The following is a 71,380-nucleotide window of genomic DNA, read 5'->3' as shown; positions in this document are numbered from 1 at the left end:
ATTTTCGGTCCCTGCAATCCCTGTAACACCAGAGGCACAATCCCAGCCCAGTTTGGGTGGGAATGTGCTGGAAAACCCAATTTTGTGTCCCAGACTGAAATCTGAGGCTCTCCCAAGGGATATTCAGGAGGCTCGAAGTGAAATCCAAAATTCCTCTTCATCTCCTCTGAGTTTCTCTGTGTTGGTTAAACCTCAGTCCTTCCCTTCCCCTTCCCCTTCCCCTTCCCATCTCTCCAAAGGAATTTTCTTCCAAGGGGCCTGGACAAACATTGTATTGTTTCGTTTGGGTTTTTTTCAAAGAAAATTTTGGATTTCAGGGTCATCCTGCTCTGAGGAAGTCAGGACTGTGATCCCAGAGGAAATACAGAACTGTAGGGAAAGGAGACTCAGGGAATCCTGGAATTGTTTGGAAAGGACCGTAAGGATGATCCCATTCCACCCCTGCCATGGGCAGGGACCTCCCACTGTCCCAGGCTGCTCCAACCTGGCCTTGGGCAGTTCCAGGGATCCAGAGACAGCCACAGCTTTCCTGGGAATTCCATCGCACTCTCCCAGCCAGGAATTCTTTGTCTGGATATGACAAATTGGGAGAATCTTCCCAGAAAAGCCCCAGCAGCTCCCCAGGCTTTGGTTCACCTTTTGTCTTACAGATATTTCCATGGAACTCTGGAATTTCAGAGCCTCTCCTTCCTGCTTTGGGAATGTGTCCCCATGAGGCACTTTAAAGGATAGAATTGCCAAGGAATCATGGAGTGGTTTGGGTTGGAAAAGATCCTAAAGCCCATCCAGTGCCACCCCTGCCATGGGCAGGGACACCTCCCACTGTTCCAGGCTTCTCCAGCCTGGCCTTGGGCACTGCCAGGGATCCAGGGGCAGCCACAGCTGCTCTGGGAATTCCATCCCACCCAGGAATTTTAACCCACCTTTGGGATGAACCACAACCCTCATTCCCTTTTTTCCCTTACTCAGCATTTGCACAGCCCATAATTTCCCTAATTTCCATCATTTCCATAATTAAAAGCCGGAGGGATCTGTGTGGGACATTGGGATTCAGGGTTTGGAGCTGGGAATTTGAGGAATCTCCTCCCCAAATGAGGGCTTTTCTGACATGGAATTAGTTTAAATGAGCAGTTCAGTTTAAATTAGCAGGTTAGTTTAAATTAGAGAGCAGTTTAGTTTAAACTAACAGTTCAGTTTAAATTAGGCAGCAGTTTAAATTAGCAGTTTAGTTTAAATTAGCAGTTCAGTTTAAATTAGCAGTTCAGTTTGAATTAGCAGTTCAGTTTGAATTAGCAGTTCATTTTAAACTAGACAGCAGTTTAGTGTTAAACTAACAGTTTAATTTAAATTAGCAGTTTAGTTTGAATTAGCAGTTTAGTTTAAATTAGCAGTTTAGCCTAGTCTAAATTAGTAGTTTAGTTTAAATTAGCCAAGAAAGCCACCTCTATTTTCGGTCCCTGCAATCCCTGTAACACCAGAGGCACAATCCCAGCCCAGTTTGGGTGGGAATGTGCTGGAAAACCCAATTTTGTGTCCCAGACTGAAATCTGAGGCTCTCCCAAGGGATATTCAGGAGGTTGGAAGTGAAATCCAAAATTCCTCTTCATCTCCTCTGAGTTTCTCTGTGTTGGTTAAACCTCAGTCCTTCCCTTCCCCTTCCCCTTCCCCTTCCCATCTCTCCAAAGGAATTTTCTTCCAAGGGGCCTGGACAAACATTGTATTGTTTCGTTTGGGTTTTTTTCAAAGAAAATTTTGGATTTCAGGGTCATCCTGCTCTGAGGAAGTCAGGACTGTGATCCCAGAGGAAATACAGAACTGTAGGGAAAGGAGACTCAGGGAATCCTGGAATTGTTTGGAAAGGACCGTAAGGATGATCCCATTCCACCCCTGCCATGGGCAGGGACCTCCCACTGTCCCAGGCTGCTCCAACCTGGCCTTGGGCAGTTCCAGGGATCCAGAGACAGCCACAGCTTTCCTGGGAATTCCATCGCACTCTCCCAGCCAGGAATTCTTTGTCTGGATATGACAAATTGGGAGAATCTTCCCAGAAAAGCCCCAGCAGCTCCCCAGGCTTTGGTTCACCTTTTGTCTTACAGATATTTCCATGGAACTCTGCAATTTCAGAGCCTCTCCTTCCTGCTTTGGGAATGTGTCCCCATGAGGCACTTTAAAGGATAGAATTGCCAAGGAATCATGGAGTGGTTTGGGTTGGAAAAGATCCTAAAGCCCATCCAGTGCCACCCCTGCCATGGGCAGGGACACCTCCCACTGTTCCAGGCTTCTCCAGCCTGGCCTTGGGCACTGCCAGGGATCCAGGGGCAGCCACAGCTGCTCTGGGAATTCCATCCCACCCAGGAATTCCCGATTCCCAATCTCCCCATCCATCCTTGCTCTCTGGCAGTGGGAGCAATTCCCTGTGTCCTGTACCTCCATCCCTGTCCCCAGTCCCTCTCCAGCTCTCCTGGAGCCCCTCCAGGCCCTGCCAGGGCTCTGAGCTCTCCCTGGAGCCTTCTCCTCTCCAGGGGAACATTCCCAACTCTCCAGCCTGGCTCCAGAGGGAAGTGCTCCAGCTCTCCAGGGAAGGACCCAGGCTGGGCTCTCTGGGTGCTCTGGGTGCCATCATCCCTGTGGTTTTGGATGGAATTGGACAGAGAAGGAAAAGAGGGATCCAGACCTGGCTAAAGCCGGGATTTGGATGCAGTGCCCAGGCCAGGCCCAGGTGAGCTCGGCTGTGATCCTCCCCAACAGGGAATGATGGGTTTGGCCTTTCCCAAGCCATTCCCAAACCATTCCCAAGCCATTCCCAGCTTCCCTGCATCCCACAGCCTGTTGTTTTGGATGGAATTGGACAGAGAAGGAAAAGAGGGATCCAGACATGGCTAAAGCCGGGATTTGGATGCAGTGCCCAGGCCAGGCCCAGGTGAGCTCGGCTGTGATCCTCCCCAACAGGGAATGATGGGTTTGGCCTTTCCCAAGCCATTCCCAAACCATTCCCAAGCCATTCCCAGCTTCCCTGCATCCCACAGGGATCCCAAGCTGCATTTCTCTCCCAGCATTTCTCTCCTGGCACTTGTCTCCCTGGAGTCTGGGAATGTCCCACGCCAGCCTTTCCCAGCCATTCCTGCAGGAACAACACCAGGATAGGCTCCAAACACCAAGATTTCTTCGCAGCTGCACTTCTACAAAATGATCAGCAGATAAATAATCAGAATATTTCCCTCAAAATATGGAATTCCCTCTTTTTTTCAGCATTCCTCCTGATCCCGTTCCCATTTTAGGTGTTGTCCTCTTCCCTTGGCACCTGACCTCGCTGCGGGCGCTGCCCACGCCGTGGATTTGGAATCCTGACATCACCCAGACAATGAATTCTTCACTAAACTTGGCCCTGATCCCCACCAGCTCCCCAAATCCAAGGATAAAGTTGCTGCGGAACGTGGCCAGAAGAGGAGGGAAACCAGAAAAACAAAACAGAATCCGAGCCTGAACCATTCCAGAGGAACTGCAGCCACCCAAAAATGCAGGAGCAGCACAAAAAGGAGCCACGCTGTGCCCTCACCAACTCCCACTCCGTAATTTAAGGAAAATGCTGAAGGTTTGGGATTTTTAAAACCCTTCTCTGGTTTCCTTGGGGCAAGGATAAAAAAAGGAGGAGAGAAAAAAAAATATTCCTTGTGTTCTTTCCCTGAGTAAACAGCAGAATTCAGGGATTAATTTGGGGCTGGAGGATCCTTTCCCTCGGCTGGTTTTTCTCCCTGATTTCTAATTTTGTTCCCGGGTTCTTTGGGAGAGCAGGAACTCCTCGTGGCACAGGAAAGGGATATTTGAGCTGATCCAGGGGAAAATTCCTGGTGTTTTGGATGAGAAATGGATGAAATTGAAGTGCTGGGGAGGGAAGGGTTGTCCTTTAATCATTCCTTTAATTGTTCCAGGGAGACGATGCCTGTGCTGAGGAATTTTCCTATTCCCTGGGACAGGAGTGAGGGAAAAGAAAAAGGAAATTTCTGTGCTGAGTTATTAAGGATGAACAACAACCAATGAGCTTTTCCTCAGGAAAAAGGGATTGGGAATAATGTTTGGATGCCATCAGGAATCTCAGTGTGGCTGTGGAGCCTGAGGGATTCCAAAGTTCAGATGTTCCCATTTTTCTCCATGGGACAGATGGAATTTCCCATCATTCCCCGCAGTTTAATAGGCAAACAAAACCCACAGAGTCCTGGGAAATGTAGTAAACTTTGGGAATTTTCCAGGGCTGGAAGGGATTCCATCAATTTTTCTCTATGAAGATATTTTGGTGCTTGTCCTGAACAGTTTTTAAAATAAATTTCAAGTCTGGGGGGCAAAAATTCCACTTTTTGTTGTTGTTGTTGTTGTTGTTGTTGTTGTTGTTAAAGGAAGGAAAACTCCTAAAAACAGTATTGATAAATTAATTTTCTTTTCAAAAACATTGGGAAAGCCTGAAGACCTGCCCATGTAATTCCTAATTATTTTAAGGATGATTTTTTCCCCTTCTTTTAGAGCTACCTATTGTGATGATTCATTAAAAATGAAATTGAAAATTGGAATTAAATTGAAATGAAAAATAAATATTCCTTTAAAAATGTAAAGACCATCCTAGCTGCTCAGATTGGGAATGTGAAGGGAATTTTGGTTATCTCTAGAAGATGGAAAAAAGTTTTGGGATAGGAGAAGAGAATTTCCATACCAAATCCATTGTGAGCTTCTGCCAGGCCCTGATGATTTCCTTGGAAAAACACAGGAAGGATTTAACCGAGGAGATACAAAATGTCCAGGAAAAAATTAAACACAGGGAAGCCATGAGCTGATACCAAGCCTTTTTTCCGTGTTGGGATTTATGCCCAGCAGTTCCTTCAGGATAAGATCTGAGCTCCATTTCCAGCCTTGCTTTGGGGTGATTTTCCCGATTTCAGGCACTTCAATTCTACCACGAGCACCCTGAGGGATGCCTGGAGATGCTCCAGGATTAATCTGGGATGAATTCCCAGCTGAGGGAGCTGGGGAAGGGGTTCCAGAGGGATCTTCTGGCTCTGCACCGTTCCCTGACAGGAGGGGACAGCTGAGGGAGTTGGAATGTGCTCCCAGGGAACAGGGATGAGAGGGAACGGCCCCAGATTGTTCCAAGAAAGGGTTAAATTGGATATTTGGGATAATTTCTCCATGAAAAAGGTGGTCAGGCCTTGGAATTTCCCAGGAGGGTTTGGAGTGCCCATCCCTGGAGGTATCCAAGGAATTCCTGGATGTGGCACTCAGGGCTGTGGTGGGGATCGGGCACAGCTTGGACTCGATGATCCCAGAGACCTTTCCCAGCCTTAACAATCCTGGGATTCTCTCTGCTATGATTCCATAACCACAAATTTCCATACAAATATGGATATTTTCTTGCCTCCTTCAATCCCAGGCCCTGCTGTGCATGGGAATCCTTGTGGCCGTGTTGGCACCAGGATTTTTAGGGATGTGGATATCCCTGTCTTTGTGGACCTGCAGGACTGCAATTCCCAGTCCCCTTTCCATTTTTCCATGCAGGTGAAGCTCCCAAGTGCAGCTGGATGAAACTCTGGGGTGGGACAGTGAGCTGGAATGACAGCTGGATAAGGAGACTGAAACACGGCATTGGAGAGGGTGGAAGGAGCCTCCTGTGGAAGGTGGGAATTCTCCCTTCTCCTGAACAATTCCAGCTCCAGCTGCACCATCCCGGGATGGAGAAAAGGCTCCCAACACTCAGCTGAACTCTCCAGCCTTTTTAAGGAGAGGCCACTGCTTTATTTACGGCTCTTGGAAGGGCGGGAGAGCTCCGGCTCCCGGCCAAAATCCAGGCGGGAATAACTGCTCCAAAGAGCAACTTGAACTTGGAGGAGCCTCTTCACTCCCATCTTTCTCCTTTCCTGGAGCTGAGCACAGCCGGAATCCGTCAGAATCCCTGGCACGGATCCTTATCTTTGTCATCGGCATCCCGGACTTTTCTTGCTGACAAAAGAGGAATATTTACGCCAGGGGGCTGTGGGAACACGGCATTCCCCCCCTGGCACAGATAAATCATGGCACAAACATTATCTGGATCCACAGGGAATGGACAAATCCATAAAATTCACTGGATGGAGAGGGTCAGACCCCGGGCTGCCAATCTTGGCTGACACAGGGAATAGGAGGATTTATTCCAAGAAACTTCTGATGCTCCCAACTCCCAGTCCTGCTCCTGAGTAAATATTTGGATTATTGGCATTAATTGATAGAGAATTAATTGCTGTCATTATTGGGGATCAGCTGTGATTTCAGCATGGCTAACGCAGACTTTATTCCCTTCCCAACTGGAATTTTTAACCCCTAAACACCACATTAAATTATCTAATTCGTAATTATTAAGTAGACCATCATCAAACTTATAGAAATATGATTAAAATATCACTTAAAGGTGTCAAATGTGATATTCAGAAAGAAAGATCTGAAAACCCAGCTGTTGAAAATTCCAAGCCTTTCAAGTGTTGCCAATCCCAGAAGTCAAAAAGAAGGAATAAAGGCTGGCTTTGGGAATGTGTGTGAAGCCATTGTTCTCTGGCTGTCAATCAGCAGCTTGTGGTTCCTGACAATGGGGTTGTTTTCCAAAGTTTCCCAAAGTTTACTCTGCAGAGTCATCGCAACCTCGTGAAATCTGACTCCCGCTGTTGCTGTGGTTGGGAAAAAAACCAGGGAGAATTCTCCTTGTTTTCCTCATGGCTGCGGCTTCAGGATATGCCCTTGGTGAGCACTTGGGGATGCAGGTTTAATGATTCCAAATCCTGGTTTTTATAGGAAAAAACCACCTGAATGCTCATTCCAATATCTTTTATCGATCCAAGGAGTCCATGGATGTTTGTTGGATATTGTTCATTGAGAATCTAAAAAAATATTTAAACTTCTTGTGCCCAATGTTTCCATCAGAGGGGGTTTAGTTCAGGAGCATCCCACTGCTGGAACGTAAAGGAGAGCTTGGACTGGGAATGAAATGGGATTTGGGATCATGACAGTTCATCATTCCTGTCATAGGATCCCAGAATGGTTTGGAATCGAAGGGACCTTAAGGATTATCCCAATCCCATCCCATTCCATGGGCAGGGACACCTCCCACTATCCCAGGGTGATCCAGTGTGGCCTTGGACACTTCCAGGGATCCAGGGGTAGCCACAGCTGCTCTGGGAATTCCATCCCAGCCCCTCCCCACCCTCCCAGCCAGGAATTCCCAATTCCCAATCTCCCATCCATCCCTGCCCTCTGGCAGTGGGAGCCATTCCCTGTGTCCTGTCCCTCCATCCCCTGTCCCCAGTCCCTCTCCAGCTCTCCTGGAGCCCCTCCAGGCCCAGTCAGGGCTCTGAGCTCTCCCTGGAGCCTTCTCCTCTCCAGGGGAACATTCCCAGCTCTCCCAGCCTGGCTCCAGCCCTGGGAGCTCTCTGGGGCCTCCTCTGGATTCATTTCGAGCAGTTCCAGGTTTTCCTTGTGCTGGGAGCCCCAGAAGAGGCTGAAGTTTCCCCCATTTTTTTTTTTAGCTGATCCTTACTTATGGAAACCAAAGTTTTTTGTGACTCCACAGCACTTTTCCCCAGACTTTCCATGGGATGTAGCAGGAATATTCTCGGTTTGGGCTGGAATTCTCTGATGGAAGCACAGTCAGATAGGATGAACATTTGGAGCCAGCAGCTGATTCCTGAGGAACCCACAGGGAGCTTGGAGCCACTGGATGAACTCTGCCCACCTTTCATATCCTTTGGAATTGTCCATCCCAAATTCCAAACACTCCCAAACCTCCCGTGCTGTGAAGCTTCATCCCTGGAGAAAATCCAGCATTTCAGAGGATCATAGAACCAACTCTGTTGGAAAAGACCTCTGGGATCCTGGAATCCAAGCTGTGACTCCATTTGTTGCACGTGGGAGCTGTGGAAATGCAGGGAATTTTCTGGGATCTCCCTGTGCTTGATTGTGATTAATGGAGGAAAGGAAGATTTTCCTGAACTCTGCTCCGTACCAAACATCTCGGGAATAATTCCATTTTCCAAAGGGGATTCAGGATGGGAATGTGCTTGAGATCTGAGGAGGGTTTGTTGTCCCAGCAGGGAGCAGTGACAGGAAATCCAGGGAAAGCTGGCACTGCATTCCAACATTTAAATATTTATGGAGAGGTGACACAAGGTGTCTGAAAACACCTTTGGTTTTCCCTTCGCCTCATTGAGCCCTTGGCATTCCCTGGATTCGACCAAAGGAGCTGCCAAAAACCTGGAATGGGGCGACAGTTTGGTGGCTGGGTGGGACCACAGCGACATCATTGCCCTGAGGCTTCATCCTCATCCTCAGGAATGATTGGGAAATCTCCATGGATTCCTCTTGGCCAGAGTCTGGGAAAATGGAGCAGAACGAGGCAGGAAAGGTCTGGCCAGTGTCACTTCCTTGGTTTAGTGTCCCCTCTCAGGTGTCACCGTAGAATAAGGAATGCCAGGATCTCCTCTCCATCCCTTTCCAGCGGCACCAGAGAATCTGGGATTGAAGAAGCCCTTGAGGGGCACTGGAAGGGGAAAACCAGGAGGATTTTCCTCCAGTCTGACCAGGGAAGTGTCCAAGGCCAGCTTGAACAGGGCTTGGAGCACCCTGGGATAGTGGAAAGTGTCCGTGCCCATCCAGGGGGGTGGAATGGGATGATCCTTAAAGCCCCTTCCAACTCAAACCATCCCAGAATTCTGGGATCCTCATTGCCTGGCATCCCTGGGTTTGATGGACCATCACAATCCCAGCTTCCTTCCAGCACAGCAACCCCAAAATGCAAAATTAGAGCGGTCAGAAGGGTTGGAATCAGGGGGTGTTAAACTCTCTTCCATCCCAAGCCAGTCTAGGATTACATGAATATCTTGGGAAGCACCCAGGACACAGATTTGGTGTGGCAGGACTTTTCTTATCCGTGAAACTTCATTAATGATTCCTTAGTGACAGGAAAATGCTCCCTAAAAATTCCACTGTGAACTCCAGCCTGGTCCCGGAGTTTAACATTGCCAGAGGTCGATGTTCTCCAGCTCCACAGGATCACAGCTTGGAATAAATGGAAAACCAGGGGGATGCTGGAGAGGAAATCCAGTCCTGAATAAATGATGAGGTTTTTGCTGTTCCATCCATGCAATCCCCTTCGGGATGGTTAAACAATCCCTTTGTCCCACACTTTTCTGCCTGGGGCAGGAATTTTTAATCAGGCAGAGCTGGCACGGAGTTAATGAGTAAAGTAGGGAAAATTAACTTCCAGAGGCTGGGATACAGCAGGGACACAGCAGGGACAGGGCTCCCAGCCTGGCTTACCTGATCTCAGTCCTAGGGTCAGGATTTGATAAAACATGAAGGAATATTGAAGGAGAAAAATCAGGAATAAACTGTGCCTAAAACACCCCTTGGTTGTTCTGCGTCTGGAAGTGGAACTGGGAGATTGGAGAAGGAATTTTTCCGTCTCTTGGTCTCCTCTGCCTAATACAGGTAGGGAAAATGTACAGATTTCTCAGGAGTCTGATGCAAAGACAAAAATCAGGATGGGAAAGGAGTTGGTGATCCGAGTGGACCCCAGAATCATGGAATGGTTTGGGTTGGATGGGACCCTAAGGATGATCCAGTGCCACCCCCTGGATGAGCAGGAACACCTCCCACTATTCCAGATTTTTCCAAGCTCCATCCAGCCTGGCCCTGGGCCCTTCTAGGGATCCAGGAGCAGCCTCAGCTTCTCTGGGCACCGGTTTAAAAATTGCATTTAAACCCTTTGTAAAACAGACTTAACATTTTCAGTTTTTCCTCCTTTATTACGAGATTGTAAAAAAGGGACAATACATTTTAAAATATCCCCAACATCACACCAAAATAATTTAATTTTTTTTTTTTACTTCCATATATTTAAAAATCTGAAAGAAACAAATTTCTTATTAATTTAAGTGTTTTAATTTGTCCCAGCATGACACTTTAAAGGATAGAATTGCAAAAGAATCATGGAGTGGTTTGAGTTGGAAAAGATCTTAAAGCCCACGCAGTGCCACCCATGCCATGGGCAGGGACACCTCCCACTGTCCCAGAAGCTCCAGCCTGGCCTTGGACACTTCCAGGGATCCAGGGGCAGCCACAGCTTCTCTGGAATTCCACCCCAGCCCCTCCCAGGGAGGAATTCCTCCCCAGTGTCCCATCTAAACCTCCTCTCTGTCAGCCTGAGCCCATCTCTCTGTCCTGTCCCTCCAGCTCCTGAGGAAAATTCCCTCTCCAGTTTCCCTGGAGCCCCTTCAAACACTGGAAGTGTCTCTGAGCTCCCTGGATCCTTCTCCTCTCCGGGATGAGCATTCCCTGCTCTCCCAGCTCCATAGGGAAGATGCTCCAGTCCCTTTATCATCTCCGTGGCCTCCTCTGGACTCACTCCAACATTCCCATGTCCTTCTTAAACTGGGATCCTTTACTGGGAGGCAGCTGCACACCAGCCCCTTTCAGCAGAGAGGGAACGGGGAATGCTGGGAATGGCACTGGATTCCCATTGGATCCAAACACAGCTCTGCCTAAAATCCCTTTGGGAAGCACTGCTGGGATCACCCGAACTCAGCTCTTATGGTGGGACTTCATTGTGTCAAACTCGAGCGCTGTGAGCCAGGTTTAGTTAGTCCGAGCTTAATCACACCCTGCTTCAGAATCATTTCAATCCACTGCTCCATAAACATCCCGGAATTCCCACCTGGGCCTTGGTCAGCTCCATGGAGCAGGATGGATAAATTTAAACTCAAAGCTCACAGGGTTCCCGAGGGCAGATGTGCAAATTTGGGACACTGAGATGTTTTTTTTTTGGATCACTAGGGATGGCTTTGGGCTGCAACAAGGAATTTCAAATTGGATTTAGTGTGGGAAAAGCAGGATAAAGTGTGGATAACAGGGGGACAAGAGGAAAAAGAAAGTCCAAGTGTCTCCGTTTCCTCTCAGGAATTCTCTCCAACCTGGATCCAGCAGTTGGATGTGGCAGGAGGTGTGGAAAGGGTCAGAACAATCTGGGAACAATTGGGATACCTGGAAATAAATTTCCAACCTCACCATTTGCTCCTCAGGACATGCAAAATTCCCTGTTTTTAATCTTTCCCCACTTAATCTTCTATGACAAAACCAATCCCAAACATCACTAAAGAAAAATTCTAATAAAACCATGGATTTTTTTCCTTGGAGGAGGGAGAAGAAACCAGGATTGGGTTTGGGTTTTCCACACCCAGGAGGGTGAGACTCCTCTTATCATCCTAAAGCAGCAGTGATTTGAGGGAAAATCCTACGGAATGGGATTTTTCTGGATGTTTCTGCATCCCATAGGATCTGATCCTGTTCTTTACGCACCATTCATGGATGAACTCCCTGACCTGGATTTGGGAATGGAGCAGGCACAGCCACAGGCAAGTGGGAAATGGAAGCTCAGGGATGAATCCCGAATTTCCAATCTTTTTCGTGCCAGGTCTGATCCTCCCCAGGTTCCTGAGCAAGAGTTCCTGAGCCAGGGGGAAGAGCAGGAGGAGATTGAGGATCTGGAATACCAGTCCTGGTAAATCCATGTTTGGGAATCTCAACCATCCATGCACTTCCAAGGAATTTTCCATCAGCAGGAGTAGGGATGAGATCAGAGCCTGACTGGAGGCTGAGACAAGCGGGAATAGCAGGAGGTTTTTAGGGAATAGTGAAAACATTTTGGGATCGGGTGAAAATTCTGTGATTGGGAGGGAAGGAGGGAGGGGTATCCAGCAGAAATGGAGAGGGGAGATCCCGAAGGAAGCCGGAGTAAAATGCGGAATCACACAAGGTGGCAGTGCAGATTGTCAGCAGGGCCTGGGGACATTGGGAAAAGGCTAAAAATATCCCATGGGATCAGATGCAGCAGGAGAATCCAGGCATTAGCTGCTGGCAGGATTCCAGACAGGAATTCTGCTTGTGCGACTCCGCTGCATTCAGAATCCACAGGGCAACACCCAGGTTAATTCCTAATTGTTCCCATGGATTAATGGACACCATTTCCTGATCCAGTTGGGCTCTACCTGGAATTTATGCGACTTTTCCATCGTCACTATTTGGACACCATCACTTGAATGGGGCTGAGGGCAATTGGGACCTCAAGGGACACAGACAAATTCCAAAATCTCGGATTCTCTGCTTGGATCTGATAGCCAGGGGCACATGGAACGAGCTCCATGCAGGAGGGGAACATCCAGGCAATTCCTGGTAAATCTGGATACCATGGAATCCCAGAATCCCGGAATGGTTTGGGTTGGAAGGGATCATCTCATTCCAGCTCCTGGATATTCCAATTGCATTAGGTTGTGAGGAGTTTGGAGCTCAGCTGGGAATGTTCATCCTGGAAAAAAGAAACTCCAGGGGGATCTTCTGGGACAAGAGGGGGCAGCCAGAGGCAATTGGGATCTGCTCCCAGGGAACAGGGACAGGAGGAGAGGGAATGGCCTGAGGTTGTTCCAGGGAAGGGTTAAATTGGATATTTGGGATCATTTTCCCATGGAAAGCGTGGTGAGGCATTGAAACTGCCCTGGGAGGTTTGGAGTTCCCACCCCTGGAGGTGTCCAAGGAATTCCTGGATGTGGTACTCAGGGCTCTGGTGGGATCAGGCACAGCTTGGACTCGATGATCCCGGAGATCTTTCCCAGCCTCCGTGGTTTTAGGATTTTCCCAGGTCTGTTCCTCCTCCACACCCTCCAGCCCCTCCCTCAGCCCTGCCAAAACTCTCCAGGTGAATTTAGGAACTCTAGGAGAGGATTTTCCTGGAGTTTAATCCTGAATTCCTCAGGATTTTTGGGAAGTAATTAACTCCCATTTCCAGCACATCTGAAGGTGGAGCAACTTCTGTGGGAAGAAGGAGGAAGGAATTGTGGGCAGCGGGGAAAGGATTGGTGGGAATCACCTTGCAGGGACATGAGGAGCTGCCCAAGCAGGAGATGGTGTGAAAATCCACTGGAAAACACTTGGAAAGCCAGACCCAGAAGAAGTTTCCATGATCTTGGTAATTTTAATATTTATAATTTTAAGGCTCAGCTCCTACAGAGGGACCTAAAGGAAGATTTCCCCCTGAATGATATTCCCATCTAATTCTCCAAAATTTTGGAATGCTGAACGAGGGAAGGATGATGGAAAAACAATGGGTGTAGAAGAAAATATAATAAATGGGAATGATCCCTTTCAGGCATATGTCACTGATGCCATCACGGTGTCATCCCATGGGAATGCGATGCAGGAGAGCAGGGAGAAGTTTCTCCTTTTGGAATTAACAGCAGAACCTTCAGTGCTTCATACACAGCTCCAGAAATCCAGGAAAGACATCAAAGAGGGAAGGAAAAATGGAAAAGAAAATCCAGAAAAAAACACCTTTATTTCTTCCCAGTTATTTCTTCCCTTTTATTTCTTCTCAGCTTTGTCCCAGCTTTGGAATTCAACCCCCAGGAAATATCTCAGGGCTGTTTTCCTCCCATTCCCATTCCTGGCTCAGGATAAATCCCTAATTTGTTGAAATCTGGACGGACAAATTTGAGCAGCAACAGCAGCAGCAGCAGCAGCAGAAGTCGAGAGTTTTCGGGAGGAGCTTGGGAAAGCTCCAGCAGCCCCAAGAGATTCCAGTGTTTCTGCTCCACTTCTGGAAGTGGAACTTCACTTTTGGTTGCTCGCTCTGGATTTCGCTGCCAAAAAGCCACAAGGAAAATAATAAAGAAGCAAAACAACTCTGTGGGCTCGGATTTCTGGGTGGTGACGAGGCCAATTTGCGTAAAACGTTTTGATCCCGCGTCGTTCCTTGGGTTTGGGCCACGGTTTGTGCTTGGAGAGAGCTCCAAGCTCTGCTCCAGAAGCGTCCCCTCAAGGGCCGAGGTGGAGACAGCCCGGCACACAAAGGAAAGGGAATTTGCAGGGAGAGCCGGCTGCTGGAAAGGAGGGAAAGAGCGTTTCAGGGAATTCTGAGGTGTTGCCAGAAAAAAGGGAGGTGAACAGCAGGAAAACCAGGCTTAGGAGCTTTTTTACTGGCTGATACTGGACTAGAATAGGAAAAAAATGGGATTAATTGGAATGAAATCAGAATTATTGGGCTTTTATCAGGGAATCAGCTCCAAGTGCTAAAATAGGATCAGGGTTTGTGGAGGAAGCTGCTTCTTACAGTGGGATGCAGCACAGGAAAGTTGGAGGGAGGGAGGGAGGAATGGATGGATGGATGGATGGATGGATGGACGATGGATGGATGGATGGATGGATGATGGATGATGGATAGATGGATGATGGATGATGGATGGATGATGGATGAATGGATGGATGGATGGATGGATGATGGATGATGGATAGATGGATGATGGATGATGGATGGATGATGGATGAATGGATGGATGGATGGATGGATGATGGATGATGGATAGATGGATGATGGATGATGGATGGATGATGGATGAATGGATGGATGGATGGATGGATGATGGATGATGGATAGATGGATGATGGATGATGGATGGATGATGGATGAATGGATGGATGGATGGATGGATGATGGATGATGGATAGATGGATGATGGATGATGGATGGATGATGGATGAATGGATGGATGGATGGATGGATGATGGATGATGGATAGATGGATGATGGATGATGGATGGATGATGGATGAATGGATGGATGGATGGATGGATGATGGATGATGGATAGATGGATGATGGATGATGGATGGATGATGGATGAATGGATGGATGGATGGATGGATGATGGATGATGGATAGATGGATGATGGATGATGGATGGATGATGGATGAATGGATGGATGGATGGATGGATGATGGATGATGGATAGATGGATGATGGATGATGGATGGATGATGGATGAATGGATGGATGGATGGATGGATGATGGATGATGGATAGATGGATGATGGATGATGGATGGATGATGGATGAATGGATGGATGGATGGATGGATGATGGATGATGGATAGATGGATGATGGATGATGGATGGATGATGGATGAATGGATGGATGGATGGATGGATGATGGATGATGGATAGATGGATGATGGATGATGGATGGATGATGGATGAATGGATGGATGGATGGATGGATGATGGATGATGGATAGATGGATGATGGATGATGGATGGATGATGGATGAATGGATGGATGGATGGATGGATGATGGATGATGGATAGATGGATGATGGATGATGGATGGATGATGGATGAATGGATGGATGGATGGATGGATGATGGATGATGGATAGATGGATGATGGATGATGGATGGATGATGGATGAATGGATGGATGGATGGATGGATGATGGATGATGGATAGATGGATGATGGATGATGGATGGATGATGGATGAATGGATGGATGGATGGATGGATGATGGATGATGGATAGATGGATGATGGATGATGGATGGATGATGGATGATGGATGGATGGATGGATGGATGGAGCAGGAGGGGTTTCAAACCAGGAGTGGGAGGTTTTCCCAGTGGTGTCTGAGCTGTGACATCCCAGGGCTGGGGATTTGCCAGGATCTGCAGGACACCCTCTGGATGAAAGCTCCTTGTGGTCAGGACACCTCCAACTATCCCAGGGGGATTCAGCTTGGCCTTGGACTCTTCCAGGGATTCAGGGGTAGCCACAGCTTCTCTGGGAATTCCATCCCAGGCCCTCCCCACCCTCCCAGGGAAGGATTTTTCCTGATACAGGATTTCCTTGGTAAAGTTTTATTTTGCTGACTTTTCCCTCTTTATCCTTTTTCTTTTTTTTTCCCCTGCCACCTTTTTTTTTGTTCCACGGCCATCCAAAAAGGAATCCCCTCGCCTTGGGACTGGAGAACCCCACAAACGGATTTATACCCAAAATGCCCAAACATCCGAGTTTTTCCATTTCCTTAAATGAAAAAAAGCGTTGCAAACAGCTCAAAGGATGTCCTGGGAGTTTTATAGGATTATCCTGTTCTCTCCAGGCAGGAGGAACATTCCCTTCTGCTGGCTCATGTCCATTTTCCAATTCCGTATTTAATTGCTGGGGAACCCAGATAAGATCAGGTGAAACTGGGAGAGCTTGATTTTATGGGAATTTCCAAACCAGAACTGTTCTGCTTCCAGTTTTGGAGGATAACGGATATTTCTGGACATTTCATTCCAGTCCCTGGCATTCCGTGTGCCTGGACAGGAGCACATGGATTGGGAGACACTCTACACACACTAAAAGGATTTCTCTGAGCATGGGAAAATTAAGGAATATTTTCCTCTGGCATGACTTTGGAGGAGACATTCCCAGAGCTGGGTCCCAGCCCCACAGTGCCCCATCCAGTCTCTTTTTTCTGGGTTTAGTCCTTTTTCCATGGATCCCATTGGTGGATGGGATTCTGGCAGTTTAGTTGTGATTTAAGAACAAAATATTTGGAAAAAAAATCTTCCAAAAAGGAAAATTCCCCGTGCTCTTCATCATTCCCTGCTGCCATCCCAGGCTGAATTGCCCCATTCCTGAGTTCCAGCAGGGACAAAGAACTTTCCAGGCATTTGGAGTTTGGAAAATTCTAACCATTATCCTCTAAGTAACTTATGGAAAGTTAATTGATTTATTTATTATTTATTTATAGAATATATAAAAATAATACAATATAATATAGTATAGAATTATAATTATTAATTATAATATATTTTAATATAGTTATATGATTTTATATTATTAATATATTTTGTTTGTTTGTTTGTTTGTAGAAATATTTAATATTTCCAAGGAATGATCCCTTTGGTTCATATCCATTTCCTACTTTTGACAAAAGAAAAACATTAATTCTGGAATTAACTGGAATCACTGAGGGGAATGGGGATGAGGGCAAAAGATTTGGGATCCAATCCCTCAATTCCTAAAACTGGCTAAAAAGTGCCTTTGAATTCCCTAAATATGGCCCCACAGGAATATGAGGTTTTCCACTGATTATTAACAGCTCAAACACTTGAGGATGAAAAATGAGGAAAGAAATCATGGAGAAATCCCTGTTTCCAACTATATGTGGAAAACCACTCCAACTCCAGCTTTTTTTTTGTCCCAAAAAGGGAATATTGCACTTTTCCACCTCATTCTGTGCAGGATTTTTGGAATGCTCAGTGGAACCATGGAGACACCTTCAAAAGTGATCCCAGAGTAACAATCAGCTCCTTCCAGTGGGATCTGCAGGAAGATGGGAAGGAAAAACCAGGAAAGGGTCAAACTTAGGGATTTTTTTTCCTTTTTTCCCTCCTTTTTCCTTTTCTCCCTGTTTTTCTCCCTCCTCAGCATTGACAGTTGGTGCTGCTGAAGGGAAAACACTGAATTTAGGGGAATTTGATCTTGTTCTTCACGAAGACCCAAAGCTCCATCCCTAATCCAAGGTTTCTCAAGGGTTACTGGGGACAGGTGCCCAGAGAATTTTGTGGACCAATCCCTAAAAATGTCCAAGGCCAGGCTGGACGGGGTTTGGAGCAACCTGGGATGGAAGGATGTGTCCCTGCCCATGGCACTGGAATCTTTCAAGTCCCTTCCAACCCAAAATATTCTGGAATTCTCTGCTTTTTCATGTGTGTTCTTTAAAGGTTTTGTTGGAGTGTTTTCCCATATTCTTTGTGCTGATGGATCTGTCGTTGCTTCCAAACCCAAGGCAGAGTCCTGGGACTCCCAAGTCCCAAGGAATTTTCCTTTTGCCAGGAGCTGCAGTGGGATGAAGGGTCAGGCTCTGGTCAGGTTATCCAATCCCCCCTGGATAATCTGGGAAAAATCACTCTTTGGAAGTGTGAGATGGAGTTTGGAAGGTCACCTCTAGATTTCCACACTTATGGAGTCACAAGAAGAGACAAACCCCCTGTGTTAGACACTTCAAATCCATGGAAAAAGGAATTATCACCCTCAGGATCCTGCACATGCCATGGATAATTTCCCAGGTAAATTTCCAGTGCTTTCCATTTGCTGCTCCCTTTTGGAATTTGGGCAGTTTCTTGCTTGCAAGCTCTTTAAGTGGTTTCCCTCAATAGATTTAATGGCAAAATGTGCCATTAAAAAAGATAATTCCAAACATCCCTGTATTTATTCCCAGTATTTCCACATGTTTTTTCTTTAACCTGCTCCATAGCTCCATGGTGTCACTTGTCATCTGGGAGTCCTGCAGCCTCAGGATTTGTGTCTGGAAAAAAACCAGGATCCAAACCAGGATTTAGGCAGGGAGGGAGAGAAAACAAGTATTTAAGGAAAACTGGGATCTTGCAGAAGGAAAGGGAACTTCAGGGTGTGTGGGCAGAGGAGAGGAGAGACAGGAGGAAGGAAAAGAGAAGGAAAACTTTATTCCAAGCCCAGGTAAAATATTTTCCCCCCTGGAACTTCTTGGAAGGAACAATGCTGGGCCGGCTCCAGTTCCAAACCAGAAATAAAGGGATCAGTTAGGGATAAAAATAGAGGAATGTTTTCTGGAAAAGTCTGACGTGGCCTTTCCCTGCGGATGCTCCAGGCTGGGCAGGGCCAGGCCGGGTCCTGCAGGAGATGGATGCAGGGTGACAGCCCCACGTCCCTGCCAGCCACTCACACAGGGACACTCTGTGAATTCCTGGCAGCCCTGGAACGCCCTTGGGAACTGCTCTGGCCACTCCACTCTATTTAAATCCAGGCAATGGCCTGGTTTTCCGTACCCTCGTTGTTCCTGGTGTTTTCCTTCCGTGCCTGGGCTGTTTACCAGGTTTGAGGGCTCGACCAGCACAGGGGGTGATGGGCCAAGCAGGAGTTGTTTTGGAGATCCACCCCACTGGCTTCAGGAATCCAGAGGGAAATTCCATGCTCTGGTTTTAACTCAGTCCCAGGGATGGCTCCATTTGCACAGGTGGGCCATGGGATTTTGGGGAGCTCAGGGGGAAAACAGGGATCACCTACCTTGGGAGCACTGAGAGGCAGCAGTAGGGTCTGGAAATGTGCCTGATTCCTGGTTTTTATAACAATTGGGATATTCCTTGGCCTTGTGGATCATGGAGGGGCAGTTAATGGGAGTGATCTCCTCAGGATTAGTGGGATCTCCTCAGGGATTGGGAGAGCAGGAACGTCTCCAAACTTTAGTGATCCAGGCAAGATAGCTTTGGAGAGATCCATCATTTTGTTCCTCCATGACTTCTCACTCCTCTGAGGAGAAACAAGCTCTGCTCTACTTGTAAAGAAATTCCTCAGGATTCTGTAGGACCCAGGGACAGCTAAATCCATAAAGCCCCTGAACCCCGAGAGCTGGGAGATAAAAGACAATAAAAGATATTGAAGATAACAGTGGTTTTTGTGGCTTTGGATGGGCACAGATTTATGGAGTACAAGGAAAGATTCCTGAAATCCCCTCTCCAGTCTCCCAAGGAGCAGGGATTTGGATTGGGACATTTTTATCAGGATTTGGATCAGGACATTTCCATTTGGATTCGGATTGGGACATTTTTATCAGGATTTGGATTGGGACATTTTTATCTGGATTTGGATTGGGACATTTCCATTTGGATTTGGATTTGGATGGGGACATTTTTATCTGGATTTGGATCAGGACATTTCCATTTGGATTTGGATGGGGATGTTTCCATTTGGATTTGGATGAGGACACTTCTACATGGATTTGGATCAGGACATTTTTATCTGGATTTGGATGTGGACATTTCCATTTCAATTTGGATGGGGACATTTCCTTTTGGATTTGGATGCGGACATTTCTATTTGGATTTGGATGGGGACATTTCCATTTCAATTTGGATGGGGACATTTCCTTTTGGATTTGTGAGACCCCACCTGCAGAGCTGGCTTGGGTGGGCCCAGGTAAAAACCCTTTGAATTCCCCTTTGTGTGATGGAATTTTTGAGACTCCTTGGCTGGGAATAACCCCAAAGTGAGGAGAGAGTTTATCCAAGCTGGAATAGGAGGGAAGGCCCCAGGCTGGCTCCAAAGCCAGGTTCTGTTCCTTCCCACTGCTGTTTCTGGAATGCCTTGGAAGAGCCCTGGCTTGGGCCAAAATAATGTGTGAGCCTCAACACCCCTGAGGCTGGGAAAAGGGTTTGGAGGAGCCTGGAGAAAGGCAGGAAAATCCAACATAATCATCCTTGAAAAAAATAATCTTGAGTAGATTTGTGCATAATAAAGACATCTAAATATAACAAATAAAAATATCGGAAATATAGCAGGAGAAGCAAATTAAAAAAAAAATATAAATTTTAAATATAAATAGTATAAATATAAATAACAAAAATTTAAATAATAAAAAATGCAAATCACAAAATACAATTACAAATTCAAATTCAAATACAAATAATTAAAAAAAATTATAAATCATGTAAAGGGGTTTTTTAGATGTCACTCCAAAGAATGTCCCTGCTTTATTTATGGCTTTCCAGATGCCGGGACACAGAGCAGAGGATTTATCTGCTCTAAATTTAGCCCCACAAATGTTGGCCAGCCAGAATCCCATCTATTCCAGGGATTAGCCTGGATAAATTGTGTTTGATATATGCTTGAGATAAGCAAAATATTCCCAGAGATAATTCCTAATCATAATGGAGGATCTGGAGGCTCAGACTTGACTTCAGAAGAGCAAAGGGAGGAAATAAATCCCCGTGGCAGAAAGTTCCTTAGCCCTGGATTCCTACCCAAGGGTCTGGGAAAGGAGTTTGTTCCATGCCTGGGTTCATTTCCCACCAACATTCCCAGACAGGCAACCAAAAAATGTCCTCCCAAAAAGGGAGAAATCTTCCTGCTCTTTCCACCCAGGAGCAGAACAGGAAAGAAATCCTTGGATCAAAATTCAAAGCCCGAGGAACTGAAGTTGTGCAAAAGCCTTTGGTTGACATCTGTTGGAAAGGGTCTGGAAAATCCAGCTCCAAGTGGGAACGGTGTCTGATTAAACTGGGATGTGGCCACTGGTGATGGCAGGGAATTAACAGGGATCTGTTTTATTTTCCAAGGGCCTCCACCCACATTGGGACAATCCCTGGAATCAGCATAACCAGGAGGATGAAGGGATTGGGAAAAACCCCTGGAGAAGGGCTGGGAGTGCTGGTGGGGGAGGGATGAACACGCCCTGGCCTTGTGCTCCAGCAGCCCTGAAATCTGGGGGTGTCCTGGGCTGATCCCACAGTCTGGGAAGCGGGAAAAGGGGAATTCTGCTCCTCTGCCCCCTCAGGTGAGACCCCACCTGCAGAGCTGCTCCAGCCCTGGATCCCTGTGGATCACAAGGACCTGGAGCTGCTGGAAAGACCCAGAGGAGGCCCCGGAGCTGCTCCAGGGCTGGAGCCAGGCTGGGAGATCTGGGAATGTTCCCCTGGAGAGGAGAAGGCTCCAGGGAGAGCTCAGAGCCCTGCCAGGGCCTGAAGGGGCTCCAGGAGAGCTGGAGAGGGACTGGGGACAAGGATGGAGGGACAGGACACAGGGAATGGCTCCCAGTGCCAGAGGGCAGGGTGGATAGGAGATTGGGAATTCCTGGCTGGGAGAGTGGGGATGATCTGGGATGGAATTCCCAGAGCAGCTGTGGCTGCCCCTGGATCCCTGGCAGTGCCCAAGGCCAGCTTGGATCACCCTGGGACAGTGGGAGGATCCCTAGGGAAGCATGGGGATCTCAATCCTGCTTTACAGACAGCACCTGGAATTTCACTTTTCCCATCTGGCTCCTGTTGTATCCATACCATGGAGGCCCCCCTTTAAGTTTTTTTTATTTTCCTCCCTCTAGGAAAGCCCCAATCCCAAGAATTCTCTTTTCTCCTATGGAAGGAGAAGGTCAATAAACAAAACTTGCCCACTTTCTCCCCATTTTTGTGTAACCTGGATCCTTATTCCAAAATTATCCATGCTCTCTCATCCTGACAATGCAAAAAAAATCCCAACTTTTATTTAAAATTGCTTAATTAAAGTCGCCTCTTCTCCACAGATAAGAAAACGAGGTGCTTTGGCCTTTATTAATGCGTTCTATTCCCAGGAAATGTGGAGGGAGGGAATCCTTCACCTTCCCACAAGGAATCCTGGACAGACTTAATGAAAATATCTCCCATCCCATCATTCCCTTACGGACTGTGCAGGCAACTTGGAAATTCCTGGGAATTCTCCGAGCTTTTGTGGAAATCCAAATGGATTTCCCTGCATCCCCAGGTGTTTCCATCTTCATCCCTGTCCTCCACCTCACTGATTCCTTTTAGGGTTTCCTGGTTTGCATCACAAACGATCCATCCTTGCTTTTCCCAAATGTTTGGGGGATCCCAAGGAAGGGAAGACAGGGCGAATTCAGAGAAGGAAAGAGGGGGAATTCAGGGATGGGAAGATGGGGGGAATCCAGCAAAAGGAAGATATAGGAGGGATCCAGAGAAAGGAATGTGAGGGAAATTCAGGGAAGGGAATATGGGGGATCCAGGGATGGGAAGATGGGGAATTCAGGGATGGGAAGATGGAGGGAATTCAGGGAAAGGAAGATATAGGAGGGATCCAGGGAAGGAAATGTGGGGGAAATTCAGGGAAGGGATACAGAGGGGAAGGGAAGATAGAGGGGATTCAAGGATGGGAAGACGGGGGAATTCAGGGAAGGGAAGATGGGGGAATTCAGGGAAGGGAAGATGGGGGAATTCAGGGCAGATCAGGAAGTGTTTCACACTTCCATTTCCCATCGCCAGGGCTTTATCCCATTGATTATCAGGAGCCAATCCCGGGGAACACCCATCGGCTTCTCCCCTTGAGGCGAGGCACGGCTGAGCTTTGCTCCTTGACAGCTCAGCCTGGATTAAGGAGCCGCTAATCCTGAGGGGGGGATTTGTGAGGGAGCCCCAGGATGTGATCCCTTGTAAACAGCTCATTAAGGACTTTACATCTCCCAGGTTTTTTTTCCCCTCTGGCTTTTCTCTCCCACACTCCCAGCCCGGGTAATTTCCTGCATCCCAGGCGTTGTAAGAGGATCCCGAGGGCATGCCCAGGATATTTTTAAGCCTCCACAGCTGCCAGCCCATTTTAAAGTCCCGTTTGAAGGCTGGTTCATCCTTGGCCTTCATAACTTTGCATAACCCGTGGCTGGAATTCTCTGCTGCTCCCTCAGGGATACGAGAGAGACACGGAACTGATCCAAAGGCTGGAGCTTTTCTCCTCTGAAGCCAGGCTGGGAGAGCTGGGAATGTTCCCCTGGAGAGGAGAAGGCTCCAGGGAGAGCTCAGAGCCCTGCCAGGGCCTGGAGGGGCTCCAGGAGAGCTGGAGAGGGACTGGGGACAAGGCATGGAGGGACAGGACACAGGGAATGACTCCCACTGCCAGAGGGCAGGGATGGATGGGAGATTGGGAATTGGGAATTCCTGGCTGGGATGGAATTCCCAGAGCAGCTGTGGCTGCCCCTGGATCCCTGGCAGTGCCCAAGGCCAGCTTGGATCACCCTGGGATAATGGAAGGTGTCCCTGTTTTTCTGATCCACGATTGGAACCAGTTGACTTTTAACCTTCCAAGCCAAACCGTTCCCTTGGTTCCACAATAAAATTCCACAATAAAATGGAAAATCCAGCAATTTTCACTCATTCCTGTATCACTCTGGTGTCACATCAGGGCTGCAAATTTTGTCCTTAACCTGCTGGAGCTCCCTGGACTTTTCCATCCCTGGATTTTCCTCTCTTGGAAGGAGCTGCTGAACTTTTCTAGGCACAACCGGGCTGCCTGCAGTGGGAATAACGTGTTTTATGGAAGTTAACTGCTTTAAATAAACACTCCATGGGATCCAGGAGCTCCCAGCAGAGCCTCATTCCCAAAATCAGCTAAAACAACATCGAGGCAAAAAGAGAGCAGGAAACACTCTGGGAAAATGGGATAAACACTGTGAAAGTTGATTTTCCTCCTGTTTAATTGAGGGAATAGGTGGGGATATTGCCCAGCTCAAACTGCTTCCCATCCCTCCCCTCCATTTTTCCATCAGCTGGGATTTCCTTCCACTGGATTCTGGGGAATTCCTGCTATGCTAAGTTCTCTCCTGGCAGGGAAAAGAGGAATTCCCGGGGGGGGGATTTTTGTTTGCAAACATCCCCTGGCTGTTGGAATAATGTTACAGTGATGGATTTCTGCCAGGTGGGAAAAATGCCTGGCACAGCTGGAATTCCATGTGGAACTCCACGATTTTCTCTGTGCTTTGGACTATTCCAGCAGAAGATTAAAGGATGATTTATTTTTTTTTCCAGGAATATCCTATGGAATAAAAACCCAGGCCTTTCCCAGGAATTTTAATGGGTTTTCCTGGAGTAAGGAATGCCAACATTATCCCATCCGGGATGCAGGGATATGAACTTCAGACTGGGAATGGAAACAGCTGGCTGCACTTTTATCCACTTTTATCCAGAGGAACAAGGCTGGGAAGGAATTCCAGTTCCACTGACAGCCAAACTCTCCCAGGACACGGTGACTCTCCAGGGCTTCCTCTGGGTGGAACTCTGGATACTGGGAATTTGAAACTTTCTGTGCTAACAGACACTGGCCCCCAGGAAGACACTGCATTTAACTTAAAGCCGTAAAAAAAACCCTTCCAAAATTAAATAATAGAACTGAGATTGTAATTGTGTCGTTTAAATGAAAGTATCTAATATCACATAGCAGAAAACATAAGATTTAAAGTTTTAGAATATAGCAATATGTATAAAACGAGATAGAAGTTTTAAAACAGAAGCAAATCCTTCTTCTTCACAAGTTTAAATAGTATTTTATAATTAAATTAAAAAGTCCACATTATGAACCACAAACAGTTAGTTATTAAGTTAAAAGTGAAAATAATTGAAGTATCATTTCTTAATTGGATAATTTGTCCTTAAAAAAACTTATAAAGAAAAACAGAAGCTAATCCTTCTTCTTCACAGGTTTAAATAGTATTTTATAACTAAATTAAAAAGTCCACATTATGAACCACAAACAGTTAGTTATTAAGTTAAAAGTGAAAATAATTGAAGTATCATTTCTTAATTGGATAATTTGTCCTTAAAAAAACTTATAAAGAAAAAGGTACTTTTTTTTAAAGGTAATTTTTTAATTAGTTAAAGTACTATGGAACTCACAATTTGTAAAACTGTAACATAAATAAAAACAAATAAAGTATACAACTCAAATTTTAAATTAGTTAAAGTACTATAGAACTCACAATTTGTAAAACTATAACATAAATAAAAATGAATAAAGTATGCAACTCAATTTTTAAATTTATAGAACTCACAATTTGTAAAACTATAACATAAATAAAAATGAATAAAGTATGCAACTCAATTTTTAAATTTATAGAACTCACAATTTGTAAAACTATAACATAAATAAAAACTAATAAAGTATCTAAGTCCAAACAAAAAATACCAAAACCACAACCAAAACACACACATTCTCTAAAAATGTGGACCCAAGGACAGGCCATGCAAAATAGTTCCTAAAATATGCAAACTAATTAATAGAAAATATGAATATACATAAGAGTCTATGAATATGCAACAAGATAATGTAATAAAAGAAGCATTTAAACAGAAGTATTTATATAACAAAGATAACAGCTCCTGACTGCATGCCAGGCACCCAGCCGTTTTAACCCTTTCCTTTATTTCTGTCTCCTACTGTCTTTTCATTAAACTTCTCAAATTTTACCAGGAAAATAAACCTCGCTTTTCACACTTGCATAATGCGAGCGAAGCGTCGTGCAGGTCGGCACCACTCCAAGACAGACACAAACGGGAAGCTCCTGTTGAGAAACTTCCCAAAAAGCGCCGCGCTGCCGCCGCGTGAGGACACGAGCAGTGGCGGTAACTCAACCTCCCGAAATCTCTCCGAAGACAAAACGCTCAGAGAAATTCAATCAGATCCCCGAGCCCAGCTCGGTTTCAGGATCACCAGATCCTTAGGATCAGATGGCAGGAGTTGCTCCCACTGCATCCCAAACTCCGCCTCTCATCGGAGGAAAATGTCTGGAACGCTCCGGCCTTGTGCTCCACGGGGATGGGATTCCGCTGCAGGGATCCAATAAACCCGGACGTGTCACAGTCATGTTTTCTGGAAAAACCCCTTTGCCCAGGATTTTTCTCCTGGGAAGCTGAGAAGCCTCAGAGAAAAAATAACCAAAAAAACCCAATAATTGTCTCATTGCTTCTCCTGTGTTTTGCTGGTCTGGAATGTGTTTGGAGATTGTTTACCCACAGGTGATTGATTCACTGGATTCTGGTGTGAATTATTTTGATTCTTTGGCCAATTGGGGCCAAGCTGTGCCGGACTCTGGAAAGAGTCACGAGTTTCATTATTATCCTTTTAGCATTCTGTAAGTATCCTTTCTGAATTCTTTAGTATAGTATAGTTTAGTATTCTTCAATATAATATAGTATTATAAAATAATAAATGACCCTTCTGGGAACATGGGGTCAGATTCATCATTCCTTCCTTCGCCTGGGAACCCCGCAAATACAATACGGATGAATTTCGGCAGCTCCGTGCCCCTGCCAGAAATCCCTGCTCCAGTTGCTTTTGGGATGGCTGCCTTGGGACAATCCTAATTAAACCCAGCTGGCCCTGACTATATTTAGGGATATTTATTTGGAATTTGATGATTTTTGGGTTTTTTTCCCTTCTGTTTCATCCATGTGGTTTTAAGGAATTTCCAGCAAAGAAGCAACAGGTGTGTTTGGTTCAGGTAATGGGAACAAGGGCTGGATAAAGGGATGGAAAATCAATGGAAGGGGCTGAAATCCCAAAAAACTGACCAGGACAATGTGAGGATTTATTTGCTGTAGGGCTGTGACTGGAAAGGAAACCCCCAAATTTTCACAGCTGTGGGAATGCGAGGTGGGATTAGTTTTGATTCCTGGTGGGAATTTTAACATCCTGAGTGGCCATCCAATCCCAAGGCGGGAATAACAATATCCCTGCTTTTCCTGACAGGAGTTTATGTAAACTCAGCTTAAAGCTTTCCAGCAGGCCCAAGTTCTCCATCAGACAGATTCCAGCAGCCGGGATTCATCTGAACACGGAGTTTTCCCAAACATTTCACCAGGAAGATGAAGTGCAGGTTGAGCTCTTCTCACAACCACTGGGAACAGAGTTTTGTGTGCTTTGAGCCACAGAGAGGGAATTTTTATAAGGATAGGCAGTGATGGGATGGGAGTGAATGGCTTTAAATGGAGGGAGAGTGGGTTTGGATGGATATTGGGAAGGAATTCCTTACTCTGAGGGTGGTGAGGCTCTGGCACAGTTTTCCAGAGAAGCTCTTATGCCCTTTCCCAGCCATCCACACTGTGCCAAATGATGGCATTTCAGCTTTCTTGGCAAAGCCAGAGGGGCAGGACTGGTGGATCCATTGGAAAAGAGCCCCAGGGATCATTGATTCCAGGTAAATCAACAAACTCCATCCATCTGGGAATAAAAATGATGATTGTGGGGATGAGGGAAGAGTCCTGGAATGTGTTCTCCGGGTGAGGGGTATCCTGTCCTCCGGCCAAAGGAAAAGGTTTAAATGATCCCAGGAGAGGGCAGTGATCTTCACTGGCTTCCCTGGGGAAAAATGCACATTAAGAACGGACTCAGAGAATTCCAGGATGGTTTGGGTTGGAAAAGAACTTAAGGATTATCCAATTCCATCCCCTACCATGGGCAGGGACACATTCATCTACCCCAGGGTGCTCCAAGTCCCATCCAACCTGGCCTTGGACACTTCCAGGGAGCATCCACAGCACTCTGGGAATTCCATCCCAGCCAGGAATTCCTAATTCCCAATCTCCCATCCATCCCTGCCCTCTGGCACTGGGAGCCATTCCCTGTGTCCTGTCCGTCCATGCCTTGTCCCCAGTCCCTCTCCAGCTCTCCTGGAGCCCCTTCAGGCCCTGGCAGGGCTCTGAGCTCTCCCTGGAGCCTTCTCCTCTCCAGGGGAACATTCCCAATTTTCCCAGCCTTTCCTCATGGGAAAGCTGCTCCATCCCTGGGATCACCCTGCTCAGACAGAACTGGCTCATGACAAGCAGCTTTCCAGCTCCCATAAATCTCTGCCCTTCATTTCCCAAATGAAATTCCATGGATGTTAAAGGTGGATCAGCTGAGCTGTCACAGACTTCATGAGTCCTCAGTCCTTGGATATGTATCCAAACCTTGTTCCAGCTCCTGGAGTCTGGAAGTGGGAAATCTCTCCTAGAAGAAAGAGGAAAGAGGGGGGAAAATCTATTTAAAAAGGGGGAAAATATGGATTTTGAAGGACAATAAAATTATAATTGGATATCAAGACTAAAATGTTGGGTTTGGTGAATGCCTTATTAAAAAAATCCCAAAATCTTTCAGAAATGAGGGAAAGAAAATGAATAAGAGGATAAGGTGGGAACTGAGGTGGAGAAATAAAAAGTAACTTGAAGTCCAGGCTGGGGCAAATCCTGGGTGTGAATTCCCAACCACGGGATCCTATTCCCTGTTCAGGCTGACCCGTGTCTGTCCCAGACAGATCCAGGAGCACCTTTGGATGTTCCCTTTGACCCCTAATCCTGTTCCAGAGCTCAGCCCTTCTCACACCTCCCAGGCTTCTCCAGCCCAGCCTGGCAGAGCATTCCCGGGATCTCAGGAGTGCGGGCCTCAGTCCTTGATCCCAGGACATTCCTGGCGTTCCTACGTGTCCATTGTTCCCGAGCTGGTGGCTCAGATTGGGTTACAGCCCCACAGGGAAGGGGGGAGGGGGAGCGTCACAACCAGAGCCCAAATTCCACCCCATGAAAAAGGCAGGAGGGTATTTTGGGAAGTGACATCGATGTTCCACCTGTGGCATCCCAAAAAAAGGCTCTGTGTTCCCTTTGGATCTCCCCTCTCATTGTTAAAACACGGAAGAGCATCAACAGCAAGGAAATTAAGGAAATTAGCTTTTAAAACATTTCTGTGGAAGTTTTTCCCATCCCCTTTTCCTCCTCTTCCCACTTATATTTAGGCTTCATTTTGATGTTTTATTCCTTTTTTTCCCAATAATTTGAAAATTCCTTTCCCCCCTGTGTCTAATTGTGATAAAAGCTGGAATTGTGGTTCCTGCTGCAGCCACAAGGGAATCCTGGGATTCAAATCACAATAAAAAATGATAGCAAGGTGCAAATTCCTTGGATCGCCATTGCGAAGGGATCCGTGTTTATGGATATGGCTGGAATTTTAAATATCTCTGAGAAAAAACAGGAGGAGGACTGGGATAATTTTCCAAAGGGAACAGAAGTCTGTAATTAACAGAAATAGGCTATCATGAAGTCTGCAGAAGTAATTGTTAATTAATCCTTTCAATGATTTAATTAATCCTGTTTTTCTTTCCCGAAACCCCTGAAGCATCCTGCTGATTTTTTTTTTTTTCCAGGCTTTTGGAATTTTTTTACTGGCTTTGCAGCAGTGGAACGCCAAAAACCAGATCCCTTCTGCTCCTTGTCCCGTGGTGCCTCCACATCCAAGGATCCATCAGAAACTCACTTTTCCATTAAATCCCGCATGGCTTCGTGAGGAAGAGCACATTTTCCCTTGGATTTTGCTGCTTGGTATCTTTAACGTTCCATTTTTCATAGAAGAGATACTTTTGATTCTAATTTTTGATCCTTCTTTTCTTGTCCCAGGGAGGAGCCAACATGTGTTGTCCTGATCCCAGAAGTTGGGAAGGAGTGGATGGATCCTGCTCCGTATCCACAGCTGGAATAAATCAGCATTTTTTCCCTTGAAGTTTTGGAAGTGCCTGATTTAGAGCAGCTGAAGAGATGGGCCAAAAGTCGGAGTTGGCTTTTTTTTTGGGAGCTGGAATTCCTATAGGAAACAGGGATAACGCTGGGTGAGCACCCCATGGAATTCGAGAGTGGGAATTTTTATCCAGGTGGAAATTCCCATTTTTCCCTTTATTTCTGTGCCTCCCAGCAGCTTCTCAGGAGGCAAACCCTCTCTCGTGGTCCCATCTCATCCCTTTTTCCAACACCTTCCCTTCTCCCTTCCCTTTCTGCTTTATCCCCTCTGGTGTTGATGGAAAAACTGGGAAGATCTGGCAAAAAATTGGGAGACAAATTGAAATGCCCTCTAAATTCTACATCTGGTTTTCTTTTTTTTTTTTTTTTTTTTTTTTTTTTTTTTTTTTTTTTTAATAGTTTTCCTTTTATTTTTAAACTGTTTTGTATTTTTCTTCCACAATTATCTTGGAAATGCCAAAGCCTTTTGGAAAGCTTGGAATTTCTGTTTTTAACTGGGTTCGCTAAAGGGTGAGGAGCAGATGTGGTTTGGAGCTGGTTTTCCTCATCCAACATCTGTCAGGAACATCTGGGCCTGAGAAGCCCCAAAAAAACCCCTCGTTTTTGGGTCGCAAATCTTCTAAAAATGCTTTTTTTATGCTCTCGGGGGAAGGCCTCAAGCTGTGGCCATCTCCCAATTCCAAGGGCAGAATTCCTTAGTGGGAAAAGTTGCACAACAATTTTTGGTTGGAATGGGAACATCTTTGACGTGTCAAACTCTCATTTAAAGATGTCTGGAGACCTTCCAGGGATGTTTTGGAAGTGAGAATTGGAGTTTAAAATCCCAAATTAATTTGATTTTTATTTTGAACAGAAATCCCAAAACGTTCCAGAGGGGGACAAATTAAACATCTGAAAACTGATACATTTTTTCCCCCCAAATAATTCAATTTTAATAGCCCCCAACAATATTCCATGGGAATTGGTCACTTCTCCCAGGTTTTTGTTTTCCTTGGAGAAAAGGGGTTCACATTCCCTCTCCAGTCTCCTTTACCTGAGGGGGAATGTGGCAAAATGCAGGAAAAGGAGGGAAATTGGGAGATAATCTCATCCAGGTCCCTTTTCCATGAAATGTGGCTCCAGATATTTTGAGGTCCCTTCAACCTGATTCCAGCAGACATTCCAGCATTCCATTCCTCAGGACAGCCAGACTTATCAAGGATCATGAGGCACTGTGGCAGCATTCCCAAATTTCAGTGATCCGGATTTTGGCTGGAATGTTTTGTTTTCACTTCAATCCTAATTTTCTGGTCCTTAAATCCAGTTGGTTTTGGGTTTTGTGGGAAATGTCTTGCTGAGTCCTGGAGAAACTTACCCTACCCCGAGGATCCAGGGAATTTTAGACAATTCCCAGCTATCCCAGCTTCTCCTATGGGACTCTGGAATAACTTCTTGGCACAGAGAAGCTGAGGAGGAATCTCCACCCTCTGCCCCAAATCCACTCACAGGGAAAGGGATTTTTGGGCAGATTTGGGGTTTTTTGGGAGCTGCTGGGATTCCAGGGATCTTCCTGGAAGAGATGGATGAGGGATTTCGGAAAAGATTGGGCTGTTGGCAGAAGGATTTGCCGGGCATTGGAATATCTTGAATCCATGGAATTGGTCCAAGCAGAGGTTTGGTGCCTTCAGGGATTAAAAATCCATCAGGTGCTTCCCTGCTTTGGGTGGATTTTGGATATTTAAATAAAAATGAACTTAAGAAATCTTGGAATTCTGGAATAGTTTGGCTTGGGAAGGACAATCAGACCATCCTCTTCCAATCCATGGGCTTCAAGCCCTGTCCAACCTGGCCTTGGACACTTCCAGGGATCCAGGGGCAGCTACAGCTGCTCTGGGAATTCCAGCCCAGCCCCTTCCCATGCTCCCAGGGGAGGATTTATTCCCAAATCCCGTCTATCCCTGCCCTCTGACTGTTTCCTGTGAAATCCACCTGATCTGCTCAGGGATTTTGGCCATCCACAGATCCTCACCAATGAACTCCTGAGAAATCCGTGGATTTGCCCTGGGTTTAGAGGAAGAACAGACAGGAGGAGACACAACCAAATCCCAAAGGATTTAACGGGGATTTTAATCCAGAATTTTCCAATCCAAGCAGAAGTGGCTTCCCATAAAATGTCAGGAAACGAGAACATTTTGATGTTCATAGAAGTGCAAAAGATCATTCCTGAACATTCTTCACCATAAATATATAAAAATACTATGGAGAAAATCTTGGATAATCCAGAATTTTGCCTGAAAATCCAATTGAGGTCATCTCCAGCCCTTTTTCCTGACCATTTTTCCTATTATTTATTTTCAGTAGGAAAAAAGCTGAGGAGAAAAAAATTAAAAAAAAAATTCCCCAAAAAATCAGCAAACTTCCCAAGTGTGGCAGATCTGTGGGATTTGGGAGAGAAGGGAAATCTGATTTGTGGCATTTGGGAGAGAAGGCAAATCCGTCTTTCCTCGTTTTCCTGGGCTCTTCTTATCTGGCAGAGGTGGAGGTGACGATCCCAAGCTGCTGCTGAGATCCTGCTGGCATCTTAATGGCCTGATATTTTCCAGGGCTGATTTCCATTTGGGAATGCAGCCTGGTGGCTTTTTAAATGTGCAAAACCTGTCCCTGTGGCTGCAGCTCATCCCAGATCCCAAACTGATTTTTCACTGGAATTTTGCTGCTCTAAATGAGCAGGATCCAAAATTCCCTGGGTCGGTGCTGATCCCAGAAATGTGGATTGAGGAATTAATAGTGAACATGGTGAAATAAATCCCTGGAATTTCTTGGGATCTGTGAAAACTCTGGATCTGTGCTTGGGATCTGTGTAATTCTGCAGCCATGACTCATTCCAATGCAGGAATTAAAAAGGGAAAAACTTTTCCAGGACATGAAAACAAGGAATGATTCCTGTTATTTCTGTTATTTTTCCCAGTACCTGGGAGTTTTCCAGGCCAGGCTGGAATACCCTGGTCTAATGGAAGGTGTCCATTGGCATGGGATAAATGATCTTCCAGGTGCTTCCAACCCAAACCATTCCATGGATTCAGTGATCCCATGGTTCTGTTTCTTCCCAGGAATATCTCCAGCGTGCTGAGTTTGCAGGGATCCCTCCTGATCCCAGAAACCTTCCTGTCCTAATTCCTGTTGGGACAGAAAACGGGAAATTTGGGAAAGAAAAACCTGCAGGAAAACTTTTCCGGCGGGGCTTTGCCATCTGGAGAAAATCTGGGAAGAGGGTGGGATCCAGGAAAAGCAGATGGAAGGATTGTGTTTGGATTGTGGATATCCAGGATGACACCAACAGGAACTCCAAGAGATTTATGATTCAACTGATATTTATTGGAATTCCAGCCTGGATCCCCTCACAAGTACCCTGTGATTTGGTGGGTGGCTGCTTTGTCCCAGGTTTTTGGGAAAATACAAATAATCCAAGGAATGTGCAAGTGCCCCTGTGTCAAAGGGTCCTCCTGGTAAAGAAAAATTACATGGAAATGGAAAACATCCCAGAAAAATGACATAAATTTGGGAGTTATTCCCTGCATTTTGCTTCGAGGGGAGGGGTTATCCAATCCAAGTGAGTCTGGGATGAGGGAAGCTCCAAATGGATGCTCTTATCTCAGTCCTTCGGACAGGAATTTGGCACTCGAGTCCCTAAAAAGGCCTGGAAAATCTCAGCCCTGAGGGTGCACTTCCAGCGCTGCCCCTTCCCTGTGGGGCTGTGTTCTCCCTGCTCCTGGATGCATTTTCCTCAAAGCCATCCTGGTTTTTGGGCCCCTTCCCAGGAGAAGGGCAGCGTGTGATCCGAGACAGGAATTCTCCGTGTGCCAGCTGACACCGCGTGGATGCTTCAGCTTCCCTAAAGCTGCATCCTCAGCTCTAAATATAAACCTGGGCTTATCTTTGCGTGACAAAGGCCAGGGGGGCCATCCAGCCTGGAAAAGAGAGCTGGGAATGTCACTCAGGAGCTGGGAATGTCACTTGGGATGGCCCTGGCAAGGACCAAACCCATCGGGCCACCTGGATCGTAACCCAGCCTCCCCCTTGTCCCTGCAGAGCAAAAATGTTTGAGCCGGCGCCAGGCTCAGCCTAAACCCCCAAAATCTCTTTTCCATGGAAGTGTTAATTGGGAACAATGCCGGATCCAAGGGCAGGATCCAAAATAGCCGGGGCCAGTCTTGTCCTTTTATAGCCGTGGCCCCATTGTGAGCGGTGGCATGTGACAGGTCTGGGAGGGACAATGTGGCACTTCCAGAGGGGATAAAGACCCACTCCAGCCCGGGATTCTTCCTGCAGCAGCTCCTCTTTCCTGCCTTTCCGACCCTCTCCTTCTCTCCTTCCCAAATCAGCCATGGCTCCCAAGAAGCCCGAGCCTAAGAAGGCCGAGCCTAAGAAGGAAGATCCCAAACCAGCGCCAAAACCAGCGGAACCAGAGCCCAAAAAAGAAGTGGAATTTAACCCAGCTTCAGTCAAAGTAGGTTTGATCCTGTGGTGGCGTTGGAGCCGGTGGAGGAGTTGGATACTGAGAATTGATATCCTCAAAAATTAGCTGGGAATTGGGTTTGTGCCGAAAAGTGAATGTCCCACGAGGGATAAACACTGCAAGGCACAGGAGGATTTCTTTGTGAGGGCACAAAGACATTTGTGAATGTGCTTTGGGAATTGTCCTTTGGGGAAAAGGACTGTCCTTTGGGAAAGGGCATTGCCTTTGGGAATTGTCCTTTGGGCATGGTCCTTTGGGGGAAAGGATTGTCCTTTAGGAATTGTTCTTTGGGAATGGTCCTTTGGGAAAGGACATTGACTTCACAAAAAGAAGAGGAGCTTTGCAGGATCTCTTTTTAGTGGGGATTTGGAGCAGATAATCACAGAATTAGGGAATCCCAAAATCCTGGAATGGTTTGGATTAGGACAGACCTTCAATCCCATCCCATTACATGGGCAGGGACCTTCCACTCTTCCAGGCTGCTCCAAGCCCCAGTGTCCAACCTGGCCTTGGATACTTCTAGGGATCCAGGGGCAGCCACAGCTGCTCTGGGAATTCCATCCCAGCCCCTCCCCACCCTCCCAGCCAGGAATTCCCAATTCCCAATCTCCCATCCATTCCTGCCCTCTGGCAGTGGGAGCCATTCCCTGTGTCCTGTCCCTCCATCCTTTGTCCCCAGTCCCTCTCCAGCTCTCCTGGAGCCCCTCCAGGCCCTGGCAGGGGCTCTGAGCTCTCCTGGAGCCTTCTCCTCTCCAGGTGAACATTCCCAAGCCATAAATATCCCTGGATCCTCAAAAAGCAGTTTCCCCTCAGGAAAACATGGGAATTATGTGAGAAAGATAATAAGTTGCTTTGTCTACTCAGTGATTAAATCCTTCTCTTCCACACGGGACCAAGTCCCGCAGCTCAGGATTTGGGACAAATACTGCAAGGGATTTGTTTTCCTGCCTTGAATCCCAAATTTTCTGTAAATCTTTATATATTGGTGAAAAAAAGCAATGATTTGTAACAAATAAAGAAATCAAGTCCCAAGGAATTGGTTTGGGGGAAGTTTTGAAGGGAATAACTCCAGAGTTGGTGCCGTGCTCCCAGAACAATTCCATGACCTTGGGAAAGAGGTTTGTGGTGGGATCCAGCTCTCTCCGACAGCTCCGTGCTCAACATTCCAGTGCTGGAAAAGGACAAAAGGGAATTACTTCCCTTGGAGGCACAGCCAGGACACCCTGACTTTGTAGGAACATCCACTGGGATTCTGGGACATTGTGGGACCAAGGGCAGCAGGGATGAGTTGTCATTAAAAAAACCCCAAACCCAAATTGGCATTGCTCAAAAAAATCTTTATTTTTTTAATCAAAAAAATTCCGTGCTCCACATATTTATTTTTGTCTTGGAAAAAAAATAATTCCTGCATTTTTAAAAATTACTCTGCACAATTGTTTGGGAAAATTCTTATTTTTTCATGGAAATATTTATTTTTCACTTTGGCATTTTGAAGGTTACATATACTATAAATATTATAAAAATTCTAGAGTTCTTATCTCACTTTGAAGGTGCTAAAAGTTTGTCTGGAATTCCCAAATAATAAACAAATTCCAATCCCTGCAGGGAATATCCCATTCCCAAATACTGGATCAGGGAATTTGGGAAATACAGAGTTGGAGTCTCGGGCATTTTTTTTCCCAACCTTATAGAAAGGAGAGGGGATATTTCCTAGAGAAGTTTTCCTGGGAATTCTTTAATTTGATCAGGAATGCCCTTGTCTGTTTGTGCAAATTCCTGCTCCATAAATCCAGCTCTGCTGGAGCCCAGAATCCCTTCCCCAGGTTTGGAAAAATGCTTTAATGAGGGTTGGAATTCTCCAAATATCCCAATTTCTCCACTGCAGGATGAAATCTATTCTCATTTCCACAAACTGTGGATGAAAAAAGTTGGAAAAACAACCTTGTATCCAAACAAAATGTTCAAAATTAATCCTTTTATGGGAATGTCTCAAATTATTTCTATTTATTCCCAGATTTTATTGGTTGTGTTTGGAATTTTGAGACTTTTTTTTTTTTTTTTTTTTTTTTTTAGTTAATCACTAAAAAGTCTCAAAATCAAAATATTCCCATGATAAGGAAAGGTCCTCCTTGTTGGAATTTTCCCACCTCTCCCAGTCCTGATAATGATCCCAGGATCTTATTTGGCACCTGGAATTATATCAGATTTTTCCATTTTTTTACTCTCACCTTTGGATGCTCCTGGTCTGTTTTTTGTGTGTGTTGGGATGCCAGTTTCAGGGGCCTAAATGTGGGATCCATCCCTTACCTAAAGCCATTATCCCAAATTTTTGGAGCTTCTCTCATGCACATTCCCACTGGATTTGAGCCAATGCTCCAAAATTTTCAAAATTTTCAACGTTCCAAATATTTCCCAAATTTCCAAGAGTGGGTGCAATTGGATGTTGTTTGCAGCTCATCCAAAAGAGGTTCTGGGGGATTTATTTTCCAGAAGAGTTAGGCTCATTCCTTGGAAAATATTTTTTTAAGGAAGTGTTTTTCTAGGATGATATCCGTAATTTTTCTTTTGAGGAATAAATTTCCTGAATCTCCTGAATAAATCTCCTGAAAAGATTTGGTAGCAAAAAAATTGTCTTTTCCTTCTATTTAATTCATTCCCACCTGGAAGCTTTTTAACAGGAAGGTGCATTTTCCCAGGAATATATTTTGCTTCCATGAAAAATAATCTAAAAAATGGGATTAATTAATGATTTTTGAGTGGGAATGGCTCCTAGAGCTTTAACCGTGGGAAAATGGATCGTTGGATTTAAATCCCCAATAATGAACAGGGAGAAAATCTCTGGAAGTTCATCCTTTGGGATGGTGCCCAATTCCTATATCTGGGTGGGCTGAGTCACCCTTGGGAGATGCTAAGCTGGGATAAAGGGGGATGAGATGGGAATTTGGGAATTTGGGTGCCGGCATTTCAGTGGCTAAAGTTGGATGAGGTGACGTTGCTCCAGGTCTGGTGACTGGGATCAAAATCCACGTGGAGACAGCTGGTATACGTGAGGACCTGGAAGGGACACGGTTTTCCGTAGAGAGTTTTCCACGTTTTCCACACTTTCCTGGGGAAAAAGCAGCCAGGAATTATTTTTGGGGGTCACTGGGATCTCAGGACCATGTGGAATCCATTGTCCCTGCAAAGCCCTGCTGGGATACTGGAATGGAAAATCTTCTTCCCTTTTTCTGCATGGAAAGATGGAAAAGCATCCAAGGTGTGAGCAGCCAGGGAAAACAGGGATGGTGCAGCACCAGGGATGGGGAATCCTGCTGGATTTGCCTGTTCGGCTCCAGAGCTTGGAGCGTTCCACAGGCAGAAGGGCTGCACGTGAGGCTGGGAAAAGGGAAGCTTCTCTTGGGATGAAGGGCTTGGTTTTGGGAGAGATGGATTGAACTGTTCAGTTTGATCCCACCCCATGGATGGGATAATTCCAACTGCCAGTTAAGTCCTCTCCATCCTTGGGCACTTCCAGCTCCTTAAAAATCCACCTCCAGGAGCTGGAACTCTTCAAAATGTCCCTGGAAAAATAAACAGGAATGAGTAGCCCAAGAGGCACCGGGATAACGGGATAACGGGATAATGTGGTGACAGGAGAGTTCTGCTTTTGTTTCCAACTCTGGCAGGCACAGCATTCCCAAAATAATTCCTCTCTAACCCAGTCCCACTTCCAAAGGGGCCAAAAACTTCCCTGTGGAAAATGCTAGAATCCCAGAAGTTTTGGGTTGGAAGGGACCTTCGGGATCATCTCAATCCATCCCTGCCATGGCAGGGACACCTCCCACTGTCCCAGGCTGCTCCAAGCCCTGTCCAACCTGGCCTTGGGCACTGCCAGGGATCCAGGGGCAGCCACAGCTTCCCTGGGAATTCCATCCCGGCCCCACCCCACCCTCCCAGCCAGGAATTCCTTCCCAACATCCCATCAATCCCTGCCCTCTGGAATTCTAAGAGCAGACAGAAAATGAGGAATAATTTTGTGAGGTTTTTATGCAGCAGCAACCTCTGCATGACCTTGACAAAAATTCTGCTTCATATTCCTCTTCCTGAAGTATTTTGCTTTGGAATTAAAGCTGGAATTAAGGGTTGATTTCTGTTTTTACTTCCCTTTCCTTCGGAGGGCTGGAGCTGTTGGAGACTGGATCAATGTTCATCCCAGGGCACTGGAGGAGTTTATATCCATCATAATTACTGTGGAAAGTGATGGGAGAGGGGATGATGGGAATGTTGTGTATTAATAGGATTAAAAAGGTTTTAGTGGAAGAAAAAGCCCCACATGATGGTGAAATCCAAATGTAACCTCAACCCCTGGATCCTGATCCTGATGGTTTTCCTGGCCTCTTTCCAGTCCCTGCATTTCTGCCTCCTGAAGCAGTGTCCCAAGGGAACAGTAAAAAAAACCCCAAAACAACAACAACAAAAACCCCAAACAAACAACTGCCCGTCAAAAAACCCACAAAAAACCCCAACCCCCTAAAAACCCAACAGAATAAATAAATGAAAAAAAAGAAAAAAACTAAAATCCAACCTCCTCTTCCTCCCAAACTATCCCTGCCACGGCCGAGTGAAAATCCTGCTGTTCATCCCCGGAATCCTCGGTGTCCTATGAAAAACCAGGAATGTTGTTTCACTCTTGGAAGGGCTCCATTGTCTAAATGCTTCCCCCGGCTCTGCTCCTGACTGCCGGGTGACAACAGATTTATTCATGGGACTGATGTCAGGCTTAGCTATGCCTGGCTTAGTGCGGAGTGACGGGGTTTATTGGGATTGATAAAAATTCCAGGAGATTGGAAGCTGTGAATGACGTCAGCAGGGCCAAGGGTGGAGTTAATCCCTCCTGGAGCCTCCAGGACAAAACCAGGGAAAGAATCCAGAGGCATCAGGATCCAGCTGATGCCATCAGGTGATGATTCCCTAAAGCCAGGATTGCTGAAGATGAGGAAAGCTGGAATCACGCTGGTGGAAAGGTTTGGATTGGGATGTTTGGTATCCTCATGGAATGTGTAGCCTTGTCTATAGGTCAGGGCAGGGCACAAATGGGATTTTCTCTGTCTCCCATATGGATTTTGGATCAAACCTCAGCACTGGGAGCCTTGGGGAGATGGAGGCTTGGATGGGAATGTCCTGGCTTTAAAACCTCCATTCCCAAAGGAAAAAAATGGCAGGGTGAACTCAGTTCTGAAGAAGAAGATCCCTTTTGCCAGGACATTTCCCACAAGCAAAATCCCAAGGGAAACCATCCTGGTGTCCTTCCAAGGAAAAGGGGAATGAGTCACGGACTCATTTAGGGTGGAAAAGTCCTCAAAGATCGTCAGATCCAACAATTAATCTGGCACTGCCAAGGCCATCGTTGTGCCCAAGTGCCACATCCACATGGATCTTAAATCCCTCCAGGAATGGGGCCTCCAGCTCTGCCATGGGCAGCTGTGCCAGCCTTTTCTGGGAAGATTTTTTCCCAATGTCCAGCCTGAACCTCCCCTGTGACCAAGTGTTCAAGGCCAGGCTGGGCAGGGCTTGGAGCAACCTGGGGTGATGGGAGGTGAATCCTCCCAATTCTGGGATCATAAAGCTGAGACTAAACCAATTTATTCTTATCTGAGTAATTTTCTCCCTTCTTATCAGTTTTCTTATCTTGTTTTTGTCTCGTCCAGGTGGAATTCAGCCCTGACCAGATCGAAGGTGAGGAAGATTTTTCTCTTCTGAGCTCAGTAAATCCATCCCTGGGAAGTGCTGGGATGAGCGGGGCTGGGATATTGGAACAACTTTGGGAAGGCTGAGCTTTAATTCCTGTCTTTTCTTCCTTTTCTCCTCTAAATCCTTCCCTCTAAAAGAAAAGCAGGGAATTAATGTCCCATTTCCAGGAGTTACACCCCAAAACAGCCCAAATGCAGGTTTTTCTTAAGGAAAAAAACCACCAGTATCAATATTTTCAAAGGAAAACCCTCAACTCTGCCTCAGAGAATTTTTCCTGCCTTCCATCAGAACTTAATGTGTTCCAGCTCTCCCGAATCCAGCAAATAACACCAGGCATGGAATTTCTTTATCCTTTCAAAGCCAAACATCAGCATCAATTTCCAAACCCTTTGTCCCAGCTCAAGAAACTGATCCCAAAACCTCCTGCCTGAAAGTCCTGGGAACACTGGGACTGCAGCTGTCCCCTTTCTCCTCAGCGTGGGTTTTGTGGGATAATTGATGGATGGAATCAAACATCTGGCAGGATTTACCTTTGGTCTTTAAACCCTTGGGAGAGCCCTTAAAAGATGGGATCAGGAAAGGGGTTAATTAGAGCAGGGGAAAATCAATCAGAGAGGTGTTTAATTATCACCTCCCTTTGTCATTCTCTGCTGACCCAGGGAGGATCCAGGGGTCTCAGGAAGATTGGATGTTTCCCAGTTTGTCAGCTGATCCCAAAGCTGACAAATTCCTTTGGAATTCCCAAAGGAATTCCATCCTCTGGGTTGATTGGTTGGTGTTCTGGCAGCTGACTCCAGAATGAGGTGGTGGAGGAGAAACAGAAGCTGCAGCAGCACCTCAAGGGCTTTTAAAACTCCCCAAATTCCTTCTTTTTGCTAAGGAAAATGTCATGTGGAACAAAGGGTTCCCTGAAAGGATTTGGTCCCCAAAATGTGGAGAAGAATTGATCGTCTGGGGTGAAGCTTTGTGGAAAAATCCCATTTTTGGGGGTGTCCTGCTCCTCAGCCATGAGTGAAACCCATCCCTGGTGGCAATGTCTGCTTTGAACTCTGGCCTTGGGCCTCTTCAGCTCCCAGAATTGTTGGAAAAGGGGGAAAAGGAGTAGTTCCAGGAGGCTAAAGAAGCAGTAATTAGGAATCTGAAAATATCCAGAGGGTCCCTGGCCAGAGGGAGGACAAAGGACACCGAGGTGGTTTTGGTGCTTGGATGGGAATTTCATGGAGTCAGCAAATGCAACTGAAAAGATTAAAACAGTAGGGGGAAAAAAACCCCAAAAAACGAAAAAAACCCCAGCAACCCAAAGCCTTGGAGATCTGAATTGACAGGAATTTTGCTGGATTGGGAATCTTCAGGAGATGGTGCTCAGCACTTGGTCACAGGGAGTCGGAGAGTGGTGATGGATGAGGAGCTGAGGGAGGTGGGAAAATCCCCATTTTTCCTCACCCACCTCGGCTGTGAGACCCCCGGGAAAGGAGCTGGGAAGGGGTCTCTGCCCCCATTCCACAGTCAGCAAGGAGCCCAGGAAAATCCACGATTGCCTTCTGCTGGAATGAGGGGCTGGAAAGGGATAGGGGCTCTGCCCAGGGACAGGAGGGAAAATCAGGAGAGAGAGGCAGGGAGAGGAGGAAAGAGAGGAAAGTGGAAGAGAGGAAAAGGGAATGTTAATGTTCCCCAAATGAAAAAGTTCAGTGCTGTTTGGAAGTGTTTGGAGGAAGGAATTGAAGAAAATTGGAGTGGAATGATCAAAATGGAAACGGAGAGAGAAAGGAGGAGAGGAAAATCCAGCAGAAGTTACAGAAGGAAGGACAGAGGGAAAGAAGGAAAGGAAAAGAAAGAAAAAAGGGGGAGATGGAATGAAGAGAAGGAATTGGGGAGGATGGACAAAATCTGGGGTGCAGAGTGTGTGGCTGAATGGTTGAATGGATCAGGATTTGGGGAAAAGAGAATAATTTCCTGGAGTTTGGAAACGTGAGAGGGAAATAAAGGTGGAAAAGTAACAGCAGCAAGAGGGTCAGATCCAGGGATTTAAAGCCAAAGGGATTTTTGGGATCAGTTGTGGATGGTGCACTGGGAAGTCAAGGATAACAGTGAAGTTAAAGGATTAAGGATAAAGTTAAAGGATAAAGGATGAAGTTAAAGGATAAAGGATAAAATTAAAGGATAAAGGATGAAGTTAAAGGATAAAGGATGAAGTTAAAGGATAACAATAAATGATAACAGCCTTTTTCTGCTGCTCCCTGGGATCCTCCTCTGACCCTGCAATTCCAGCAGGGAAAGGAGTGCCTGAGGAACTGGAGTGTCTGGGGCAGTGTGTGCTGGATCCTGCATGAGAATCATTAAATAATTCCATTTGGAAAAGACCCTTAAGGCCATCGATCCCAGCCTTGACCCCAACACTGCCAATGCCCTCAAGCACCACATCCACGTGAAATCAGTGGTGGAAAGGGGAACCTCTCCCATGGGAATGCTCTTACCAGGATCCTGCTCCTCACAGTCGTGAGGGATTCCATTTAGGGAATGGGGAAGGGAAACCTCTGAACCTGGCAGGAGAACCGGCCTGTCACCAGTTCCTGAGGGAACAGCAAACCCTGTTCCCTAGATCCTCCCCTGGGGGCACCTCTGGGTGCTGTGTCCAGCTCTGGATCCTCAGCACAGCAGGGACAGGAGCTCCTGGAGCTGAGCAAGGGCCTGGAGCATCTCAGTGCCCAGGAGAGGCTGAGGGAGCTGGGGCTGCTCAGCCTGGAGAGGAGCCCCAGTGAGAGGGGAACCAGCCCTGGGTGTCCCTGTGTCCCTGTGTGTCCCTGAGTGTCTCTGTGCAGGGAGGTCAGAGCAGTCCCAGGCTCTGCTCCGGGCACCCAGTGATGGCACCAGAGGAATGGGCAGGGACTGATCCCAGGAATTCCCCCGGCTCAGGAGGCAGAACTTCTGCCCTGGGCATTGCCCAGCCCTGAGTGCCACCAGTGACCCACTGTGGTCTCTTCCAACCCAACCCATTCTGGAATTTTGGGATAAAGCTTCCCATACACCTTCACCCTCCCCACCAATACACAGCTCGTTGGGTGATAATCCCAGTGTTTTTTCCTGGCATAGCTCATTTCCATCTCCTAGAGGTGCTCCTGGAGCTCTGGGCCATGCTGGGTCAGTGCTCTCAAAGTATCCAACATTTAATCCGAGATCCGGTTCTCCCATCAGCAGAGCTGCTGTTGAATCCTGGGCCTTCCTGCGTGCTCCTGAGCAGCTGGAAAGCTCCCAAGGCCAAGGATTTCTCCTGTTTTCCACACTTTCTGATGTTAACTGAGACGGAAATACCACGGGAGAAGCATTTGACCTCTCCGAATCCATTCCACAGTGGAACCGGAAAATGCAGGGAAGGAGGAACACAAACATCGGAGATAACAAAGCTCATCCAAATTTTTCCCAAACCACAAAATGAAATGGTCAGGCAGTTAGCGAGGCAAAGGTTTAGACTGGGTTTATCTTTTATCCGAGAGAGCACGGAATGAATTTCTCCTGACCTTTCTCCCTTCCAGAATTTAAGGAAGCGTTTTCCCTTTTTGACCGGACCCCCAAGTCGGAGATGAAAATCACCTACGCCCAATGTGGAGACGTCCTGAGGGCTTTGGGGCAGAACCCGACCCAGGCTGAGGTCATGAAATTGCTTGGCAGACCCAAACCTGAAGGTTGGTGGCCTCCTCTGTTTGTTTTGGGAAAGGGCACTCCCAGAATTATTCCTGGACAAGGTTCCTCTCCATTTTCTAAGTGCAGAGTAACTCAGGATATGGAGCAGCCTCTGAAATTGCCAGCAGAAAGGGAGAAGAAATTGGTCTGGAAGTCAAGATAATTGTCCCAAACTAAGGGGAATTAATTAATTTAACAGCCCTGGGCATCAATGTGTTTTTAAATGACAAATTTTTTTGCCTTTAAAAATTGCATTTATGGGGGAATTCACGTGTTTTTTCTAAAAACATGGATATATCCAACATATCCAGAGAAACAAATGGATAATCTGGATGTAAGGACACGGATTGTTCCACTAAAGATGGGTGGGAAGGCCTGCAATGATTGCAGTGATATCCTTCTGTATCCCATATTTCCATGTTCTTCTCTCCCTTTTATCCAATGTTTATCCCCACATTTCTGTACTCATGCTGGATATCCCATGGTTATTCCGAATCCTCCCAAATTTCCATTTCCATTCTCTTCTCTCCTTTTATCCAACATTTATCACCACAGATCTTCCACCCCATGGTGGGTATCCCATCGTTATTCCCAACTCTTCCAGAATCCCCCCAAACTTCCATTTCCAGGCTCTTTTCTCCTTTTATCCAACATTTATCCCCACAGTTCAGCCCTCACGGTGGATATTCCATGGTTAATTCCCAACTTTCCCAGAATGCAAAGCTCCCACTTCCACACTCTTCTTTCCTTTTATCCAGCGTTTATCACCACAGATCTTCTCCTCACGGTGAGTATCCCACCGCTTTTCCCAGAATCCCCCCAAACTTCCATTTCCCCTGGGTTTTCCAGAGATGAATTCCAAGATGATCGACTTTGAGACCTTCCTGCCCATGCTCCAGCACATTGCCAAGACCAAGGACACGGGAACCTACGAGGATTTCGTGGAAGGGCTCCGGGTGTTCGACAAGGAGGGCAACGGGACCGTCATGGGAGCTGAGCTCCGCCACGTCCTGGCCACGCTGGGTGAGGAAAACCTTCCCTTGGGAATTTCCATCCCTGCCTTTCTCCTTCCCTCTCTTCCCTTCATGTTTTAGTTCTCCTATAAATATCTCATTCCCATCACCATAAAATTACCCCAGAATTTCCAACCCCACCTATTCCCTTGCCTTGTTCCCATTTTTCTGTGTTTCCAAGAGGTGCTTCCATCCCTCCCTTCTCCTTTCCCTCCCTCCTTCCTGATGTGTTGGATTTCTCCAATAAATATTAAATTCCCATAAATCATCCCAACATTGCCAATCCCAATGATTCCCTTGGTTTGTCTCCATTCTGCTTCACCAAAATGAAGACTTACAAACCAATAGGCACCAAATATTTAAATAATAAAATTGAATTTCATTAAATCCATCACTGATCCATACCAAAGAACCCAAATTTGACCTTGGAATCTTCTGGAACCTCAAACTCAGAGGGGAACTGAGTTTTCACTGAGAGTTTTTTCATCAGGACTTGGTTAAAACTGACCTGAACTTTCAAGATTTGGCACTTAGATCAAGCTTATTCTTAGGAAAATGAGTTGTGCCATAATATTCTGTGGGTTTCCATATTTTTCCTGTCTTTCTGGATTTTGTATCAAATTTACTCTCAAATTTGGATCCAGATTTGGGTCAAGTTTGGAGTTTGAATCAAGTTTGCAACTCCAAAATGAGCTTTTTCCGTGGTCAGCACCCCAAATTCCCCCCAGGAGAAATCTGCCCCTCTTCTCTCTCACTCCCATTTGTCTTCTTTAGGAGCTTCCTAAATTCCTGAATTGGGGATTTTGATCCAGGGATTTTGTTTTCCATGCAGGGGAGAGGCTGACTGAGGAGGAAGTGGATAAACTGATGGCTGGGCAGGAAGATGCCAACGGCTGCATCAACTATGAAGGTGGGTGGGAGCCCTGAAAGCTTTCTTAAAATATTCCCAAGAAAGTTTAAATCCATGGAAAATATGGGGCAAAATTTCCAAATTTTAGACAATTCTGAATCCTTAACTCTTCTGATAAACCCCATCTATGAAAGGTTAATTGTGTTTTCCATTGGATAACTGATCCTTCTTTCCCTCTTTTTTCCAGCTTTTGTGAAACACATCATGGCTAACTGAGCCCAGGTGAGTCTCCTCTGCTCTTCTCCTGGATTTCAAAGTCCTTGTTCCTTTAGGATTTACTGGAAACTTCCAAGAAAAAAATATTTTCCACATGCATTTGCAAATCCCTGCTCCCAAACTCCTCAAAAAGCAAGGAAATAGAATTGAGCTAACAAGAGAGGGGGGAAAAAATAAAAGGAAAAGAGATAAGAAGGAATCAGGAATGTTTACGCCCTGGCAGTACAATTAGTGGTTTTTCATAAATCTGGCTCCCACCATCTCCTGACAATGGATTGGTTTTCCAGGAAGAGGCTGGAGTTTTGTCCAACACATCCAAACCACAGCACCACCGAGGGCATCTCTGTCTCACCCTCACAAAGGAGCTGGGCTTTGTTTCCAGGATTTCCTGGGCAAGGTTTATCCCAAATTTACTGGAAAAGGTGCCCCCTGCCTTCCACCCTGTTTTCTCCCTGCTCAGCTCTTGGGGAAGGGTTTGACCAATCCACCTATTCTGATATCCTGGGAAAAGCTGCTCTCAGATTTGGTCTGGATGTTTTGGGTTTGCTTTGTTTGTTTTTAGTCTTTTCCCGTGGCTCTGGTTTATTTTTAGGCCTGGCTTTGGTTTGGTTTTGGAGCTGACCTGGCTGTGCTGTGGTGACTTTTGTTTCTGGGTTAAGTAGGAGTCACATCCAGGTTATTCGGAAATTTTGTTCCAAGATATAACTTAACAAAATATAAACAAGCCAAAACAAAACCCCACTGGATTTGGTTTGTTTTTGTTTTTCCCTTTATTTCTATTTTTTCCCTATTAGTATCCATTTTTTTCCTTAACGCATTTACCTTTGAACTTGGACTTTTCCAACTGGTTTCCAGTTTTTGATACCAAAGATCAGGAGCCCTGGTGAAAACCCAATCTATGGTCCCTGCCTGTTGTTCAGGGATGTTTTCAATCCTTAATCCAAACCCACTGCCATGGGAAATTCCTGCTCCAATGGGAACCAACGTCAGCCACCGGAGAAGTGAGCATGGAAAGCTGGGAAGCTGGAAAACTGGAACAGGATTGGGAAGAAATTCTGAGCATCTTTGATGGGTTTGGAAAGGGGGCTGGGAGGTTTGATTCCCAGGAAACCAACATTCCTGGGATTTGCCGATGAGCCTTGGTGGTGTTATCCAATGGTGGCCGTCCCACCCCTGCTGTGGGACTCCTGGAATGTTTAGGGAAAGTCAAATGGAATTGATGCCTTGTGCAGGTTGAGCTGGAACAGAGGCTGGACAGAGCTAAAGAATAAAGCAGGGATTGATTCAAAGGATCTCCTCCATGGATCCACCTTGGGCAGCACAAGAGCCCAGCCAGGGCTGCCCCCAAGATGAACCCAAATGGTCCCAAAATGCACGAGCGCTCACGGGGTCTCTCCCTGGGATCAGCTCTGCTCCATGTGCACATTGCAGTTCAGTGTCCAATTCCAGCTCAGCCCCTGCACTCCCATCCTGCTTGTTTTTCTCTCTGCAGCCCACGGGGTTTGTGCTCTTGGGCTGAGATTTGGATCATTTGTCCTTGGTGCCCAGCTGGAGCAGGAATTGTTTTGTCTCCCTGCTCTGTGCACAGAGCTCACCATGCCCTGATGTGAAGCTCAGACCCACACACTAAAGCAGCACAGAATCTGAAAATAGAAAAGCTAAACCTGAGGCATCAGAATATCTACCCTGGAAGGAGCAAAGGTCCTTTGCCACAGGATCTGAACTCGGTGGGAATCTGGAGCTGAGCCCAAAAATTCAGGAACAGCTCTATCTATTGGCCATTCCTGTGGGATGGAGGGAAGCTAAAGCTGCATCTCTGTATCAGCATGAAACCAGGCCTTTCATTTTGTCCTGATTTCCTGAGGGAATTGGGACCATTTTATATGGAATTTTCTTACCTGCTCCAGGCGTTAGGGACTTCTTCCCATGTTTTCTCCATCACTGAGCACAGGATTGTGGGACTGGGATGATTCCTGGTGTTTTGGCAGCACTTATTGATAAGCTGAGGATGATTCCTGATGGAATTGTTTGTTCCTTCTTTTTTTCTCTAATTCTTAAAAAATATCTTTATCTTTCAGGACAAGATAAGCACCGAGAATTCCGGATACTGGCCTTGGATTCCCATGTGCTGGAATTTCTCCTTTTTTTTTCAGCCCAGATTCCCATTCCAGAGCTCCAAAATGTGCCCAAATCCCTAAAGATATTTGGATATTTTTGTTTAGTTTGCCTTGCTCCTCCGTGGGAAGAGGTGGATCCTGTGGAGATCCAATGGAAGAAACTGGAATGTGAACCGTGAATCCCTGGGAATTTCTTTAGGAGGAAGGATATAAACAGAAATACAAAATTGAGGAAAAGGGAGGAATTCTTTTCATGAATAAATCGATCCAAAAAATGATTGATTCCTTTTTCCATCCCAAACTCCACCTTTTCCCTGTGTTTATGGGACACCAGTATAAATCCCAGGAATATCCTTCAGCCTTAGGGAAAAACTGGAATTCCCAGAAATCAGCGACAAACAGAACCTTGCTGGTGTTTTTTTCTCTGCTTTGGATGACGGAAAATTAAGGATATAGAAGCAAAAACCACCAAATTTAAGCAAAATTTGCTAAAAATCCATCTTTTCTCCATGAGGATTCCTTCCCATTCCAATGATTTCCCTAGGAAACAAGGAAAAATCTTCCCCAAAGGAAAAATGGAAGTTGTTCTGATAAACACACCCTGGTCCTGAGTTTTTGCAGTAAAAAATGGGATTTTCTGCGTCTTTGTTTCCTCATTGTTTCTGTGTCTGTGTGAGGGAAGGGGAAAAGGGAAAGAAATCCTGAGAAAAACCTCAGCAGAGGCCAAGGAAAGTTGAGAAGCATGGAAAATCACATTAGGAGAGCTCCTTTTCTGGGGAATAATAATTGAAAAAATAAGGGGAAGTGCTTTGGATGATGGAAAATTAAGGATATAGAAGCAAAACCCACCAAATTAAAGAAAAATATGCTAAAATCCATCTTTTCTCTATGAGGATTCCTTCCCATTCCAATGATTTCCCTAGGAAACAAGGAAAAATCTTCCCCAAAGGAAAAATGGAAGTTGTTCTGATAAACACACCCTGGTCCTGAGTTTTTGCAGTAAAAAATGGGATTTTCTGCGTCTTTGTTTCCTCATTGTTTCTGTGTCTGTGTGAGGGAAGGGGAAAAGGGAAAGAAATCCTGAGAAAAACCTCAGCAGAGGCCAAGGAAAGTTGAGAAGCATGGAAAATCACATTAGGAGAGCTCCTTTTCTGGGGAATAATAATTGAAAAAATAAGGGGAAGAAAAAAATCCTCTGGGGCTGGAAAAAGGAGAGGCCAGGAGCTGGTAGAGTTTTTTAGGGAATGCCAAAGAACCTGGATATGCAAAAGTCCTGGAGCAGAAGGGGTTGTTAAAACAGGGAAATTCCGAGTTTAATGGAGGAAAGATCAGTGGAGCATCAGAATTCTGGGATACAAATGGATGGGAATGGCTGAGCCGGTCAGGTCATTCCCACAGAGGATGGAAAAGAGAGCACAGACTGTCCCAGGATGTGCCAGGGAATAACCAGAAAGGAAAATCAGCAAGGAGAGCAAATAAAAATAAATAAGGAATTTCCCTTCCCTTCCCTTCCCTTCCCTTCTTCCATTTTGCCCTTTTTTTCCCTTCCCCCCCCCTTTTTTTCCTCTTTCCCCCCCCTTTTCCCCTTTCCTTCCTGCACATTCCAGCAGGAATTTCCATTGCCACACCACTCCTGGAGATGGAGTCAGGAATATCAGCTGGAATTTCACTGCCCTCTCCTTAATCCCATCCCAGCCTGGATTCCAGCAGGGAGTGAAGTTTGGGAATTTTTTTATCCAAAGAAAAGTGAATATTTTAATATTTTTTTCCCGTTGGTATTCACAAGGAAATAAATAAATTAATTAAAATATATAATTTTATAATTCTTAATTAAAAATCCATTGCCCCCAAGGTTGACATTTGTATTTATTCATCCCTTGGGAAGCTGATTTTAATTAATTAATTAATCAACCTGCATGTCCTTGAAATTTAATATTTTAACTTTTCCAACAATTTCCTCTAACAGCAGAATTTTTATTAATTTTTTTTTTTTTAATTTTGTTGCCAAAACTGCCCCTGATTTTAACCCCAAATTTCCTCCTAAAGAATCTGCAGATTTTTTCCCCAGCACTGATCCCAGGATAAATTTTCCTCAGCTGATCTATTCCATTTTCCATGTTTGTTTTTTTTTTAACTCAAGGATTAACCACCCCATAGAATCCCTGTTTTTCCCTCCACTGTGGATAAAAAAGCCCAAACAACTTCTTCAGGAATCTGTGATTTGAGCTCAATTCCAGTTTTATTTGACACAGAAATTCCTGGAATTCCCTGAAGTTCCTTATGCAGCTCTGTCCACCTTTTCTTCTTTAAAGGAAAGTGGCAAAAAGAACTTGCCTGTATCCCGTAAAATGCCATAAAATCCAAAAAAATCCCATAAAACCTGAAGTTCTCTGTCCACAAGGCAAAGTGGCAAAAAGAACTTGCCTGTATCCCGTAAAATGCCATAAAATCCAAAAAAATCCCATAAAATAAAAAAAAAATCCCATAAAATCCCATCTACCCCAAGAAGTGCTGTGGGATAACGGGGTGCTGGAACTTTCCAAGGAGCTGCATTGTGGAGCAGGGACCTCCAGGCTGGTTTTTCCTCCCTTCCCTCCCCTTCTGCTGACTCCAGCAAGCCCCAATTCCCTGGAGGAGCTTCAATTCCGACACAGATAATCCATAAATTACCCCAAAACCTCGCAAAGACGGGAAGAGTCTGGAGCCAGGGCAGTGCAGCCAAGGAAAACAGCTCCTGAAGATCCCAAAAACGCTTCTCCAGCCCGTCCCCAGTGCCACCAGCAGGGCCAGGTTGGCTCCGGTTGGGCTGGGAATTGTTGCCAGAGGGGAACGTGCTCAGCCCGTCCCAACCTTCCCAGGATAAACACAGGACAGATCCTTTTCCCTGTGACTCCCCACAAATCCCTCCAGGAGCAAAAGGAACAGCGAACAACACAGATAAAAAAAGGAAAAGCCCGTGGGATGTGGCCAGATGGATGAGCACAGAGTGTCCCCAAGGCTGGGTAAATATTCCAGACTTGGAGGGAATTTTTGCAATCTCATTTTACCTCTGGGCTTCTTTTGAACCAAGAGATCCCAAAAAACCCCTCTGGAAGGCCCTGCTGGGCAAGGCTCCAGTGGGATAAACAGAATCAGGAATTTCTGGTTTTGTTTGTAGCTCCTACAGATAATTCCTTATTCCAGGTTTCCCAAAAAAACCCTCACAAAATCCAGGTGTGACAGTCCCAGACACAATATCCCAAAAAACCTTGGCAGGTTCAGCTCCTGCCTTTCCCACCTTTAGAACCTCATGATCCTGTCTCTCCATATCCATGGATTCCAGGGATCAGGTGCAGCTCCTGGGCTGGAGGAGCTCCGAGGCTTCCAAGGATCCGTTTCCATGTAGTTGGCTCCATCTCTCAGCCGCCCTTGAGCCAGAGATTCCCAGAATTGTTTGGGTTGGAAGGGAGCCTAAAGATCCGGGAATTCCGTCACCAGGGGTGTCCCTCATGTTTCCATGTAGTTGGCTCCATCTCCCAGCCGCCTTTGACGAGCCAGAGATTTCCAGAATTGTTTGGGTTGGAAGGGAGCCTAAAGATCCGGGAATTCCGTCACCAGGGGTGTCCCTCAGGGCTCTGTGCTGGGGCCAGTTCTGTTCAATGTCAATGACACGGATGAGGGATTGAGTCTGTCACCAATAAATCTGCAATGACACCAAGCTGGGAGCTGTGTCCACCTGTGGGAAGGTGGGAGGTCTCTGCAGGGAGACCTGGAATGGTTGGAGGGATGAGCAGAATCTAACAAGGTGAAGTTTAACAAGTCCAAGTGCCCAGTCCTGCCCTGTGGCCACAATAACCCTGCAGTGCTCTGGGCTGGGGACGGTGTGGCTGGCAGTGCCCAGGCAAAAAGGGACCTGAGGGACAGCAGCTGGACACGAGCCAGAGAGTGCCCTGGTGGCCAAGGAGGCCAATGGCTCCTGGCCTGGGTCAGGAATGGGGTGGCAGCAGGAGCAGGGAGGTCACTCTGCCCCTGTCCCTGCTCTGCTGGGGTCACACCTGGAGTGCTGTGCCCAGCTCTGGCCCCTCAGTTTGGGAAGGACCTTGGGACAATGAGCGCGGCCAGAGGGGACAGCGAGGCTGGAGAGGGGCTGGAACACAAACCCTGAGAGGAACCCCTGAGGGAGCTGGGGGTGCTCCCCTGGAGAAAAGGAGACTCAGGGGTGCCCTCCTCACTCTGCACAGCTCCTGAAAGGTGCCTGTGCTCAGCTGGGGGCTGGGCTCTTTCTCCAGCAGCACTGACACAACCAGAGCACACAGCCTCCAGCTGCACCAAGGGAATACAGGCTGGATAGCCGGAAAATGTTTTTACAGAAAGGGGGATAAAGTTGTGGAATGGCTGCCCGGGGAGGGGGTGCAGTCCCCATCCCTGGGTGTGTTTAACAAAGCCTGGATGTGGCACTGGGGGCCAGGGTTCAGTTGAGCTGTTGGGGCTGGGTTGGACTCCATGGTCTTGAAGGTCTCTTCCAACCTGGCCATTCTAGGAATTCTGGGAATTCTGGGAATTCCAGCATCTGAGGGACACCTGCCACAATCCCAGGTTGCTCCCAGCCCTGTCCAACCTGGACACTTTCAGGGATAAGGGCTGAGCTCCAGCCTGGGAATGACCCCAGGACAGAGATGTTTGTGTATATTCCCGTAAAACCCAAGCTGTGAATGGAGTCCTGCAGGATTCAGCCAATCCTTCCTGGATTAACAATTTCCAGAAATCCTGCAGCATCCCACAGGACACACTTTTCCACTCTACCTCCCTGAATCTGGGACAATTCCCAGCACTGAATTCCACGGCACTGACAGAGCTCCCAGTGCAGTGGCTCAGGTGACATTTTTTGGGATCCTGCATTTCCTTCCCATGGATCAGCTGCAGAACAGAACTGGATTCCAAACTTGGATATTTGCAACCCCATGGATGTGCTGGGAATTCTCTTCCTGCATCATTTGGATCACCCCAAGAGTAAATTTAGAGCCTGCTCTGTATCCCTGAAATCCAGCTCCCGTTTTTAGGGATTCAGTGGAACCACCCTGATTCCCCCTTCACAGCTGAGGGAGTTTTATGTCCTCTCCCAGCATTTTTTCCACATTTCCCTCCTCCTATTTTTTTTCTTTCCTAGTGGAAAATTGCTCTCAAACTGCCCTAAGAGTAAAAACCATCAATTAAACCCCGCTCAATACCAAGGGTGGAACTCCACAGCCTCGAGTTTGCAGCTGGAGAGGAGAAAAAAAAAAAAAAGGGGATTTTTGAATTCCTTGGTTTAGAAATTCCAGGGTGATCCAGCTCCCAGGTTGCTCCATCCTTAACGGGCCATTAAAAGCAATGTTCAAAACACAAAGGACATCATCCCGTCAGGAAAGTTAATGGAGCAGAACGTTCAGCTCCGAGTTTTCCTCGTGTCTGCCCCGGTAATGTTTGCTTGGAGAGGCTTTTAATGGAGAACAGGTGCTAGAGGCAGAAATTTGGGAATAAATGGAATGGAAAAAAGGGTCAAAATAGAGCAGGCAGAAAGCAGGTTGCAAATTACAGGGAATATTAATGCCATTGCTTGGATTTGAGGGAGAAATGGTGTTTTTGTGATTTCCTGAGGTTTTGAAGCTCCTGGGGTTAGGCTGGGATTGGGCATGAGCATCATTCCCTGGAATCAATGTGGGTTTTTTCCTTACAAACAGCTCAAAAAATGAAAATGTTCTTTCCAAAGGGAGTATTTCAGTGTTTTGTGTTCATATCCTTATTTCTCTTTTTGGTCTTGAGAACAAATGGAATTTTCTTTCCCAGTATTTTCTTCTTTCCCCACGTTTTTTTCCTCCAGTGCCAGCAAAAGAAATCGGTGGCAAGAAAGCTGGAAAAAGGCAAAAGGAGGAATATTTTTTTAGATCTGTTATTAGATGAATCAGAACTGATAGGGCAACATCAGGAATTGTTAAGGAATTATGAAAAATCTTTATTGTGGGAAAATCCTCCATAGAATGAAATTCTGGGTAGAGCTGGAGGAAGATCAAGGACAGTAAAGTAAAAAAGCTGCAGATTTTGGCCCAAAAATCCCCTCCTGTTGCAAAAACATCACCGAGGGATGGATCCTGCCTGGATCCAGAGATCCAGACCAGTTTATTCCAGGAATTTGAGGAGCAAAGATCAGAGCACTTCTTGGAATATCTTTTTTTTTCCTACTCATGAACAGTTTGCAGAAAAATTTGGGATGGTGAGAGGGCAGAGAAGAGAGACTTTGGCAAAGCAAAGCCTTGTGGATTATCTGGGATCTCTTTGGAACTTGGCTCTTTCCTGGAATATTATTAAAGATCAAATTATTTGGAATTTAAACCAAAAAATGAAGACAAGAATTAGAAATAATTTTAATTTCTAGAATATTTGCCTTTTCTACTCCCAGGGAAGAATTACCATCAGTTTGGGATGCACATTCTAATTTCTCCCAGAAAATATTATGTTTTTGGAAACAAAATCCCCCACGGCTGTGGCGTTAATTCCCTACTCCAACCCTAAACCTTGGGAACAACACCAATTTTCCAAGTGTCTGGAAGGAGGAGTTTGGAGCAGAGGTTCTGGCACAGCCTCATAAATCTTAGCCTGGGAAAGAACCACAGCTCATTCCCTGAGCTCATCCCGAATTCCAAGTGTCCGTGGGTGACGTCAGCTCCGTGTGCTCGGATCCAGTTTGGCTCCTGGAGCTGCCCTGGCCCAGCAGCACCTTGGCTCCTTTGGGAATTTTCACACTTCCATGCACTTGACCTTAGGCCAACAACACTTGGCCCCAATTCTTTTGTTTTTCCCTTTTTTTTTTTTTTTTTTTTTTTTTTTTAGGATTTTGCTCATTGAAGGAAAAAATCCCGATGTCAGAAAGCTGCCAGGGAAAAAAATAAAATTAATATATAAAGCAGACTTGTGATGAGCTGTTGGCATTCCTGGGAACTCCAGAGGTTCCTCCTGTGTTGGGAAGCAGAAGTTTCTCAACAGAAAACACAAGGATGTCCAAATCCCAGGAAAAGAGGGGGAGGTTGCAGGAACAAGGGGAGAGGAGTAGGAAAAGCAATTCCCAAAGGGAAGGTTTCCAGCTTGGCTCTGGAATTGTGCTGAAGGTTGTGATGGTTCTCCTTGGATTCCTCATCCCTGGAAGTGTCCAAGGCCAAGCTAGATGGGGTTTGGAACAACCTGGGATAGTGGGAGCTGTCCCTGCCCGTGGGGTTGGAATGGACGGATCCTGATTATTTGGGGGATTGAAAACTGAGGGAAACGGGAGCTGTTAATTGGAATAAGAACGGGATACCCATCATGAGGATCTACACAAGAGAGGTGGAGTTAGGGAAGGGCAAATTCCAAATAATTCCAGCCTGGGGTAGTGGAAGGTATCCCTGCCATGGGATGGAATGGATGATCCTTAAGGTGCTTCAACCCAGCCCATTCCAGAATTCCCTGGACCAGGCTCAGGAGTGGTCATTTATCTCCAGGGATCACAAGGAGCCCTCCCATTTTCCAGCCACAACCTTCCCTCGTGTGCTGACACCACAATTCCAGGTGCAATTCCCTGCTCTCCCCGCAAATCCAGGTGCACAATTCCCAGCTCTCCCTATAAATCCAGGTGCAATTCCCCGCTCTCTCTGTTTGCCCCACAATTCCAGGTGGAATTCCAGGTGCAATTCCAGGTGCAATTCCCTGTTCTCCCCTCAATTCCAGTGGCAATTCCCCGTTTTCCCAGCTGGCTGTTCCTTCCCTCAGACAGCTGACTCAGCTAAAAATTCCTAAGGGGATCAGCCAAGGGAAAATGGCCTCAAACCATGATGGGATGCCAAAGGAGCAGTTTTGGTTTCTTCCTTTTTTTTTTTTTTTCTATTTTTCCATCCCCCGAATTGACAGCAATGGATTTTCCAACCATTCCCACTCCTTTACATTTCCTGGATGATCCTAACAGGTTATTCCTGCTTCCAAAATAACCAGAGTGAGGATAATTGTCCCTCTTCCTTCATTCCCAAAACACACACACACAGAACTGGGGGTTTGCTTTGGGCTTGCTGTTTTTTCCCAGTAAAAATGTTTGGAATGTACTTTTCTATTATTCCTGGTGGAAATAAGAGCAGAAATGAAGAATCCATAGGGAGTCACTTGGAATATGAAGAGGAAAACATTCCCAGAACTTGTTTTGTGCAGCTCCAATAGCAGCACCAAGGGTGGAGGTGGCGACATCAAAACCCTTTGGAAGGTGGGCCTGGGATTTGAGCTTCCTGCGGGTAAAATTCCATCTATTCTGGGAATCCTGGAATGGTTTGGGTGGGAAAGGACCTTGGAAGAAATTCAAGGGAGCAGGGACACCTTCCACTGTCCCAGGCTGCTCCAAGCCTGTCCAGCCTGGCTTTGGGCACTGCCAGGGATCCAGGGGCAGCCACAGCTTCTCTGGGAATTCCATCCCAGCCCCTCCTCACTCTCCCAAGGAAGAATTTCTTCCAATATCCCATGGAAATTCCCCCACTTCTGGTTTAAATTCATTCCCCTTGTCCTCTCCTTCTCTTCCCATACGAAAAACAACTCTCTCTCCTTAAACCCTGGAATTTGGAATGTTTTCCACCTCCCAAACCCTCCCTTTCTGCAGTGACTGTTTAGAACCTGTGGCAAACACAGGAATTCCAAAGTGCCCCTAAATCAGGAGTATGGGACCAGCAGCTGCTGTTACGAATGGAGAACATCAGTGGCTCCTTAAAAAATCCCTTTGGGAACGCTGAGGAGGAACAGGGATCAGCCTGGACTCCTCCTTCCCGAGCAGCCGGAACAGCCAAGAACTGGCTGCCCTCAATGCCTTTAATCTGTCCTATCTCATGTTCTTGGCTGCAGCACAGGCCTAAAATAATCCCAAAATTGACTTCCTGAGCGCCATAAAAACGTCGTTCCCGAACGCCCGATGGAAAAGGACCAAAGTTATTTATTCCTCACAAATATTCCTGCAATTCTTCCGTTTCTGGGCTGAGGGAGAAGTTTCACGCAGGAGAAAAATGATAGGGAATTCAAAATTTAACGCCTGAAGGTTTAAACCCTGGGTGGGATGTTACAAACGTTCCCTGAGGTGCTAAAAACACTTTGGGATGAGGGATTTGTTTAAAAAAAAAAAAAAAGGGTCATGGAATATTCCAGCCCCTGGATTCTCCCACTTCAAACCACTTTTCCTAAATCCAGGAGCAGTCTGATCCAAAATGTGCTGCCAAAAAAAGAATTTTTTATTGATCCTAAACGGTCTCTGGGGTCAAATTTGAGTTCCTACAGAAAAAGTGATTTAAATAAATTTATTTCAATCAGATAGGAGTGGGATAACGCAATTTCCAGGGAATAAAGCTCCCCTGCACAGGAGGAAAAATCTCGTTTCTGTTCTGCCTAGGAAATATTTTAAGGAATATGATTAAAGAAATGAAATAGAATTAAATAAATAGTAAGTATTTGAATGGGTAGAAATATTTAATTAAATAGTAAATGTGTGAATAGATAGAAATAAGTTAAATCTAAATAAAGAAACATTAAATATTTTAATGAATACAAATAATAAATTAAATATAATGAAATAAATATTAATTATTTTAATGAATATCATCTAATCAGACAAATTTCCAGCTTGGAGCAGTTCTAAGTAGCCTTGATCCAGAGGGAGGGAAGAATTCCTTACCCTGGTGAGAAATGAAGGAAAAGGAGAAGAAACTGTCCAGGGGTTGAGACATTTCCAATGACTCCAAACACGGAGTCTGTGCTTGGGAGCTCCCAGGGAATTCCTGTTTTCCCTCTAAAAGGCTGGAAAATTGGGTTTTCCAGGAAAGCCAGGCTGGTGCCACAGCTCCTGACTGGTGGCTGGGATTCATCCAAAGTTTTGGAATGTGGAAGTCTCCACAGGAGGGGAGTTCTGGGAGCATCTTCTGGGGTAATTTGTTGGAACCCTGGCTGCTGAGAATTTCAGATTTCTGTGCTGCCAGGCACTGACCCCCAAGAGAACACTGCACTTTCCTTAGGCCTGGAGAAGCTTCCAAAATGGAATGACAGAACTGGGATTGTGGGTGTGGAGTTTGAATAGAAGTGTGTGACATCACAGGGTGGGAAACTCAGAGTTTAAGGGTTTAGAATGCAGTAATATAGATAAAGCAAGATGGAGGTTTTGGGGCAGAGGCTTCTCCTTCTTTCTCCTTCTCCTTCTCCTTCTCCTTCTCCTTCTCCTTCTCCTTCTCCTTCTCCTTCTCCTTCTCCTTCTCCTTCTCCTTCTTCTCCATGGGTTTGGGTGGTTTTGTGCAATTGGATAAAAAAATCCCCATTGCAGCCACAGGTGGTTGGGTTAAAAGTGAAAATAATTTGGGTGTCATTTGTTAATTGGACAGTTGATCCTTCAAAGGCCTTGCAGAGAGAGATGGGCTCCATTTTTAGTTTGTCAGAGTGCAGTGCTGCAGAACTCAGGGTTTGTGAGACTGAGACATGGATCAGAACTGATAAACATCTGAGTCCCAACAAGAAATACCGACTCACGCATTTAATCCTGATCCTGGCAGAAAAGAAGCAAAGAATCTGCAGTAATTTAGTAAGGAAGAGGGAGCAGGGCTGTATTCCCACATCCTGAAATTCAGCTGGAACAACAGCCTCAGGCCTGGTGGGCTGAGGATCCACGGATTGCGAAAAGCTTGACTTCGGGCTGTCCAGACAGCCTTGAATCCCAGGATGGATTGGAATGGAAGGGATCTTTAGGATCATCCCATTCCCACCCCTGCCACTGCCACAATCCCAGGCTGCTGCAAGCCCCATCCAACATTTGGACACTTCCAAGGATCCAGGGCCATTGGCACATTTTGGGGGAATCACCCCTGAAGTGGGATTTGTTGCAAATTTCCTGTTATTTCTGCTGGTCCTGTGGGTGAGGGAGAAGAATAAAGCGGGAATATCCATCCCAAACATGCCTGGGCACCTCCTGCTCTGGCAGACACTCAGCTGAGGGGACGTGGCACTGAATTCCCAAGTATTTGTGTGGATCCTGGTGTCCAGAAATGATCTCCCATGGGAATGTACCACGGTAGAGAGCCTGGGGCTCCAGGACATCATTCCAGGTGCTGCTTCCAGCGGCCTCATGGAAACAAAACTGCTCTTGAGAGGAGCAGGTTTTCCTTGGCTCTGTCTGGCCTAAGGCATCCCAGGAGCCAGGCCTGGCTTAGCCATCCTTATGGGAATGCTGGGGCTGATCCAGAGACTCCCAAGTCAAAGGGAATCTCTCCATTGGCTCTGGCAAGGCTTGGATCTGACCCACCCATGCAGGAGCACCCTTGTCCCCGTTAGAAAACCATTTTCCTTGAACTCCTCGGAGTAGAACAATTCCAAAGCTCCTGCTTTTTAATTTCTCCCTCCCCTCCACTTTCTAAATTTTCTCCTTGTTTTTTCTCTCTCCTTTGGCAGCAGCTGCTCTAGAAAAGTCACAGGAGAAACATGATCAGGATGTTTTCCTCACTCGTGGCTGCCCTTGGCGTTATCCCGAGGAACTGGGCTGCTCCCTCTTATCCATCATTCCCTATTTCATGTGGCATTGTTATCAGGAGCTCCAGGTTCATCAGGACCAGGGTTTTGATTGGATTGCAGGGATTTATTTCCCTTTTTAAAGCCAACTGGGATTGAAATCCACTCCCAAATCACTGCAGTATTCCACAGAATTCCATAGCTGGAGGCATCCTGGAGTTGTTATGGACAAACACGGGGTGGATTCCATCAGCATCCAGCAGGTGCTCAATGAACCCTCCGTGGTTCCACATTCCTCACCATTCCAACAAGGAATGTGAAGCCCAGGAGGTGTTTCCTGCCCAGATCCCCCTGGGAATTAAGAGGGATTGGGAAGGGAGATCCAACCCCATTTGGATGCTGGGCTCGGCCCCATTATTTGTGAAAAGGTGTTAAAGCAATTCCGGTGGGGAGTGGCCTCTTGCCCACAGGGTTTTGGGAATTCTGTGGTATTCCAGGCGGGATTTAGGATCTGGGCTAAATAAATAAATAAATAAATAATAAAGTTTCCAAGCTGTCTTGCACCTGTTCAATCAAAAAATCCACTTATCCATCAGATTTCTTGGAAATCCTTGGCTTAAAGCTCCTGGTAATTAATGGAGCAAGGGAATTAATTTATAGCAATTAAACAACACCCACAACCTCCTCTCCCTGGAATGACCTTTCAGTAGTTTATTGAAAATCAGAGATGTTTCCTTATCAAATTCTTATCCCAGTGGATGAATATCCCCGGATAAGTTCAGGCTCTGGAAATAAAAAATAAATGGGTCATTCTTATTTATCTCAGGGAGGATCCCAAATTCTCAGCTCTGCAAAGAGGAATCCTGACAACTTTTAGGATTCACTTCTTCTTTGCTATCATTTTCTCCCCAAAGAAAATAATAATAATAATAATAATAATAATAATAATAATAACAACAACAACAACAACAACAACAACTGTGTTTTATAGAATTCCAGGAGGGTTTTGGTGGGAAGGGATCTTAAGGATGATCCTGTTCCCCCCATTCCACAAGCAGGGACACCTTCCACTATCCCAGATTCCTTCAAGCCCCATCCAACCTGGCCTTGGACACTTCCAGGGATCCAGGGACACCCAAAACTTCACAGGGAAGAATTCCTTCCCTATTTCCCATCTAAATCCACCGTCCTTCAGCTTAAAGCCATTCCCACTTTGAGTCCATGTTTACATTACAAATATTTATGGGGGAAAAGAATCCAGCCCAACTCCCATCTTTACCAATCATTTCCTGGGACATTTGGTGGCATCAGACAGCTCCTTTCTGTCGGAAAAGGCAACAAAATGGTCCTTCCATTGTTCAGCGGGAATGGTGTGAATCCCTAGGGATGAATCCCTTCCAGCCCATGGGTCATTTTGCATTATTGTCATTTTGTGACTTCTGCAGCAGAGATTTGGAAATCTCCATCCTCTCTTTGCTCGGAGCCACGATCATCCCAAAACATCGAGGCTTTGCCATGGTTTTTTTGTGGGATAGAAACCGTGAGGAATTCCACTGAAAAATCTCCCACTGTTTTGTGTCCATAATTCACTGGAGGCGGAGCACTTTAACCTCCCTGAAATTAAAATGTTCTACTTTGACTTGTTGAAATAGGGCTTTGTTTGGGGTTTTTTCCTCATCAAACTCTGGTCCTCTGATGTGGTGTGGGAGAGCCGGAGCTTCCACAGGGTTTGGAATCTTGTTTCTTTTGTAGGATGAAAGTTTTATAGCCAAATTACACCTCTTGTCATGCCCCGAATCAATCCCTGTGAAAGAATCGTGCCTTAGAATGAGGACATGGGGAGCAAAGGCTTCCAGGCCACTCATCCCACAAGTTTTCCACTACAATTCCCACGGAGCCGTGAATTCATAGGACAATGCTATGGAACAGACTGGGAATTAAATCCCTCACACCAGAGGAGCAAAGTGAAATGTTTAGGATGTGATTTATCAATTAGACATTGATCATTTCCCTCGTTCCCCAGGGTAATTCAATTTTACAGGAATTTTCAGTGCAGAAATAATTTAAAGTAGAAAAATCCTGAGCATTCCAATCCATTGATCCTTTGGAGCACTGAGCTCCCAGGAAAACTGACAGTGCAGGAATTACGTCCAGAATTTAACAGAACCTATGACTCTATACTGTATATTTTATATATTAGACATTGGATTATCAAGGAATCCTGGAATCGTTTGGGATGGATGGGACCTTAAAGCCCATCCAGTGCCATCCCTGCCACGGCAGGGACACTTCCCACTATCCCAGGTTTCTCCAAGCCCCATCCAACCTGGCCTTGGACACTTCCAGGCATCCACCATTTCTCTGGACGATGAAATCTGTATGTTTGTGTTGCACCTGGCACGAGGAGATCACAATTCTGAGTGGAAGACACAAAAATCCCAGGGAAAAAAAAATAACGGAATACTTGGAAAACCCAACTCCTTCCCCTTTATGGCCAGGAAGTTGCTCCTTATCCAATGAATTTGCCTTTGCACCAGGACTGGGGGTGCTTAGGCGGGGAAGATTTCCCTGGGCATGGAGGGATTTGAAGGCTGGACTTTGGAGGTCTTTCCCAAGCTTAAAGATTCCAGGATGGAATCCCAGATCTCTGGGATCACCAGAGCTCTGAGTGCCATGTCAAGAAATTCCTGGGACACTTCCAGGAGTGGGAACTCCAAACCTCCCTGGGCAGTTCCAAGGCCTGAGCACCCTTTCCAAGGAGAAATTCCTCCTGGTGTCCAACCCTGGCAGAGCTTGAGGCCATTCCCTCTCCTCCCATCCCTGTTTCCCGGGAGAAGAGGCCAATCCCTGCCTTGCTACAACCTCCCTTCAGGGAGTTGTGGAGAGTGAAATTTCCATGAAATGGGATGGAATCTTTGTCCCATATTCTGCATCTTGGATCCTTCAGTCTGTGCCTTGAAGCAGCTTTGGACGATTTGGAAGCAGATTCCTTTTAAAGGGAAAAGATTCCTGGTCTGAGGGATGGCTACTGGAATTCAGCCTTCACTCTGGGCCATGTGTGTAGGAGAGCAGCACAGCTGGGAATTTTCTCCAGACTTTGTGTCCCAGCCTAGCTTGAGCCCCTGCCAGCCTGCCAGGAGCTTGGGAAGCAGGAAAACAGCAGCTCCAGGGAAGTTCCTCTCAGGTCACTCCATGCAGAAAAAACGGGAGGCTGGGAAGGAGGATGGGGGATCCCGGTTCCAGCAGAGCCTGGAGGGTTTCTCCTCAAACCAGGCCAGGAGCAGGAAAAGGAGCTGGGTCTTGTTCCTGTCACAGAAGTGAGAGCACAAGGCTTGGAATCCCCTGGGAAAACACATGGAATTTCTTGAGGGAAAAACCCTGTGCACACAGAGCCGTCTGAGCCTTTTTTTAGGTGCTGGAAGTGAGACTTTCATCTGGATCAGATTTCCTCTTGGCTGGAGCTCCCATCCAAACCTGCTGGCCAATGGCAACAAAACTCCAGCCTGACTCCACTCCTAATTGGGCTTCCTTGTTTTCCTGCTGCTGGTTGGGATTGGACTTGCAAACGACACCCGAAATATTCCAGGACAGCAAATCCACACAAACAGGGCCACGCTTCCCTGTGTTTGTCCAAGCCCTGGAATAATAATGGTGATTACAATAATAATAAATCCTGGTGGATTTATAAATAGGAGCTGGAGAACCCTTTGGAATTGACTCCGTATCCGCTTCCAGAGGATGGATGCAGTTTATTCTTGCTGGAAGCTAAAGATTTAGGAATGTTCCAGGAGCTGCAGCAAAGGACAGGAAAATGGGAATAATGGGGGTCATGGGTGGGGGGAAATATTCGGGGGCTCTTCCAAGTGCTGCTGCCATAGCTGGGAACACCTGGAAAGAGGGAATGGGGATTTGCCAGGGAAAGAGAAGGAAGGAGAGCAGCAGTGGGAGAACGAGAACCCTGAGGAGGCTTCAAGGTGATGGAATCTGCAAGAAGGGAAGATAAAATTCCATAATTCCCAAACATCTTGGTACAAGTCTATGCATTCATCCCATGTTCCCCAATATCAGGATTTCCTCTCTTTTTAGGGGAGGGGATTGAGATGCAAACAGGGAGAAAGGAGGAATTTTTCATCCAGAGCAAAGGGAAATGCGCTTGGTGAAGAAATTTTTGGGATGTGTTGGGAGCAGGGCAATGTCTCCCAGCATGGAAGAGGGGTCAGGGCAATGGGAAAGAGGAGGATCCCGAAGGCTCAAGGAGGGAATGGGGTAACAACCTGCAGGGCCAGAGGGTCCTGAATTCCTCTAAATTCCACTTACATGAGTGACCCTGGTGGAAAAGGGGAGTGGTGGGATGGCTGTGGAGCCAGGAGAGTCTTGGATCCAGCAGCTTCTCCCAGGCAGGATGGACAAAGGGCTGGAAGAGAGGTCACAGGAAAGGTCAGACCTAGAGATCTGCAACCACACCAACATCAAGTGCCAGGCCATGGGATTTAATTCCCACGAAGGATCCCTCTTCTTCAATTTCCAACTAATTGAGCAGATAAAATACTCCAGGCCATGGGTTTATTTCCTATCCATGATCCCTTCTTTTTCCCTTTCCCAATTAATTATGGAGTAAATCAAACACTCCAGGCCATGGATTTCGTTCCTACAGGAGATTTCCCAATTAATCATGGAGCAAATCAAACACTCCGGGTGCTGCTTCTGGCCCCAAGGCCCAGTCCCAAGTCGTGACTCACGTCCACACACAGGAATTCTTTCCCTCCCCGCCCTCCCAAGAAGAAAATGTCCAAATCCCAATCGCCCTTTGGGAATTGTCCCTGGCTCCTCCTGCCTCAAGATCCAGGGATCTTCCCGAGCTCCCAGGTTTATTTGTAATGGATCTGTGAGCATTTCTGGTTTGGAAGGAGCCGGCTGAATCCTGAGACAATCTCCCAGTTATTCCAGCTCAGAGGTGTTCCAGTGTTTCAAAAACAAGGAATGAACTAATGGAATTGTCTTTATTCCATGGCTGGAATCCAGCGAGGGCAGAGGGATTAAGAGACACACTCGAGCTGAATAAATGGATAGTGATGGAGCAATCCTTGGACTCTTGGATAAATCTTTATTTCGGAAGTGTGTAAGAACTTCTGTCAGCTCCGTGATTCCCTTCCAGCTTCAATAAATATCCAGGCTGAAATCCCAGACTTCCTTTTTTTTTTTTTCCCCTAAAAAATGCTTCTCTGCCTACACCCCTCATATGAGTGAAGGTGAATATTCCCATATTTATATCTGGTGGATAAAATTCCAGGTAGCAAATTCAGGATCAGCAATTTCTGGCACTGCCCTAAAGCTTTACTGTGTGCAGTCCAAACACAGAGCGTTTATATATTAAATAAATCTTAAATAATGATGAATGAATTATAAACTCGTATTTAATATCATGGTTTTATGAGGAAGACCAGCCCATTCCCTAGGGATCAGATAATACTGGAGAACTCGATAAGCACCTGGGACAAAATGCTTGATGATGGGAAAAACATTTCCAAAGCCAGCAAGGAGTAAAGAAATCCCAGTGACCCAAAGGATCTGCAGGAAGCCAATTCTCGGAATGTCTACGACAGGGCAGAACTACAAAGCTGAATTTTTTTTGGGAATTATGAGAGATGAGAGCAGCTCAAGAGGAGCACTGAAAGATGGGTTTCTTTTGGGAGAGCATCCATTGATTTTTATCTCTCTGCAGCTTGAATTTCCCTGGATTTTCTGTGGGCTGGCTGACAGCTTTGTCTGAAGCTGTGTCAGACCAACCCCGGAGCTGTTCCTGGGCACGGAACCACAGGAAATATCCCGGGAAGAGCGTGGCCTCCCTGACACCCCCTCCTGCTGTCATTTATCTGCTGATTAAAATCTTCATGTCCTTTACACCCCTCTCTCCCAAAAGCTCCATGGCTCGGAGCCTTCCCCTCATCAGTGTTCCTGAATTTTCTGTTGTTTCCCCCACATTTTAAGAGGTTTCAGACCTTGAGGGTGGTGAGGTCCTGGAGCAGTTTTCCCACAGAAGCTGTGGCTTCCCCTGGATCCCTGGGAGTGTTCAAGGCCAGGCTGGGTGGGGCTTGGAGCAGCCTGGGATAGTGGGATTTCCTCCTGACCGCGGAATGGGATGATCCTGAAGGCCCTCTCCAATCCATTAATTGAGAAGGAATTTCATAGCACAAAATTTTTTCCTCATTTTCCTGATTTTCCCCTCCACTGGAAGTGGTTCAATTTCTCCCAAGTTCTTCTAAAATTAGGGATTGATGCCCTGAACTCTCATCATGACCAGAACTGGACACAGACACGGATCACATTCCATGTGTTTCTCATGGAAAGTTTTCCCTCTGCTCGAGACCAGCAGGGGATAAAACTATACAAAATCTGGGGAAAATCTGGGAAATTTTCGGTCATTTTGCCTTCTTTGGAAATGCAGAGGGACTTGGGCAAAGGCCTGGAGTGCCAGGACAAGAGGAAATGTCTTTAAACACAAACAGAGTAGGGGTAGATGGGATTTTGGGAAGGAATTCCTGGCTGGGAGGGTGAGGAATGACTGGGATGGAATTCCCAGAGCAGCTGTGGCTGCCCCTGGATCCCTGGCAGTGCCCAAGGCCAGGCTGGACAGGGCTTGGAGCAGCCTGGGCCAGTGGGAGGTGTCCCTGCCATGGCAGGGGTGGCACTGGATGGGCTTTGAGGTCCTTTCCAACCCAAACCATTCCAGGATTCTCTGGAGATAAGGAAGGGCTCTAAACAGGGCCCTGTGGCTCCAGAACTCACATTTCATTCGTTGCCTGCACTTTGACCACGTCCAACATTCCGAGACTGCCGAAGGTCCCGCTCCCGATGCGGCCGTTCCTCTGAAGCTCTTCAGAGGAGACCGGTGAAGAAAATCATGGAAACTGCGACAGTGGAGCAAAATTATTTCCTGAAAACCAAATATAAACAGGAAAATATAAAAATCAGAGAACTCAGGGAAGCGCAAGGATCATCCAGCTCTTATGTATCAGTTCCTCCACGGCCCAAATTCCATTGGGGAATGGCCTTGGGATCTTCCAATCCTTCATTTAGACCTTGGACATCAGCTCAGCTCCAAAGCAAAGCTGCTCCTGTATTTTCTCCTTTAACCACACGATTCCAGTGCTCAGGAGAAGCTGAGCAGAGCAGGAAGGGAAGAGCAGCAGCCCAGGCTCCAGGAATATCCCAGAAAATCAAGCATGTGGATCTCTTTTACGGCTCTGGAGAGAAGATAATTCAAAATCCTGACATTGTCCAAAAATAAAATCATTTAAAAGGCCACTACACCCCGAGTTCTTGGCATCCTTGCTCCAAGTCTGGGTGTGTGTCATTCCCACCTCCCTGTTTGTCTGGAAACAACAAACCCTGGAATTGGAAAGGGATGACACGATGAGGTAGAAAACCTCGATCCATGGGGAAAAGTCAGGGATAACTTTTAGCTGCTGGGGTGACGTGGGAGACCTTTATTCCTTAATAAAAGGAATAAAAGGTTGCTCCAACAAACTTGGAGCAACCAGGAAATGCAAAAGACACCAACAACGGTCCTGCAATTCCCAAACAAGGCCTGGAAAGCTCCCTGATGTTCCCAGCATGGATTAGTCACCCTGCTGGGAAGGCCTTGGCAGCTCCTCTTGGTGGGCAGTCCAACAGGTGGGGCTGAAATTCCAGGGACTTTAATTCATCCGCTGCTCTGCCAACACTGGGAATATCCTTCCTGGGAAATGGGGGTGCAAGTCACACAAATACCCAAAAAACATCCCAAAAATTCTGTGTCCAGGGTGTGAAAAAACACCTCCGACCCTCCTGCAGCCTGCCAGATATTCCTCCATTTCTGTGCTTATCGGGGATTTTGGCTCCCCAACTTTTTTTATTATTTTGTCAAAGAATGGATGACAATTCCCATTCTTTTTGTTGAATTCCAAATTTTTCTTCTTCCTCTTATTGCCATTTGCCAGAGTCCTTTTTTTTTTTTTTTCCCCCTTAAAATTGCTTTTAAAGATTCCATGGGACATTCCAGCAGGGAGCGATGAGGAGACAAATTCTAAAAGTAGAAGGTGAACACACAGAGCCAAACTTCATTTTTTGGGAGCGGGTGTCCAAGCGGTGACTTCGTTCCCACATTCATGCAAAGGAGACATCAAACTTCTGCAAACCAGGAAATCCCAGGAAAAAAAATGTCCTAGGACAAAAAAATGTCCCCAAAAATTGTTGGGATGGACGATCCTTCAGGAAAACATCACTCACAACCTGCCTGTCCCCCATTAATGATGTCATGACCCCTCAATTTGCATTTTCCGGGTGCTTGGTGGCAAAGAGACATTCCAGGAGCCAAACTTCCCTAAAACAGGAACAAGCAGTGGTGTCACATTCCCAATCCATGTTTTGGAGGAGCATCAGGTTCCTCCTGCTCCAAACAGGGAAATTCCAGACTCTGTTGGCACGGAGTTGGAAAAGACCTCAGAGCCCAGCCTTTGGCTTCTCGATGCAATCCATGGAGATTCCAGAAGGAGTCAAAGCTGGAAAATCTTCTCCTCTTGTGATGGGACAGTGGGAGCACCTCGTATATCCCTGTCCTAATCCAGCCAGGAATTTTGGTTTAGGACAGATGATATTGACATTTTTCCTTCCCTGTTTGTGGCCGTGTCCATGCAGAATTCTCTGTAATCCTTCATTTATCCAGCCAAAATCCAGGATGAACATCACCTGTCCCACAGGTTTTAGCTTTTCCTGGATTCCTAAAAAATGCCTCTTTCCCAACCCCCAGAATTCCATCCATTTGTGTGATCATATCCTCATTTTCTCTCTCCATCCTTCCCCTCCCGACCTTTTTAAAGCACAGTAATTAATGACAATTGGATTTGAGGTGCTGCCTCAGATTCCCGGGAAGTTTTGCAGCCAAAGCTCCCCAAACAAGGGAGGGAAGAGTTATTTATAACTCCCCAAAAACAATGAAAAATAACTTTACCTTCTGGAACCATCCAGTCCCTGCAAACCAGAATTCCTCCGTTTTCCTGCTGCTCCAAGCTTTTCCAAATTCCAACAGGGCCCCGTTGTTAATCCCAATCCTGGAAGCCATCAACACGCCGGGATAATTTTTCACCACATTCCAGCACCTCCTCATCCATAATTTTCCTCTTCAAGAGCTTTTAAGTGCATCAATTTCAGATCCAACCTCCTCCTCCTTCCCTGCTGAGGCTCTTTGGGGGAACTTTTCCCACTTCGACGTTCCCAGAGCCACTGGGAAACCTGAACTCCTGGAAAGAGCTTTGGCACTTCATGAAAATTTCACTCCATCCCATGGAATTACATCCAAGAAAACCAGAACAATCCTATGGATGTTTCTTCCTGCTGCTATTGCCAATTAAATCAAAATATTTTGAGTTTTTTCAGCTTTCCTGCCTCTGAATGGTCTCTGGGTGTTGTTTTTTCTCCTTTTTCCCAATATTTTCTTTGTAATTCCAGAGCTTTTAAAATCCATTCATGGACTTGAGGAGTTATTTTTATTCTGGGGCTTCTTCAGTGCCAAACCCTGAAAAAACAATGCTGGGCTTTGAGAGGGAATAAAAATTGCCAGGGAAATATTCAGGTTCATTTATTATTAGTTTAAAAATTGTTATCTATATATATTGTAGTAATAAATATTATTAACAACAATAATTTATGACATGAATGAGACTCTTTTATTGAAATTAGGCACTTTCTTGGTAATAAAAAAATGCAGTTTTTTATTATTTTACTACTTCTGGCTAAAATTAGGGATGTATTTCCTGTCCTGTCCAAACAGCTGGAGCAAGAGGAGGAAAATGTTGCCCAAATCCTTTAAAAAAGGCTCCTTTTCCCCCCTCCTTTTCTCTCTCACTTCCCTTTCCCCCTTCAGCACTGATTTTAATCTTCCCAAATAATTGCTGATGCCATTAATTAATTAATTGTCATCATCCTTAAGGCAAGTTAATTCTGACTGTATGCAAATGAGTTCTTCATTCCCATGTATAGGATTCTAAGGAATGACATTCCCTCCTTTTCCTCTATTTTGTTCATTAATTAATTACTTTAAAATTATAATAATAATGATTGTAATTTTCATTTATTATTTTGTATATTATTTTTCTATATTATTATTATTTTTTATTTTTATTTTTATTTATATTTATATTTATATTTATATTTATATTATTATAGTTGTTTATTATTAGTAGCAGTATCATGTTTTTTTAATTGTTATTTTTGGCTTGAGATCTCCAGCCTGGGAAACAGCAAAAAACTTTGAAACAATTAAAGATTAATTAAATTTTAAATAAAATTCATTTCAAAGGACACCTGGAACGGGGATGAGCATCCTGACGTTTTAATTCCTCCTAGTTTTCTTTTTTTGGTGATTTTTGGGGATACAGAAATGCCCAGAGAGGGATGGATGGATTTCAAGCAGGACTAATAAAGCCCCAAAATTTTCAAGGAAGAGCCTGAAATCCCAACAGTGACTTTCCAAGCTGAGAGATCAAAGCCTCCTGGAGAAAAATCTGGATCCTTGGATTTTTCCATGAGTCAACACCTCCATCTGATCCTTTGGAGATTCTGGAGCAAGAGGAGGAAAATTTCACCCAAATCCTTTAAAAAAGGCTCCTTTTTTCCCCTCCTTTTCCCTCTCACTTCCCTTTCCCTCTTCAGCATTGATTTTACTCCTCCCAAATAATTGCTGATGCCATTAATTAATTAATTAACTCATCTTGAGCCAACGCCTCCGTCCGACCCTTCGGCGATTCTCCCGTGCTTCGTAACAAAGCATGCTTCAAACTGAGCTTCCTCTTCTGGATCAATCCAAGGAATCCCACGGATCCGGCTGCACCTCTTTCCAGCCTGGGGAACTCATCCCAGCTGGAATTCGCCCAAGGAGCTCCTTGCTGGCGGACAAGGGCTTGGCAGCGATCCCGGGAATGGCTCGGCCTGGCAGCGTTCCTTGGATGGCGGGAGCAGCGGGATAATCGGAGCACGGGAAGGAGGAGGGAGATCCCGTTGGATTGTTATTCCCTCGGAGGAAAATCGATCCCAATCCCTAGATTCCATCCCCATGGATCTGTGTCCGGCGCAAATAAATCAATAGGGAAATAATAAATGGAGGTAAATCAATAAATAAGTATCTGCCTTCCCCCATGTTTACACCTTCGCAAGACAAGAGCTTCTCCAAAAAAAATCTGGAAGAGAGGCAGTGAGACTCCAACTAACGTGAAAATAATAGATTTTTTTTGGAATTATCCTTTCTTTCTGTCCAGGAAAAACAGCAGGATGAGGGCTGATTCCAACACAGCCCTCAAAGGACAACATTAGATTAAAAAATTTGGGTGACTAAACAACCATAATTGAGATTATTTGTTAACATTTGCATCCTAGCTCCCTTAACTACTTATTAAAATTAAATTCATTTAAATCAATTAAATTAAATTGAAATGAATTAAAGTTTTGCAACACTGAACCTGCCTGTATTTGATATTTTTGTATCCAATTAAAACTGATCTCTCAGCTCTGCTCTTCTTTACGCAGGATTAGGGGAGTATTTGGATAATCAGGATCATGTCACGGATTAAACGGCATTTGGGGTTAATCACATCCAAATAATATTCCTGCAGCACTCCCAAAAAAACCACAAACCAACAGGAAAAGCCAGGCACGGATTGACCATCCCTGAGACAAATTCCAGCTCTCCAGATGTTCTTTAATTTTCAGGAAATCAACGGCAGCAGCAGACCAGGGAGAGAAGTCTGGGAATGAGAATATTCCTGCTGAGAATCTGAATTTTGTGGATATTTTCCTGCTTGTCCTTCTTTTCTTTTAGAGCCAGGAAAATGACAGGTGGAAATCTTCAGGGTGAGGAGGTGACGGGGGCCCAGGAGCTGTGAAACCCTTCAGGTAAAGGAGGGCACCTGGAGAAGGTCAGGATAAGTTGCCATGTCCAGGCATCCCAAAATCTGTCCCTTAATTCCTAAATTTCTCCTTGGAAAG

The 71,380-nt window shown here is 45.9% G+C and overlaps 1 protein-coding gene across 2 annotated transcripts; it reads left to right on the top strand.

Moving 5' to 3' along the window:
* Positions 1-33,981: 33,981 nt before the first annotated feature.
* On the top strand, positions 33,982-48,505 carry MYL3 (myosin light chain 3). 2 transcript variants are annotated; one of them, XM_041408866.1, is made up of 7 exons: positions 33,982-34,190; positions 39,887-39,914; positions 43,460-43,609; positions 44,457-44,630; positions 45,453-45,530; positions 45,718-45,752; positions 47,825-48,505. In XM_041408866.1, exons 1-6 carry the CDS (start codon positions 34,068-34,070, stop codon positions 45,744-45,746), a joined length of 582 nt encoding a protein of 193 aa, XP_041264800.1. In that variant the 5' UTR covers positions 33,982-34,067; the 3' UTR covers positions 45,747-45,752; positions 47,825-48,505. The 2 variants fall into 2 exon arrangements, with proteins under 2 accessions (XP_041264800.1, XP_041264801.1); XM_041408867.1 differs by having other exon boundaries at positions 47,818-48,505.
* The last annotated feature ends 22,875 nt before the right edge of the window (positions 48,506-71,380 follow it).

Source organism: Onychostruthus taczanowskii, unplaced genomic scaffold, assembly GCF_017590055.1.
Source record: "Onychostruthus taczanowskii isolate IOZ18803 unplaced genomic scaffold, ASM1759005v1 scaffold3, whole genome shotgun sequence".
NCBI classification, from domain to species: Eukaryota; Metazoa; Chordata; class Aves; order Passeriformes; family Passeridae; genus Onychostruthus; species Onychostruthus taczanowskii.
Note: the sequence above shows the minus strand (reverse complement) of the source record. Positions and strands in the feature narration are given on the sequence as shown.

What these genes read in the sequence shown, in the direction of transcription:
- MYL3 (XM_041408866.1), top strand. Translation starts at nt 34,068, where the DNA reads ATGGCTCCCAAGAAGCCCGAGCCTAAGAAGGCCGAGCCTAAGAAGGAA. An exon ending in TTAACCCAGCTTCAGTCAAA is followed by an intron (nt 34,191 to 39,886) that starts GTAGGTTTGATC and finishes TGTCTCGTCCAG; the next exon opens with GTGGAATTCAGCCCTGACCA. An exon ending in TGGCAGACCCAAACCTGAAG is followed by an intron (nt 43,610 to 44,456) that starts GTTGGTGGCCTC and finishes TGGGTTTTCCAG; the next exon opens with AGATGAATTCCAAGATGATC.